This window comes from Nicotiana tabacum, chromosome 20 (genome assembly GCF_000715075.1).
Source record: "Nicotiana tabacum cultivar K326 chromosome 20, ASM71507v2, whole genome shotgun sequence".
NCBI classification, from domain to species: Eukaryota; Viridiplantae; Streptophyta; class Magnoliopsida; order Solanales; family Solanaceae; genus Nicotiana; species Nicotiana tabacum.
The window spans coordinates 5,199,647-5,271,735 of NC_134099.1; the positions used below are offsets into that span (position 1 = coordinate 5,199,647).

General features: G+C 39.5%; 1 protein-coding gene across 3 annotated transcripts; it reads right to left on the reverse strand.

Annotated features, from left to right (window-relative positions):
* Nucleotides 1–38,426: 38,426 nt before the first annotated feature.
* On the reverse strand, nt 38,427–46,888 carry LOC107783571 (late blight resistance protein R1-A). Of its 3 annotated transcripts, none has more exons than XM_075241142.1 (3): nt 43,807–46,822; nt 42,587–43,710; nt 38,427–38,679 (listed from the first exon to the last, which is right to left on the reverse strand). In XM_075241142.1, exons 1-2 carry the CDS (start codon nt 46,347–46,349, stop codon nt 42,609–42,611), a joined length of 3,645 nt encoding a protein of 1,214 aa, XP_075097243.1. In that variant the 5' UTR covers nt 46,350–46,822; the 3' UTR covers nt 38,427–38,679; nt 42,587–42,608. The 3 variants fall into 3 exon arrangements, with proteins under 3 accessions (XP_075097243.1, XP_075097242.1, XP_016460043.2); XM_075241141.1 differs by lacking the exon at nt 38,427–38,679 and adding an exon at nt 38,686–42,276; XM_016604557.2 differs by lacking the exon at nt 38,427–38,679 and having other exon boundaries at nt 42,512–43,710; nt 43,807–46,888.
* Between the last annotated feature and the right edge of the window lie 25,201 nt (nt 46,889–72,089).

A 72,089-nucleotide genomic window follows, 5' to 3' on the forward strand; every position in this document is an offset into this window, starting at 1 on the left:
AAGGGAGACAATGTCACAACAATAACATCCCGGTAAAGGAGACAATATCATAAACAATAACATCCCGACAAGGGAACTAACAATGATAATCAACATTTTAAGTATGAATAAATCTCAACGGAGTCACTACAATTACAACACTAGACCCACGGGCATGCTTGACACCGACGTATAGATACTCGTCACCATGCCTATACGTCGTACTCCACAATTAACACATAGAAAATAAGATACAACTCCTAATCCCTCAAGTTAAGGTTAGACCAAATACAACTCCTAATCCCTCAAGTTAAGGTTAGACCAAACACTTACCTAGATGCCGCGAACACAATTCAAGCCTCCACTACCGCTTTACCTCTCGTTTCCACCACCATTCGCTTATATCTAGCCATAAGTTACTTAATTATATCAATAAATTCTAAATAAATCAATTCTAATGCATGAAAATAAGTTTTTCAATGTTGTCCCCAAAAAGTCAAAAATCGACCCCGAGCCCACGTGGTCAAAACCCGAGGTTCGAACCAAAACCCGATTACCCATTCCCCCACGAACCCAAATATATAATTTGTTTTGAAATCGGACCTCAAATCGAGGTCCAAATCCCCAAAATTTGAAAAACCTAGGTTCTACCCAAAACACCCAATTTCCCCCATGAAAACCCTTGATTTTGAGTTGAAATCATGTGAAAAGATGTTAAAGATTGAAGAAAACGAGTTAGAAATGACTTACAATCGATTTGGAGAAGAACCTTTCTTTGGAAAATCGCCCAAGAGAGTTTATGTTTTGAAAGAGTTTGAAAAATGAAAGATTTTTGGCTAAGCTATGAATTTGCAGGTCGCAGATGTCGCAATTGCGAACCCTTCAGAAGACTGTCATCTTCGCATTTGCGAAGATTTTCATCGCATTTGTGACCATCCCATATTTCTGAGGGGTTCACATTTGCGAGGAAGACGTCGCATTTGCGACTTGGGTCTTTCGCATTTGCGACCAAATGATCGCATTTGTAATCAGGCATGCCGAGGCCTTCTTTCGTATTTGCGATACTTTATTCGCATTTGCGAGCCAGGCTTCGCAAGCCTACAGACCTGCAACATACCAGAAATTTCTAAGTGTAAATTTCACTTCGTAGCCTATCCAAAACTCACCCGAGCCCTCGGGACTCCAAATCAAACATGCACACCAACCTAAAATCCTCAAAATAACATCAATAACTATGAATTTACCACCAAAATCAAAGGAAATCTCATGAACTTTTCAAAGTTTCAAATTTTACAACTAAGGTTCTGAATCACGTCATTTCAAGTCCATTTCTTATCAAATTTTACAGGCTCAACTTAAATCATATATAAGATCTGTACCAGGCTCCGGAACCAAAATACGGGCCCGATACCATTAATTTCAAACATATTTAATTTCCAAAAACTCATCTATATTCCAGAAAATAATTTTCTAGAAAAATTCATTTCTCGGGCTTGGGACCTCGGAGTTCGATTTGGGGCATACGCCCAAGTCCCATATTTTCCTACGGACCCTCCGGGATCATCAAATCACGGGTCCGGGTCCGTTTATCCAAAATGTTGATCGAAGTCAACCTAAATTTATTTTAAATACAAAATTCATCATTTTCCACAGATTTTTACATAATGGCTTTCCGGATACATGCCCGGACTGTGCACACAAATCAAGGTGAGACAAAAAGGAGGTTTTAAGGCCTCGGAACATGGAATTTATTTCTAAAATAAGTGATGACCTTTTGGGTCATCACAGAGTTACCCTAGGTAACATTTGGCTGCTATAGAAATAAAGTTTTAGAAAAATATGCATGCATTTGATAAATGTAGTTATTTAAAACATAGTAGTATGCAATATCAAGTAAATTAGATGAACCAATGACTGTGACACTCTTAGAGACATTGCGACTTCTTTGCTTTAGAATTTTGAGGGTCCACCTCAAAATTCTGGCCCATTTTAATAAGTGATTCTTTGCCTATTCTTCGTATGATGAAATTGGCTGGACTTGCTCCGGAAATTTGAGGGTCCTCCTCATAATTTTGCCCCAGTCTCTGACCATGGGAAAAATGAAGATTTTATTAAGATGTGACTGAACCCGTAGGGCTACCTATGTATCCCCTCTTAAATGGGAATCAGGTTAAGCGTAGTGCAGTTACATCAAATGAAGAAATGTAAACAATCTAAACATAGTATCTCTTGACTAAGTCTGAATTGATAGGCTTTGGCAAATTTCTCCGTCCATTTCTGCATGTATGAGCACTCCTCTTGTTAGTACTCGATGAACCATGTAAGGACCTTGCCAGTTGGGTGAAAACTTCCTTTGGCTTCATCCTGATGTGGAAAGATTCACTTCAGCACCAGCTACCCCGGTGTGAACTGTCTGGGTCTGACCTTTTTGTTGAAAGCTCTGGACATTCTGTTTTGTTAAAGTTGACCATGGAATACCGCATTCATTCTTTTCCCGTCAATAAAAGCTAATTGTTCGTAGCGACTTCTTATCCATTATGCATCACTGAATTCAGATTCTTGTGTATAATTCTTAAGGAAGGATTTTCGACCTCAACAGGAATGACAGCTTCAGTATCGTAGATCAACATGTAGGGAGTTGCTCCGGTTGATGTGCGGACTATGGTACGATACCCCAATAAGGCAAATGGTAATTTCTCGTGTCATTGCTTGTGGTTATCTACCATCTTTCTCAATATTTTATTAATATTCTTGTTTGCAGCCTCTACGACTCTATTCATTTGAGGCCCGTATACTGTGGAATTCTTATTCTTGATTTTTGAAGGTTTTACACATGGCCTTCATTAAGTCACTGTTGAGGTTGCTGGCGTTGTCGGTGATGATGGATTCTGGTACCCCGAATCGACAAATGATACGGTCCCTGACAAAATCTGCGACGACTTTCTTGGTTACAGCCTTGTAAGATGCAACCTCAACCTATTTTGTGAAGTACTCTATGGTCATTAAAATGAAACTATGTCCATTTGAAGTGGCGGGCTCGATTGGGCCGATGACATCCATTCCCCAAGTGGCAAAATGCCAAGGTGTGCTTGTTGCATTGAGTTCATTTGGTGGCACCCGTATCATATCTGCATGTATTTGGAATTGATGACAATTTTGGACATACCTGATGCAGTCTGTTTCCATAGTCATCCAAAAATATCCTGCCCTCAATATCTTCTTAGCTAAGACGAAACCGTTCATGTGCGGTCTGCATGTTCCAGCATGTATCTCTTTGAGCAGTTTGGAAGCTTCATTGGCATCAACGCACCGTAATAATCCTAGGTTTGGAGTATTTTTATAAAATCCCTCCACTTTGGAAGAAATGGTCGGATAATCTTCGGAGTGTGAGTTTCTGAGTATGATTTGCATGCTCCGGATATTCTTCTTTTGCCAAGTATTCCTTGATATCATGGAACCACGGATTCCCATCTGTTTCTTCTTCAATGTGAGCGCAATAAGCTGGATGATTATGGATTTTTACTGGAATAGGGTCGATGAAATTCTTGTCCGGGTGCTGTATCATGGAGGACAAAGTGGCCAATGCATTTGCGAACTCGTTCTGGATTCTCGGAATATGTTTGAATTCGATCTTTTCAAATCTTTTCATCAACTCTTGCACATGATACATATACGGTAGTATTTTGGTATTATTTGTAGCCCACTCTTCTAGAACCTGATATACCGGAAGGTCTGACTAACCAATTACCAGCAATACCTAGATATTTATGTCAATGGCCAAATTAAGCCCCAAGATGCAAGCCTCGTATTCTACCATATTGTTGGTGCACGGAAACCTGAGTTTCATGGATACCGGATAACGTTGACCTGTCTCTAACACCAAAATAGCGCTAATGCCCACTCCTTTGAAGTTCACGGCCCCATAGAAGAACATCCTCCAACCGTCATAAGTTTTGGTGATATCTTTTCCTACAAATGATACTTCTTCGTCGGGAAAATACATTTTCAGTGGTTCGTATTCTCCTCCTACAGGATTTTCTGCAAGATGATCTTCTAATGCCTGTCCTTTGACTGCTTTCGGAGTTACATAAAAATATTAAATTCACTCAATACTATCTGCCATTTTGCTAGTTTCCCTGTAGGCGTGGGTTTATGAAAAATGTATTTCAGAGGATCCATCCTTGATATGAGATATGTAGTGTAGGCACAGAAGTAATACCTCAATTTCTGAGCTATCCACGGTCAGGGCACAGCAGATGTGTTCCAGCAAAGAATGTCGTGCTTCATAGGGTATGAACTTCTTACTCAGATAGTATATGGCCTGCTCTTTTCTCCCCATCTCGTTGTGTTGTCCCAAGACACAACCGAAAGCCCCATCCAGTACGAACAAATAAAGCAACAGAGGTCTCCCAGGTTCTGGCGGGACCAGGACCAGTGGTGTGGAAAAATATTCCTTGATTTTATCAAAAGCTTTTTGGCAGTCTTCAGTCCAACTTGTTGCGGCATCCTTCTTTAATATTTTGAAAATTGGCTCACAGATCACTGTCGATTGTGCTATGAAGCGGCTAATGTAATTGAGACGCCCCAAGAAACTCATCACATCTTTCTTGTTCTTTGGAGGTGGCAAATCCTGGGTAGCTTTGCCCTTTGACGGGTGTAGCTCTATTCCTCGGCGGCTGATGATGAATCCTAACAACTTCGCGGCAGAGACCCCAAAAGCACATTTTGCGAGGTTCTGTTTCAGATTATACCTTTAAAGCCGATCAAAGAACTTTCTCAAGTCCGCTATATGATCAGTGCCTTTATTGGATTTGATGATGACGTCGTCCATGTATACTTCTATCTTCTTGTGTATCATTTCGTAGAAAATGGTTGTCATGGCTCTCATATAAGTGGCCCCAACATTCTTCAGACCAAATGACATCATTTTATAGCAGTACACCCCCATGGTATAATAAAAGCTGTCTTTTCAGCATCTTCTTCATCCATCCATATCTGATGATATCCTGCGAAGCAATCCACAAACACTACAAGAAAAACGGCCTTTAAGGAAGGGAAATATGGTCCCTAAAGATCCAAATCTAGTCCTAATAAACCAATTGTGATGGAAAAAAGCTGGTCACCACTGGTCGCAATAGCTTCCGCCGCTAAAGGCCAATAGCGATGGGTTTAAAAAATTGGTCGTTAAATATTTTTAGAGACGGATAAAAAATCTAGTCATCAAAAACCTTTAGAGACTACATATCTCGTCCCAGTAGTCAATTAATATATTATTAAAATTATATATTTTCTCATCGTAAAAGAGTTTTAGCGACCACCTTTCTCCTCCCTATTAGACGATAAATATATTATGAAAAATATATATTTTTTGGTCGTCAACCCATTTTAGCGACCGGTCTTTAACTGGTCGTAACTTATCTTTTAGAGACGAGCAGCACTGGTCCCTATTTAAAATAATTGTATTAACTATAACGATCGTATTTCCAATCTCGATCTTATTGACCACAAGTATTCCTAAAGCTAGATATCACAAAAAAGATATTTTATTAATAAATATAAAATTGCTATTGAAAAGTCTAGATATAAAAAGTTAATAAAGTTATTAATTGCAATGTTAACATCCCGTGATATTAGTTTTAATATTTGCTCGACACCTTAACAAAAAACTTAACTAACATCCTGAGCCAGACTATGATATCAAGTTTTACAAAACATTCTTAGCAAAATAATAATGAGTTTGTGTATCTTCCAAACTTGCATCTTGACTTGTAGCTTCAATCTTCAAAACCTGTAAATATAAAATTTTGAAAAGACGATGAATAACTATTGGTAAAACAATGTATATGTTAATTTACAATAGTAATAGTTAAGCCGCTTACCCCAAAAGGAGTCAAAATTCATCATGTGTTTTCCAGCAATATCAACAAGGCTACAGGAATATAGAAAATTAATTAGAAAAAATTTGGAACGATAAAATCAAACTTCGGTCAGATTGACCAGTGTCTATACATAGTCCTTTTTTTCTCTCTTATCATTCACAAATTATCCAACATATCTGTCAGATTCAGAGTCATAGTCACCACTCCACTCAAGGAACAAGCCTTAGAATGTATACTTGAAACACAAGCTGTGGGAGTAAATTTATACTTGTCAGGAACTAAGAGAGTCGAACTCCATTTACATAAATCAATGATAACATGTTGACTAATTAAATCTAAGAACAATTACAAATATAAGGAGAAAGATCAGAACACTACTGCTGAGATAGTGATAATGATCTATTATGGACAAAGCAAAGATCAACATGAATGTTTGGTCGGAAGGAATGGTGATAATGATCTATTATTACCTACTGCTGACATGAACAAGGTGGAAAATTTACAAGGAGATGCAAAGGATCTATTATACAGCTACTACTGGTTCTTTGAATGTTGCTACTGATCGAGCTGCTACTTCAAACAAGATTGTGCAGCCTATGGATGGTGTTTCACAGGTTGTGAATGCAAGTTTGGAGACTGCTAGTGCTGTGAATGGAACAGGAGTGAATGTTACAGTTGCTACAAGTGATAAGGCAGGGATCAAGGATGCTAAGCTGCCTACAAATTTGTTTGAGAATCAGGCTACTGCTGGTATTCAAGCAACTCGTTTGAATGCACATGCGGATCGTGTTGCTTCTAGGTTTGGTGCTACTGATTGTGCTACTAAAGGTGCAAATATTAAAGGTGATACTGGATTTCATGACAAGGGAGATGATCGTGAAGTACTACAAATATCCAGGAGTAATTGTGAAGCTACTGGGAATGCTGGTGGATTAAAGAATGTGGCTAAGGTTTGGTCAGTTGTATCACCTAGCAAAAGAGCTGCTACAGATCATAAAAAACAGGAATTTTCAGCAACAAATATTAGGTGTACTAATTCTTTGGATGCCTTGGTCATTGAACAGGAAGATGGCGAGAATGATGCTCGCTAGAATAGCAGTGTTGTGTGCAAGTGCACAAGCTGGTCCCGAGACCATTGCTACAAAAAATAAAAACATTGATGCAGGCATGCCCACTTCTTGAGGATATTTTAACATTACTGCTTTAAGTTTATGATACTTAGTTGCAGTAAAAGATAGATGTACCTAAACAGATAAATAAAAGAAAGTTTGTACACTTCCAATAGATGTTCAATGACATTCATTACCATAGCAAGAAAGAAGACATAGTAAAAGTGATCTGAGTAGTTCTTATATTCCAATTCCTTAAAATTCCGCCACATGATACAACAGTTTATCAATCATTTTCTGCACCATGTCCTAACCTATCCCTAATTGATAAAATAAAACTCAAGAAAGTCCCCAAATAAAGGACAAGAAAAAGGATCCAAAAGAATTAGAAAAAGTTTTAGTACTTCATCAGTTTCTGGAGATAACATATACATATTACACTTGAGGAACTTTTTCTTAGAGTTTCACCAGCTACTTAGTAAATTTATAGGATATCTAAAGAATTTGATAACTTTTTTTTATTATTATTATTATAGAGAATTTGATAATTTTCTCTGCCTCCTAGAAATATTTGAAACTAAAAAAGAACTTGATATTTTTCCTTAAGTTGTCCTAGCAATGCTTACATAGTCACCACGAAGAAATAATAAAACATCGACTTTAGAATGAGATTATGGCATCTAATTTCTTTTTCTACTCGGAAATCTGGAAAAAAAAATCAGAATATCAAATAAGGTTAATTTAGCACTAAAATTTAAGGTTGTCACTACTGCAAAGTTGTTTTTCTTAATTTCCAAATACAATCATCTCATGGTTGATATAAAACCATTTAGGAAAAAAACTTCTCTACTTCCACAGTATTGGAAAAGGCAAGTCTCTTCAACTTAATATTACTTCGAATATATAACATTTAGTAACATAATGTTCATCATATCAGAGAATACAATATCTTCTATTGGGTGAATAGTAACTAATTGTTTGGTTTATTTAATTTTCCGTCCATCTACCAAAAATTGCTTGCTTATAGGACAGAATGCAGGACATTGCAACTAGAAGGAAGTAAATGTTAAATGGCTTTGACCCACATTTAAGTTGTTCTAGCCACTGAATTTGGAGGTCTATTGGAGATGCTCCCCACAAATAATAAGTGGCCCCACGAAACTTGTAAGCATATGTTCCGCCAGATGATAAACTACAAATTGACCAAACAATTCTAGCAGCAAGAAGGGAACAATGGCATATGCAGTAGACAAATCATATCCTGAGGCTCATTTTACTCCGGTTCAGAACAATGGCATATGCAGTAGTAATTTCATGTGTAAAAGTGCAGTTAGACTCACACATATAATTGACTGATATAACAAAATACCTTCAACAAACATAACTAATCAACTAAATTAACAATTTGACATTTATCACAACATAGCCACATTTCACAGTAATATACTTTCCAATTTCATCACGCTTAAAATGCACAGGCATACTCTTAACTACATTTGTTACCTCAATAGCTGCCCACATGTGATTCAACTTTTCTTGCTTAATATCATTCCACGATGATACTCCCAAAGGACATATATTGTTTAATATCATTACACGATTAAGTAGGCTTCATCAAGCCGATTGTCAACAAGTTACATCCATTGCTTACTAGGTGCCATAACCTTCGAGAGTAGATAAAAATTAGATTAAAAAAAGATAAATGACAAGGAAAATACTAAGATGAATACAACTTATAACGATTAGATGCACACAATTGTGTTGAACTCTAAGGTCGCAATAGGTGATTAGGCTCTTTTTTCCAGTTAATGTTTTGTAATGTGCAATCAAATGGCACTAAGATAAATAAAAGATTATAAATCAACTTGTAATTAAGATGGTAGTTCCTGAAACATGTATACATGGTTCCTTCTGGCCTTCCCCGAGATCGAAGTAAGTACTTAAACACAAAATGCAAATAATATAATTTGCGACACAAGATCATAAAAAATATCGGTTGCGACTAAAAATACTGTTTGTTAGTAATTGGTGTGAGATCGTGAATTTCTCTGAACTATTGCTCATGTTATGAAAAAGACAAAATATGAAACTCTGACATCAAATTGAAAGAACTCGATACAAAATACCACTTCTCTTGCCAATTCACAGCTGATTCGGTAGCAATGAATTCAACAGATTTCATTATCACAAGCACATATCAAGAAATAGCTGGAAGGTAAGAATTGGAACTACGAAAGCAGAGAGCTAATAAGCTCATATATATTTCAACATCGCTCTTCCACTATCATCGAATACACACCACTACTTAGTAAGTGTATTTGCTCAAAAGTTTGCAAATTTATGGATCTCATTCTTGAATACTTCAACATATGCAGTAAAAACTTAGAACAAAATTATGAAACCTTTTACCAATTTAATGTTAGAGAAGAAGAAGAAGAAGAAGTCAAATATATCAAAGCAGTAAAGGGAATTCCAAACGAGTGACTCAGAAGAGCTAGGTTGAAAAAAAAAAGAAAAGGAGCAACTCAGAAGAGGAGGCATACCTGGATTCGCAAACGGTGTTTGAAAACTAGGGCAGGACTTCGATTCACAAATCAACAAATTCGTAACCTTTGCTTTGAGAAAACAAATTTTTTGAGAGATTGATAGAGGCAGAGGAGCTGCGCGCTATTGTGTTTTGAGACTAGGGCAGATCGATGAGTTTGTTTTGGAAAAACAGAGAGGAGTCTCTTTAGTTTTTGGAATTTTTAATTTTAGTAAATTAGTTGTGGCGCCTATTTTTTAGAAAATAACATTTTTAAATATTTTTGTATTATATTTGGCTCCATTCTCTCCCGCTCATAGCCTCTCAATTATAATTTGGGACCAGTTACTAATTTCTTTAGGGATCAGATTTAGTACCCCTCGCAATAAAATACATAATTAAGGACCACAATATAATTTCGGCGCAATACATATACTTTTAGAGACGGGATTATTAACTCGTCCCTATATGTTGGTCGCAGATAAGCTTTTTTTGTAGTGAAAGTATTGGAGTTCATGCTTGCCACAGTTGTCGATCAGTATGTGTATATTAGGTAATGGGAAATCATCTTTGGGACTTGCTCTGTTTAAATTCCGATAGTTGACACATACTCTGACCTTCCCATATTTCTTTGGAACTGGCACGATGTTAGCCAACCAGGTAGGATATTCAACCACTCTAAGAACTTTAGCTTTGATCTGCTTAGTGACTTCCTCTTTCATTTTCAGACTCATATCCGTCTTGAACTTTCTGAGTTTCCGCTTTACAGGTGGACACATCGGATTGGTAGGTAGTTTATGAGCCACTATAGATGTGCTCAAACCAGTCATATCATCATAAGACCATGCAAAAATATCCTCATACTCTTTCAGGAAACAAGTGTACTCTTCTTTCTCTGATGGTGATAGGTGAATGCTTATGCAAGTTTCCTTGACTATTTCGGAATATCCCAAATTGACTATCTTGGTTTTGTCCAAATTGGACTTAGGCTTGTTCTCAAAATTTTTCACTTCTCTCACAATTTCCTTAGGTATTATATCTTCTTCTTCTATTTCCTCTGAATCACTATTCTTATGTTGCGTTGTCTCATTACATGTCACATTTGTTGGTTCATCAGGATAAGTAATAATAATGATGTAGAGAAATGTAAAGGATAATAATGAATACTAAAATAGCAATGCATTAAATAAATCTTGAAAACATTAAAACAAGTACAGCTCGATGACTCGAGCAATTAATTCAAAACAAAGTACATCCAAAATAAAATACTAAAAATGTCTTAAATGATTAAAACTACTTTTAAAAATAGATCATGCTAATTGCCAGGCTACCCAGGAACTCGACGGGCCCGGGATAGTGTAGCAGTCCAGTTCTTTAGAACAACTCCTTTTCCCACGGTCTGAATTGTAAGGTCTTCATCCTCCTCCTCAACTGCTGCATTGCAATCCATGTCTTCATGGTGGTGACCAATTTTGATACTCTTGGCTGTTCAAGAGGGTAATAAGTACCACGCCATGGTGGCGGCCAATTCTGATACTCATGCCAGGTGTATTCATACCCAAGACCAAAAGTTGTGCTGTGATGCTTTAGTTGTATCAGTTTGGTGATTCCTTGGAGATTCTTGTTGAGACCCTTATTGGGTCCATACACTGTCCATAAAAATATGCTTTCAATCTTGTTACTCCACCATTTGTCTTTCTCAATTGCATTGACGCGCTCGATGTGATGGTATGTTTCTTCACCCAACTTCCTTCTATTCTCGACGACCGGAACAGTCTGATTGGTATAAATGGGATAGCTTCCTTCCCCGTAGATGATTACTTCCTGATGATTTCATTCGAACTTTACGACCTGGTGTTGAGTGGAGGCTACGGTCCCAGCAGCATGTATCCAAGGTCGTCCCAGCAGCAGATTGTATGTGGCAGATATATCAAATACTTGAAATTCAACATCAAACCAAGTCGGCCCCATCTGCAAACATTAGTTAATTTCCCCAATCGTAGCCTTTTGGGACCCATCGAATGCTTTCACGTTCATAGTTCTTGCTCGTATTTCATGAAAACCTTTACCCAATCTCTTCAAAGTAGTCGATGGACAAATGTTGAGGCTTGAACCCCATCTATCAGGACCCTAGCGATGAATTTATCCTCAAATTGCATTGTGATATGTAATGCCCTGTTGTGACTCAGTCCTTCTGGTGGTAGCTCGTCTTCGTGAAAAGTGATCTTGTGGATTTCCAACACTTGTCCTACCATGTTGGCCATTTCTCCACTAGTGATGTTATTGGGTACATAAGCTTCATTCCACACTTTCATCAATGCATTCCTATGCGCCTCAGAATTCTGTAGTAGTGATAGAATGGATATCTGAGCAGGGGTTTTGTTCAGATGATCAACCATAGAATACTCTCTTGCTTGCACCTTTCTCCAAAGATCATTTGGGCCAGTTTCAATGATAGGTGGCTTGGGAGCGAGTTTTTTGCTTGTTCCTCCTAAATGCTCGGGCGTGTAAACCCTACCATTTCTGATCATGCCTTGTGATGCACCGGTTTCTTCCATTTTACCCTTTCCTTTCCTTCTCGCTTATGCAGCATAGTCCCAAGGTATGGCATTGGACTTAAAAGACGGTGTGGGTGCTACTATCACGGTGAAGGGCGTGGTCACTTTCACCTCAAACGGAGTTGGCGTAGCTGAGGGAGTTGTTACTTTAACCTCAAACGAGGTTGGTGTGGTTACTTCAACCTTAATTGGTGACTGAATCTGCACCAAAACAGGTATGAGAGTGGCTGGAGGCATTTTAGGTTCATCCCTTCACGAATGAGTCCAATTGACCCTTCTGGATCCCATTCTTCATCAGTCTCTATCACATTTACCTCCGCGCCTCTGTGATCCAAGAGGGGATTGTTGCGGACATTAGGTGTAGCCTCTTTTGCTTGTATAACCTTGGCGTCAATTGATAACTTAGGATTTTTACGTGTTTATGCCCCTGCTTGCCTATGCTTTGAGTATAAATTGATACAAAATAGTTCCAAAATGCTCACAAGTTGTGCTTGATTGCAAGTTTGATTGACAAAGTGACGAAATGCCAAAGATCGGCTCAAAAAGGAGTGAAACCTGCTCAAGTATCAAAGACCAAGAGAAGTGAAGAAGAAAGGGCCTAGTGCGGACCGCGTAACAGTGACCACAGCCGCATTAGGAGGTTTAGAGACATGACATGTTCGGGCTTAAAGTCACACGACCGCGGTAGGATTTTTGTGGTCCGCGGTGAAGCTTCGCAGCCGCACTCCTGCTTTGTGCGGTCCACGTTCATAAGGTTCAGAGAAGGGCATTTTTGATCACGCGGTTCGCGGTCACGACTGCGCGGACCGCACCAGTTGCCATCGCGGCCGCGGTACATTTCCACGCAGTCCGCATCCCCCAATTTATGTCATCAAACAGTTGAAGTCCAAGAGCCAGTGCGGCTGCGGTCCATTTTATGCGGCCCGCACTGATCCCGCGGAGTTATTTTTGTCCAGTTTTTCTAGCCTAGTATAAATAGAACATTTTAAAATTTTTTAGGGGATCGATTTTTATCTGGGAACTGGAGACGATAGCTGCGCTTGGTGTTGTAGCCACTTTTGGCATATTTTGCTTCCTATTAACAATAGATTATTGTAGTTTCTTCTTAGTAATTAATTAATATGTTTAGTTCTTCATCTATTTCTTCAGTTTCTTCTTTAATTATGTGTATATAAACTCATTAGCTAGGGTTGTGGCTCAACCCTAGTGTGGGTAATTGATGGGTGTTGCCATCTAGGGTTAGATTGATATTGGGTGTTTGCTATTTGGGTTGATTTTATGTTTTCATTCAAGAGTTGGTGGTTGCAAACACTGATTCAAGCTTAGTGGGTTTAACTCTTCTTGAGAAAGAGAGTCTATGACCCCAAAATTGACCCAACAATGAATTGGGATGGACCCATGAGAAATGGTAGTCCCAATTAACGGGTTAAATCTCGAGAGAGTAATCACCCTACTTGAACCCTAGCTACTTGGTCTCATTGGCCTACCCATTTGGTCTCGAGAGAGTCAATTGGGTAAAATCACTTTCTCTACCAAGAAGTGTGAGAGTGGGTGCAATTGTGCAATGGTTATAGAATAATCCCCAAATATGTCAATCTATCCTTAGTAACATCTACCCGTCAGTTAGCCACCTAGGTGATGCCACGACCCTAGTGCTCTTCTTCCCATTAATTACAACTTAGCAATATTCTCCTAGCATACTATAGCTTTAACCCTTAGTTTTATAATAGTAGTTATAAATACAAAATCTCAAAAAATATTTGAAGTGACATTAGAAGCACAGCCGCAACTCTAGGCCAGATAGAAAATACAACTCCACTACTAGCTCCCTGTGAAAATTCGATCCCGGACCTCTATTCGGGTAAAAGCTATTGTGATCTGCTCTTCCTACCATAGAGTAGTGTCGGGTCGGCAGCGATCACTTTTTGGCGCCATTGCCGGGGAGCTTATGGTGTTGACTATCTATTTAGTTAGTTTTGTGTTTTGCTTCTCTTTCCTTCTTGTTTACTAATTTTGTTTGTGTCGATCCATCAGGTACAATGTCTCTTAATGCAAATGACCCTCTCGGCAATGTGATAGCGGGGGAAGAGGTAGAGGATCTAGAACAAGATGAGGTCTTACCTCAAGTTCTACGAAGAGGCCTAAATTCCAATGTAAATGCAAATGAGAACAACAATATTCCAGACCCTCCTCCGGCACCGCCGAGAGTGGCTCCCAAAGTTCTACCAAATCAAGGATATGCCAGTGCTATTGTTCTTCCCCGAATACGGGCGGGGAACATTCAAATCACAAATGTTATGTTGACCTTGCTCGAGCAAAGAGGGTATTTCACGGGTGCCTCCGATCAAAATGCCTACAAGTACTTGAAGGGGTTCGTGGATACATGATGGGTTAGCAAGCAGACAAACGTGTCCGAGGATGCGTTGAGGTTGAGGCTTTTCCCGTTCTCTCTTCGGGGTAAAGCATTGGATTGGTTAGAAAGGCTCCCCAATCATTCTATTACAACATGGGATGAATTGGCGGACAAATTTATTTCCAAGTTCTTTTCTCCAAGTCATATGGCAGCTCTTCGGGATGAAATTCTAGCTTTCAAGCAAGAGCCAACAGAACCTTTGCACGAGATATGGGAAAGATATAGAACAATGGTGAAAGAGTGCCCTAATAACGACATAACCGAGGCTATGATTCAACAAACCTTTTATCGGGGCATCAACACCACAAGTCAATGCATTGTGAACCAATTGGCCGGAGGGAACTTTATGAAACTTTCTTACCAAGAGGCATGTGATGTACTTGATGAAATGGCCGACACCTCTTCGGCATGGCAAAGCTGAGCAAATGTGCCCCAAGGTGACCCCACGGTCATCCATTTGCACAAGGAATTGCACGATCATGGACAAGCCATCGCCGAGCTTACAACAACTATGAATCAGTTGGCAAAGGCGCAATTGCAACAAGTCCAAAAACCGCGCCAAGTCAATGCAATGGAAGGTGTTTCTATGTTGAAAATGAGGCAAAGAGGACAACAACCTCAAGGTAATTGTGAACAATATGACAACAACAATGATGGTGGTGGTTATTCAATTCAGTGCTATGATGATCAAAGCGAAGAGGTCCAATATGTCAACAACTACCAAGGGAATAGAGGTAACTCTTCGAATCAACAATGGCGTCCTCAAGGAAATTGAGGCAATCAACAACAAGGCGGCGGTAATTGGAATAACAACAATCAACAACAGGGCGGAGGTAATTGGAATAACAACAACCAAAACAACAATTGGGGTAATCAAAGCAACCAAGGAAATTGGAATGGTAGTAACAATAATTGGGGCAACAACAACAATCAAGGAGGGTGGAACAATAACGGGAACCAAGGCAACCGGGGGAAAGGTTTTCAAAGGCCCCCTATGTACCAACAACCGAACAATCCACCCCCCTTTCCTTCTCAAGGTCCGAGTTCGTCCGGAAGTGATATGGGGAGAATTGAAAGCATGTTAGAGCAATTGATGAAAAAGAACCAAGATTCTGAGGCCCAATTAGCTTCACATAACACATCTATCCGGAACTTGGAGGTGCAATTAGGCCAAATCTCTTAAGTATTGAATACTCGTCCCAAGGGTGCACTACCAAGTGATACTGTGGTGAATCCGAAGGGTGGGAATAATAATCATGTGATGGCGGTTACAACAAGAAGTGGGGGAGGCAGTGATGTGAATGCCTCAATGCAAAAGCAAGTTATGGATAAAGATGTTGAGTTGTGGGATGATGATGTACCTTTGATTGTTGATGATGTGGTTAATCAAAATATGAACAATGATGTGCGGATTGATATTAATGATGAAGCCGAGGTAGAGACTCAAGATGCCGTGAACCCGTCTAGGGAACACGTGATTGACATGCCCGAGCCGGTTGTACAAAAGTCCAAGGCACCTTTGCCTAGGCCACCTCCACCTTATCCTCAACGGTTAGCAAAGCAAAAGAGTGATAATCAATTCAAAAAATTCATTGACATGATGAAGAGCCTCACAATCAATGTCCCTTTGGTTGAGGCACTTGAGCAAATGCTGGGGTATGCGAAGTTCATGAAAGATTTGGTTACAAAAAAGAGGTCGATGGAGTGTGAAACAATTAAGATGACTCATCAAGTGATTGCCATAGTGCATTCAATGCACCCAAGCTTGAGGATCCCGGAGCTTTTACTATCCCTTGTACTATCGGAAGTGCGGATTTTGCAAAGGCCCTTTGTGACTTGGGGGCAAGCATAAATTTGATGCCTTACTCGATTTTCAAGACTTTGGGAATTGGGCAACCTCGACCTACCTCAATGAGACTTCAAATGGTAGATCGATCGATGAAGCGACCCTTGGGCATAATTGATGATGTTCTTGTTCGTGTTGATAAATTCATATTGCCGGCCGACTTTGTCATATTAGATTGTGAGGTGGACTTTGAAGTGCCCATTATTTTTGGTAGGCCTTTTCTAGCTACGGGGAAGGCATTAGTTGATGTTGAAGTGGGTGAGTTGACTTTTCGAGTGGGGGATAAGAAGGTGGTATTCCATGTTTGCAAATCAATGAGACAACCCAATAGCACGGAGGTGTGTTCATTTGTGGACATTGTCACAGCTGTGATAGTGGATGACACAAGTTCCATGATCAATGTTGAAGATCCTCTTGAGGCCGTGCTTCTTAATATGGATGTCAATGATGATGCTAGTAGAGTGGAGTGCGTGAATGCATTGCATGATATGGGTTCATATTCTTATGAACCTAGAAGGCTATCTTTAGATCTTGAAAACCGCAAAACTCCACCAACAAAGCCATCGATTGAGGAGCCACCGGTGTTGGAGTTGAAGCCACTTCCTCCATACCTCAGGTATGAATTCTTGGGTTCAAATTCTACTTTACCTGTTATTCTTTCTTCTTGCCTTACTAACATGCAGGTTGAGGCCACCTTGGCGGTTCTTCAAAAGCGAAAAAGGGCAATCGGATGGACTCTAGCTGATATTCGGGGTATAAGCCCCGCCTTTTGCATGCATAAAATCATATTGGAGGAGGATGCGAGGCCTTCACTTGAGAATCAAAGAAGACTAAATGAGGCTATGCAATAAGTAGTAAAGAAAGAGGTTATCAGGTGGCTTGACGCAGGTATGGTTTATCCCATTTTTGACAGTTCATGGACTTCTCCGGTGCAATGTGTACCGAAAAAAGGTGGAATGACTGTGGTGACCAATGACAATAATGAGCTTATTCCGACTCGGACAGTGACGGGTTGGAGAGTTTGTATGGATTACCAGAAGCTGAACAAGGTGACTAGAAAAGATCATTTCCCATTGTCATTCCTTGACCAAATGCTTGATCATCTTGCGGGCCGGGCTTTCTACTATTTTTTGGATGGTTACTCGAGGTACAATCAAATTCTCATTGCCTCGGAGGACCAAGAGAAGACAACTTTTACATGTCCTTATGGCACATTCGCTTTCTCTAGAATGCCATTTGGATTATGTAATGCTCCGGCAACCTTCCAACGTTGCATGATGGATATTTTCTCCGACATGGTGGAGGATATCTTGGAGGTCTTCATGGATGATTTCAGAGTGGTTGGGGATTCTTTTGAGGAGTGCTTGGTAAACTTGGATAGAGTGTTGGCTCGGTGTGAAGATACCAACCTTGTTCTAAACTGGGAAAAGTGCCATTTTATGGTAGAAGAAGGTATAGTGTTGGGTCACAAGATCTCTAAACGAGGAATTGAAGTGGATAAGGCTAAGATCGAGGTTATTTCAAGGCTTCCTCCCCCTACTTCTGTCAAAGGGATGAGGAGTTTTCTTGGGCACGCGGGTTTCTACCGGAGGTTCATCAAAGATTTTTCTAAGGTAGTTAACTCATTGTGCAAGTTGCTAGAGAAAGATGCCAAGTTTGTTTTTGATAAGATATGCATGGAGGCTTTTGAGCTCCTTAAACAAAAGTTAACAACTACCCCCATCATCACCGCACCAAATTGGAGCTTACCATAAGAGATCATATGCGACGCGAGTGACGTTGCGGTGGGGGCGGTTTTAGGTCAAAGGATCAACAAGATGTTCCATCCGGTGTACTACTCAAGCAAGACCATGAATGAGGCTCAAAGGAACTACACAGTCATTGAAAAGGAGTTATTGGCTATTGTTTTTGCTATGGAAAAGTTCGGTCCTTACCTTATGGGGGCCAAAGTTATTGTGCACACCGACCATGCCGCCCTTAGGTATTTGATGACCAAGAAAGATTCAAAGGCAAGATTGATGAGATGGGTTCTTATTCTTCAAGAGTTTGATTTAGAAATTGTTGACCGGAAGGGTAGTGAGAATCAAGTGGCGGACCACTTGTCCCATTTGGAGGAGGAGGGGAGGCCTTGTGATGGCCTTGAGATCAATGATACATTTCCCGACGAGCAACTCCTTGCGGTGTCAATGAGTGGAATGTCGTAGTTGCAAATGATACATTTCCCGACGAGAAACTCCTTCGCCGATGTTGCAAATTATCTTGTTACCGGAATCATCCCATGGAGCTCTCTTCTAACCAAAGGAAGATGCTCAAGCGGGATAGCTTGGATTATTATTGGGATAAGCCCTATCTGTTTAAGATTTGCACCGATGGTGTGATTCGACGATGTGTCCCGGAGGAGGAGCAATTGGGTATTTTGGAAGCTTGCCATTCCTCACCCTATAGTGGCCATCATGGCGGGGCGAGAACGGCTTCTAAAGTGCTTAGTTGTGGATTTTATTGGCCTACTTTGTTTATAGATGCCGGTGATGTGGTCAAAAGATGTGATGAATGCCAACGAGCCGGCAGAATTTCAAAAAGGGATGAGATGCCCCTCAATACGATTCTCGAGGTAGATATTTTTGATGTTTGGGGCATCAACTTCATAGGTCCTTTTGTGAGCTCTTGTGGAAACACTTACATTTTTGTGGCGGTAGATTATGTCTCCAAGTGGGTTAAAGCCGTGGCTTTGCCCAACAATGAAGCCCGGAGTGTTGTGGCATTTCTTAAAAGAGTATCTTCACGAGGTTTGGCACTCCCCGTGCTATAATTAGTGACGGGGGATCTCACTTTTGCAACAAGGCTTTTGATTCATTGCTAGCCAAATATGGAGTTAATCACAAAGTAACCACCCCCTATCATCCTCAAGCTAGCGGTCAAGTGGAAGTCTCCAACCGAGAAATTAAGAGTATCTTGTCTAAAAATGTAAATGCAAATAGGACTGATTGGTCAAAAAAATTGGATGATGCTCTTTAGGCCTATCGGACAGCTTACAAGACCCCGATTGGTATGTCTCCGTACCGATTGGTGTTTGGGAAAGCTTGCCATCTTCCGGTGGAATTGGAGCACAAGGCTATGTGGGCCTTGAGGAAGTTGAACTTAGAATAGGATGTTGCTGCAAATCTGAGGGTTGAACAACTTAATGAGCTCGATGAGTTTAGATTCCATGCATACTCCAGCTCATCCTTGTACAAGGAGAAAATGAAGTACTTTCACGACAAATATGCTCGGGGCAAGGAGTTCAAAGTTGGGGATATGGTTCTCTTGTTTAATTCCCAGTTGCGTCTGTTTCCGGGTAAGCTCAAGTCAAAGTGGAGTGGGCCATTTGAAGTTATGTTCATGACCCCGTTTGGTGCTCTTGATCTAAAAAATAAAAATGGTGAAGTCTTCAGAGTCAATGACCACCGGGTCAAGCATTATCTTGGAAAGTTTGATGGCAGCCATGTAGTGGCGCTTCTTCATCTAAAGTGATGTGGTGGTAATATGCATCGTGTCGTGACGTTAAATTAGGCACTTCTTGGGAGGCAACCCATGTCTTTTTGATTTTCTTTGTAGCTTAGGATTTTTGAGCTAATTGTTTGTGAGATGTTGCACAAATTGTGTTGAAGCAGTGCAAAACAAAGTAGGAAAATTGCATAGTCTCTGAAGACTGCCAGTGCGGCCACGGTGCACTTTGTGCGGTCCGCACCGGCATGAGTCTAGAAGGAGACTCTATGAAATTCTTCACCGCGGCCGCGGTCAAGTTGGTGCGGTCCGCGGAGGACTTACGTGACCGCATTCCATTTTTTTGCGGCCCGCGTATGGTGCTTCAGGAAGGGTCACACAAATAAACCTAGTGCGGTCCGCGATTACTTTTGTGCGGCCGCGCTGGTAGGTGAGTACGGATCCACTAGGTATCTATAAATAGAGACCAAGAGTCTTATTTTACCCTTTTCGCAATTTGAAAACCCAAAACCCTAATTCTACTGTTCATCCTCTTCCAAGACTGAAATTATTGCTTGTTTGGATAGATTGCATTCATTCTTCCTAATCCTGGTAATATTTCATGCATTCATGGTTAATTACTTTCTTATTTTTATTTTATTTGCTTGCCAGTAGTCTGTAACTTCTTTTTCTTCATGATTTTCTTTGAATTGTTAGTCTAGGTTAGATTTCACGATTAGTTTAAAGTAACTAAGGATTGAGTACCTGAGTAGGGATAAGTAAGGGTAAAAATTTGAACAAAAATAGAAGAAAACATGCAACCCTAGCTTAGTCCCTGAAACTGACCTAGTGCGGCCCGCGGTCGCCTTAGCGCGGTTCGCGGTGCTCTAACGCGGTCCGCGTTATACTTCCACGCAGTCTGCGATGCTTGATTGACTGGGGAATAACTTGTGTCCAGCGCAGCCGCAGTAACTTTTGTGCGGTTCGCGTTGGCCCACCGCGACCGCGACCCCATTTTGTGCGGATCGCGGTGTGAGATTCAGAGAAGACCTTTTCTAGGGCTTTGTTCAGTGCGGCCCGCGTCGCCTTAACGCGGTCCGCGGTGCCTCCAATGCGGCCGCAGTCCGTGGTGACTGGTTCTGCAGCACTGTATGCAACAATTTTGCTTGCTATCTACAACTTTACTTCATTCACCCGTTTCACTGCCTGTGCTTCAACTAACAATGTTAGATGCGTTTGCTTGCAGACAATGGTAAAACAATGAGGAAGAGGTGCCAAACAGCCTGGCCGAGGTGACTCCTCCCGGGGAGGAAAAGGGAAACAAGTTAAACTCACTCCCCGTCCTAAACTGAAAACAGGGAAACAAGTTGTTATAGATGACCAATCGGGGAGTGAGTACGTACCCACTCAAGACCTCTCTTCTGATTCAGGGCCCATTCCTGCAGTCCCAGCTTCACATACTGCCCAAGCCCCACAACGTGTACCTTCCGAGTCGTCTGATGGCTCAGCAATAGGCAGCGATGAATAATCCACCTCCCTCATAGCTTCAGTATCTGGGGAGAGTGCAGAAGGTGGGACTAATAGTGATAATGAAGTACCGGACAGTGGTGTGCCCCAGGTTGGGGGTGTCGAACGAACTAGAAAACTTGAAGTTTGGGAAGATCGATTTGTCAGCCAGGTGGCGTTCCACAAGTTTAGGGAATGGTGGTCATCACGGAAGTTGATTCTTGAGAAGAGCTTCATTGACAAAGACCTTCTACCCCTACACCCCAATGTACATAGACAATTTCAATCTTGAGTGGGTTGGGAGTTCTTTAAAGACAATTGTTTGAAGGTGAATGAGCATATGGTCAAGGAGTTTTACAGCAATGTGGCCCATATCTTGAAGGGCACTAAAGTGACAAAAATGAGAAACAAAAATGTGGTATTCCCCAGGAAGGCACTAAATACTTGGGGTTCAATGATGAAGATGAGTCCCTTTACAATGAAAAGTTAGCAATGGGCGAGGAGGTTCGTCCGTGGTTGGCTTTATACTTGGAAATCCCAGGTACGGTTCCAGAATGGTTACAATCAGGGGCCAAAATACTTCGGAGAACTTTCAACTTTGAGGCTAGAGGGTGGTTGACCTTTGTGTGCAGTCGGCTCGACCCGACTACCCATGATCAGACTATTCCACTTGCCCGGACGGTTCTTATTGCTTCTATTATGGCAGGCTATCCTATCAATGTGGGCAATGTGATGTCCCGCACCATTTCTTCAGTAGGGGTTGAGCATGACCGAAACTATCTGTTTCCCAGCACCCTCACTATGTATTTCCGGGACTTGGAGGTGGAGAAGAGACCGTTTGATGTCAGGGTCAAACCTGTGGCTTCGTTATCCTGTTACAGTTTGAAGGGGTCATACAACCCCAGGGACAAAAGTTACAAGCCGCCTGCTTCTACCCAGTTGGCCAGTCTGAGGAGCCAGTTGTGGTAGTATCCCCTGTTGAGCCCTCCACAGAGCCTTCCACCATGCCTGCTGTCACCACTTTTGATGATTTGCCTCCAGGACCCTCCTCTTCTACTGGCCCCAGTACTTCAGCTGACCCGGGGGTTCCTTCTTCTTGGACTCATCCTTTCACGACCCATTAGTTGAGCCGGACACTAGCCAGTTTGAACAACTGGATGTCAGCTGTGACATCCAAGTTGTCTACATTGTCTGCTACAGTTGAGGCCCATTCAGCACCTTCCACTGCTCAGATTCCTCAGTCCATTGAGAATACACTGAAGAAGCTCCTGGACAATCAGGAGAAGATTATGAGGACTCAGGACGCCTTGACTAAGGCGGTGGATTCACATGGCAAGGCTTTGAGGGAGCTTGCCAAGGAGCACAAGAAGATGAGGAAGTCGAGGTCTTCCAAGGAGTCGGTGAGAGTGCTAAGGACTGATGTGGACAAGCTATTGGCAGACCAGATGCCTTTAGACTTGCTATTCAGGGATCCAGCCCCAGCAGCAACACCAGTTGCCACAGCCACGACAGGAGCAGGAGCAAGCACCCAGGCCCCCAAGGAAGAAGAGAAAGCTCCCCAGTTCAGTTGGTGCAGTTATTGAGCTAGCAGACCCATAGGAGACCCCCTCCAGTGATGCACCTATCATCCAGCCGGTTTAGGAGCAGGCCCGAGTCCCAGCAGCTGAGTAGCAGGAGATCGGGAACCAGTCTGAGGTTCCCGTATATACAGAGGACTTGGGGACCACTGATGATCTCATGCAGACGGACTAGGCCTAGGGAGCTCCTATATCCTTTACTTTGTTTTTGATGCCTATTTGATAGTTGGCATTGAGGACAATGCCAGCTTTTATTCGTGGGGTGCGCCCTACTTTTATCTGGATAATTGTATATATAGATTTTTAGTCTATGTTTTTGTTGATTTTTTTATTTTGGGTTGTATATAACTTTACATTTCTGTATATATTCATCCCCCATTGTATATTCTACTCCCCTATTGTACATATTCATTCTATTTTCTATTTTTGCAAAAGAAATTCATTTTTAGCTTTGTAGTTAGGCTCGTAGCCTCTTGTTTTGTTTTTGATGCTTCCAATAAGCCCTTGGTTTTCTTAATGACACGGTTCTTTCCAAGGGTGGAGTATTGTGCGAACCGGGTGGCTCTTCCCAATGATAGATGGCGTGACAACCTTCTTATGAGTTTGAGTCTGTTTCTTTTATTTTGCTTTTGTTTTTGATAGTTTTAGTTAAGGGTACCTCAAGCAAAGCTTCACTTGGGCCTAGCATATTTGCCTTTGATCCCATGGTCAAAGACATAATGTTGTGTTCAGGATGGTGAAAGTCGTGGCTTTGAGACTCTTGCGTTGACCAAACAATCATCATGTGGTCTTTTTGGACCATTGTGTGCTTAAATCGTAACTAAGGTCGTTGTGGGCCCTTGACTCGATGTCTTTAGAAATTCCCTAGCGTGTGTGATGAGGAATCGAAATATGAGTCCAAGTCCCGAGCCAATGGTCTAGAACTTGCCCTGAATGTTTGTTGAGGCGAAATCCTAGGTGAAATTTGACTTGAGAAATGATTATAGGCTCTCCTTGATCCAAATGTTAAATTGAATAACTCCATAGCCTACCAATGAGATGATCCCTAGTTAACCCTTTTGAGCCTTAAACCTTTTTATTTCAAGAACCAATGCTACAAACCTATATCCGTTCTAAATAATTACCCTCTCTTGGCACCCAAATCTTCCCTTGAGTAATGGCAAAAATCTAAGTTTGGGGGGGGGAGACAAGAAAGGAAGCAAAGCAGTAAGGTACAAAAGAAAGAAAAGAAGGCAATAAAAAAGCAAGAAAAGAAAAAGTACAAAAAGAAAGTCCAATGTGAACAAGAATAAAAAGGGATTCAAGGAAAGTAAAAGTGAAAAAGGTGTGGAAAAAGTGAAAAAAAGTAGAAAAAGGAGAAATGTTTTGAATTGTATAAGAAAGAGTGACAATGTGTCTCTCTAACCCCTTGTGAAGAAGTGAAATACTCAAAAGAATCAAGAGAGTTGTGCCAAAATGAATCAAAAGAAGTGCTTAAGGGAAGATTGAACCCACTTGAATAAAAATATGTCCTACCCTTACCTAAAAGCCTTCACAATGACTCCACAAAAGCCCTTTTTGATCTCGAGTTGAAGGGAGCTTACATTAGTGGATACTTACATAAAGGGCAAGCATATGGTACTTAGAGCTGGACTTGTGACCTTCTTTTTGAGAGAGATGAGTGAAATTCCATTAACCTTGATTTGTGTGTAAATACTTAAAAGGTGAGGTTCGCTTAGGGAGAGTTGAGGATGTGGGAGTTTGGGTTCCACAATGACCAATGTAATTGAGAGAAGCTCTTTGATAAAATGTGTCAACTCTTGATGCTCTTGTGTCACACTTGATCCATAGTTTTCTAAGTTTTAAATGTGTTAATGATGCATTCGTATTGAGGGCAACTGTTAGCCCCAATTGATGCTTGTTGAGGTTATTTAAGGATAGCTGGAATTACTTGGACGTTCCTTTAAAGGGTGGGTTTTATTTTGTTTGCTAGAGGACAAACAAAGGCTTAATTTTAGGGGAGTTGATAACTTAGGATTTTTATGTGTTTATGCCCCTACTTGCCTATGCTTTGAGTATAAATTGATACAAAATAGTCCCAAAATGCTCACAAGTTGTGCTTGATTGCAGGTTTGATTGACAAAGTGACGAAATGTCAAAGATCGGCTCAAAAAGGAGTGAAACCTGCTCAAGTATCAAAGACCAAGAAAAGTTAAGAAAAAAAGGCCTAGTGCGGACCGCGTAACAGTGACCGCGGCCGCATTAGGAGGTTCAGAGACATGACATGTTCAGGCTTAAAGTCACGCGACCACGGTAGGATTTTCATGGTCCGCGGTGAAGCTTCGCGGCTGCACTCCTGCTTTGTGCGGTCCGCGTTCATAAGGTTCAGACAAGGGCATTTTTGATCATGCGGTCCGCGGTCACGACTGTGCGGACCGCACGAGTTGCCATCGCAGCCGCGGTCTGCGTCCCCCAGTTCACATCATCAAATAGTTGAAGTCCAAAAGCCAGTGCGGTCGTGGTCCATTTTGTGCTGCCCGCACTGATCCCGCAAGGGTATTTTTGTTCAGTTTTTCCAGCATAGTATAAATAGAACATTTTATTATTTTTTAGGGGATCGATTTTTATCTGGGAACTGGAGACGAACGCTGCGCTTGGTGTTGTAGCCACTTTTGGCATATTTTGATTTTCATTAAGAATAGATTATTGTAGTATCTTCTTAGTAATTAATTAATATGTTTAGTTCTTCATCTATTTCTTCAGTTTCTTCTTTAATTATGTGTAGCTAAACTCATTAGCTAGGGTTGTGGCTCAACCCTAGTGTGGGTAATTGATGGGTATTTCCATCTAGGGTTAGATTGATATTGGGTGTTTGCTATTTGGGTTGATTTTATGTTTTCATTCAAGAATTGGTGGTTGCAAACACTGATTCAAGCTTAGTAGGTTTAACTCTTCTTGAGAAAGAGAGTCTATGACCCCAAAATTGACCCAACAAGGAATTGGGATGGACCTATGAGAAATGGTAGTCCCAATTAACGGGTTAAATCTCGAGAGAGTAATCACCCTACTTGAACCCTAGTTGTTTGGTCTCATTGGCCTACCCATTTGGTCTCGAGAGAGTCAATTGGGCAAAATCACTTTCTCTACCGAGAGGTGTGAGAGTGGGTGCAATTGTGCAATGGTTATAGAATAATCCCCAAATATGTCAATCTATCCTTAGTAACATCTACCCGTCAATTAGTCACCTAGGTGATGCCACGACCCTAGTGCTCTTCTTCCCATTAATTACAACTTAGCAATATTCTCCTAACATATTGTAGCTTTAACCCTTAGTTTTATAATAGTAGTTATAAATACAAAAACTCAAAAAATATTTGAAGTGACATTAGAAGCACAACCGCAACTCTAGGCTAGACAGAAAATACAACTCCACTACTAGCTCCCTGTGAAAATTCGATCCCAGACCTCTATTCGGGTAAACGCTATTGCGACCCGCTCTTCCTACCATAGAGTAGTGCCGAGTCGGCAGCGATCATGAATCAACGTCTTGATCTTATCCTTCAAAGTGAGACATTCATCGATAGTATGACCCTTCATGCCCGAGTGTTAGGCACATGTCTTGTTTGGATTGATCCACTTAGAGGAGTTTTCTATGGTAATGGCGGGAATGGGAGTGACATAACCGGTAGCCTTCAGCCTCTCATACAACTGATTGATGGGTTCAGCAATAGGAGTGTATTGTCTGGACGGCGGTCTACGGTCGAAATTTGGTTTGGATTTTTGGTAGTTTTAGTGGCTGGTGGTGAGTGGTAGTATGTTGGCTGAGTGTTATAAGTTTGGTAAGTGGCAGCGGGTTGTTGGTATCTGGGAGGTGAAGGCTGATATGTGGGTGGTGGTGTTTGGTATGTGAGGGGAGACTTCGGACCTTGGGCTAACATCATTGCCCCTACTTCCTTCTTTTTAGAAATACCGCCTGACTGGAAGGCTTTGTGTGTAGCCTGTAGTGCCTCAAAGTTTGTTACCATTCCGCTTTAAATTCCCTCTTCTATTCTTTCTCACAATTTGATGATGTCGGAAAATTTATGATTTTCAATAACCATCAACCTCTCATAATATTGTGAATCCTAAGCTCGGACAAAGAACTTATTCATTTGTTCTTCCTCCAGTGATGGCCTTCTTTCGCAACTTTAGACCTCCACTGAGTAGCATACTCGCGGAAAGTTTTTGTTGGTTTCTTCTTGAGATTCTGAATGTAGAAGATGTCTGGAGCATTTTTTGTATTGAACCTGAACCGATCCATAAAATATGATGCCATGCTTACCTAGTTAACCCATTTCTTTGGGTTTTGACTGATGTACCAGGATAGGGCGTCTCCAATGAGGCTCCTCAGGAACAGCTTCATGAGGATTCTTTCATCTTTACCAAACTACGAGCTTGTCACAATATGTCCTCAGATGTACCTTCGGATCACCTGTCCCATCGAACATTTTGAACTTAGGAGGTTTGTAACCCTTTGGTAGTTCTACGTCCGGCTGAATACACAAATCCTAATAATTCAAACCTTCGACACCTTTATCGCCTTCAATACCTTGGACTCGACTGTTAAGTTTCTTGAGCTCCTTTACCATGTTCTTGAAGAGCAGGTCCTTCTCGATGGACTCCGTTGTGTACAGGGTATGTTGTAGAGTATGAGGTAAGGTTTCCACGTATATGAGGTTGCTTTGATGGACTCCAGGAATTTGGGCGTAGTGATGGTCGTTGGTTGAGTTTTGGGGATCAGGGGTAGGTTGTGGTATATTCTGAGGAGTATGGTAGGTGGTGGTTTATGGATACTAGGTCGGATGGTAATGATGTTGTGGAGGGGTCGGTATTGGCGGAGGATTAGGATTTTGAAGAGGTGTGGCATATTGATGAGGTGTGGGAGGATTTTGTTTGTTTTGTGTGTTCTGGGGAGATACTGGGTTTTGGGCATTTTATTAGTTGACGTCGGGGACGTTCAGGGTAAGGGAAAGGTTTGCCAAGTTTCGGACCTGCTCAAGTTCCCCTTGTAGCTCTAGTATTTTCTGTTCCAACTATAAGACCAAATCATTCTGTGCCAGAGTACTCCGGCCATCCGAAGTCTCGATATTCTCCTCATGCGTAGCGTTGTCTTTCCTGATATTGCTCATATCATCCATTCTTTCTTTTCCCTTGCTTTTAGGATCACTTGGAGGAGGAGGAGGAGGTGGAGGACCTCTAGATTTGGTATGATATGTTGATGATACCAGTATGCACGAACCAACTTTAGGGGATGGTAATAAACAAATCAAGAAAAAAAGAAAACAAAAGGTAAACAAGTAAGTAAGGAGTATTTAAAAGAATATTTGCGGTATTTAAACACATATTGCGGAATTATAAATTTGCATCCTAGTTTGGGAGACCTCATTGTGCCTGATGTAGGCCTAAGAGACATATAGATTTAGAGAAAATCGATGCCAATAACTGCGTCATTTCATTAATATGATAAATGAACTAAATCTCTAGTAAAACGGCAATAATGATAAAGAGTCACTAATGGCATTTGCCTTATTACAACCAAAGTCTAAAACGAGTCTAGAAAGCAAGTAAAACATCATTCCTAATCTATTTGGTCCCAGATGGACCTTCTCCATGCTTAGATTTCTTTGCTCCATCAATCAGATTCCCCAGGTCGCGCATGTCCAGCAGCAGATACGCCCTTGCTAGATGCCCTCCTTCATTGCCCTCTGCGTTCTGACAGTCCAAGATCCTTTTCCTCATCTTTCCCTCAAGCTCCATCAACCCCTGCTCCAAATAATCCAACCTCTCTGTTGATTTATTATCGATTTCTTCCCACTCGTTGATTGTTTCCATGTCCACTTTATGTTGTTCCAAATGCCTGGCTTCATACTCGAAAACCCTTTTGTGCAACATCCTACATTTGATTTGTGCTTCAGCAGCGTCGTCTATAACCCTATTCTTCAAATTAATACCTGGCTTGACATCCCCTGCTATACCATCTACTAACTATGATGGATAGAAATACGCATGGGCGGCGTGATACTGATCTGGCTCGATTGTATCTTTTACACATGGGTGGCGTGATACTGATATAGATCGATGGTATCTTTCTCCACAATGATCTTTTGATGAAATATGTGTTGTGCCTCGAACTTGAATAGAATGGTGTTACTTTGGAAGTCTGCTTTGTACTGAACCATGTTAGAAACTCGGGGTATAACATGTTTTCTCCTAGCTTGCCTCATAACCCTGATAGGAGCATAAAGATAGATCCCCCTCAATCCGATTAGCACTAGATGAGGAGCATCTCTCGACCTCGACCTGATGATGAATTCGCTACTAGGGAGCTATTCGAACATCCAGTGTACCTTGTCATCAGTCAAATTGCTAAAGAAATGTACCCCAACTTACAACGTTTTCCGGTTGCGCGAACCTGTTTGGGATAAAAGGCATTCTCTTTGGATGGTGATAGGCTATGTGGTCATTCCATGGTCGTCGCAGAAGTTCTTGACGGTATTCTCCCCTCTGAAGGTGTTCTAACAACCATACTTGCAGCAACAGATTGCAACCCTCAAAATGTCTATATCCCTTTTTGCAATGGTCTGAGACTCGATACATCTCAGCCAAGATCATTGGGACAATAGTGTAAGTTTGCCCCTTAATCCCCTCCATTAAGGTTTTAGTGACCATAGCTAGGCGAGTGTCGAACCTTTCTCCCTGTATCGGAGATACCAGCATCCCCAGAAAGCAGACAATGAATAGAAAAACTCAGCGGTGAATCCAACCCAAAGAAGTCATGGCAAACTCATCATGATAAAGGCGATATGACTTGTTGTGCCCATAACGCTCATAAAGGAAATCGAACAGTATGTAAGACTTCTTCAGACAAACTAACTCATCATTTTTCCTAAAACCCATCATTTTCAAGAAACCTCGAGAAATGCGGTTTTCTGGTACCAACAAATAAGGGCTATCCCATGGGAGCCCAGTGAAGCCTCCTATTTCTTCTAAAAGGGGAGTCATTTCTATGTCGCCAAAATGGAAGACGACTCTCTTCTCATCCCAAAACATGGTGGCGACCTTAATTAATGCATTATTTGGCTGAATGTCTAACAATGAAGGTAAATTTCTGAGGACCCTTTTCACATTATTTTTGTCACTTGGTGGGAGATTTTCGCACCAATCCAACAACAAAGGTGGGATATTTTGAACCATGCCGAACCTAGGGACTTCGTGCCTCATTTCTGCAAAACAAATAAAGTTAGCCCTTTCTCCCTCCTGATTTAGCTATTTACATGTTAATGATCAATATATTGGTACGTTTTCTCCAAATAATGCACAGATCGTGATTGTATCCATTGGGATTCTAGAAATCACGGCGGACTTTGGACAAGGCTTGCCTTAACGAGTTATTATGCGGATAGCGTTTTAACCCATACTAGGTTTGGACATGATGCATGCACAATTAATATTAGAGTGGGGGTTTCTAGAAGAGTCTAGACCGGTACTTTCAAGTGAACAACTTGAGATGGAAAGGCACGAAACCATCGACTGCACCGATGATCAACTAGTTTTACCGCAAATAAGCCTTTCCAAATTTAAAGGGTGATTTAGAAAGGGCGCGGACACTCATCAAGTGCCTCTATGGTATTAATTACACATGAATGGAATATGATGTGGAGCATACAGTTATGCAAAGATAAAACAACACGTTGTTAAATATTTTGCATGATGAAAATAGTAAATGCAGTATTAAATGAAACGTAAAGACATAAAAAAGAAAGAAAAACAAGGAAGAAGTTAGTCCGTGCAATGAAGAAATTGTATAAAATAAGCGAGGGAGTAAGAATAGGGAGAGACATGATGTAGTAATTTAAAAATGACTTAGAGCGAGCAAGCATGACTAGAAATAAAGGGAAACGCATGTTATAGCCAAATTGAGCAGAAATTTGCATATTAATGTGAATTCAAATAAAGGAAAAATAGGGAAAAGGTGTACATGTAGCAATACAGGGGAAACGGAAGCGGGATATTCATGTAACAACAAAAATAATAAAAGACACGCTTATCAGAGGAGACTAATTCATATAGATCAAGTTTGCTATAGTAAGAGCCTAAAAATATCCCAGCAGAGTCGTCATGCTGTCGCGCCCCTTTTTCTCGCAAAATCAGGTTTCAACACGTGACAACTCTTTTAAGGAAGGTGTTAAAAGAGAGATTCATCACCTAATGGAATTGAGGTGCGTTAGGGCACCTATTTGCAAATAACTCTGGTTTAACCAGTTTGCGTCACAAAATATTGGGTAAGGGCTCAAATTACCTCGAAAAGAAGGTGTTAGGCACTCTTCGAAGTCCACAATTATGGGTCCCGGACGAACTCGAATTATATGAATTAGTCAAACAAAGAAAGCAAGAAGTTTAGGAAGTTTTATTAAACACAAATAATTGATATAAAGACAAGATGGCGAAGGTCCTAAATTTTTTAGCCTAAAGGATCACCCCGTGCAACATAAATAATACTTTGTAACTCCCTCAAGATGGATTGTTACTCGTATTATTCATCGGGCACAGACTATCATCTCCTGTTACCCGATTACTATCTTTAAATTGTTACACTAGTTTATTCTAAACCGTGCCTTTTGCGTGCACTACCCGTCCTATGCCTATGGTCCAGGAGGCGTTTGGACCTCTATTTTGGGTGGTTCTAGACTTAATTTAGGTTGCTCAAAATGCGAAGACTAGGCAACGTACAAAACAAGTTGGACTTTATGTAAAAGCAATTGAGGGCTCAAGTTAGCCTCCACACCTAGACAACAAATGCACGCGAACACATTCTCATATTAAGCATTAGACAGTTTCAGAACTGGGCCAAATTAAAGCCATTAAGCCTTATAGATATGATTTCTAAGTAATTTTGGATTTCTAGGTGCTGCTGTTCTAAATTAACTGATTCACAAATTATAGGTGTTATAAAATCTACAGACATGATTTCTAAGCAATAAGCATCCAGACATGCAAGTAATTTGAAGAACCCACATTATTCATTGACAAGATATACGAATGTTGCATACTGATCATTGCAGATTTCCAGTCATTAATCTTGCAGATGTTGTGCCTAAGTGATTTATGCACTAAGTGACAATGAATTCTAGAATTATGCGTGCTTTTGATAGTGGTCTAAGTGAACAGAGTTGAGAGGCGCATCATTAATGGTTATTAAACTAATAATGATATCCTATAGACGTGGTCTCTAATGATTAGCACATGGGACTAATTTTATGGTCATACTTGGTTTTATAGGCATGATTTCTAGTGAACAGTGCGAGATAATATCAAGAAAACGATCAAGAATCCTATTGGCATGATCTCTAGTGTACAGTGCAAGATAATAACAAGAGTCCTATAAGAATGATTGCTAGTGAATATGCTGAGGCGAATTGAAAGATAGTATATTGACATTTGTTCCTATAGACAGGATTTCTAATAACACACATCAATAAACATAATTGCAGTATTTTCTACTTGTGTTTGCTAGCAGACAATATGTGTGTATGTGCTTCCTCTAATGGTATGATTTCTGTAGTGCACATAGTAATTGAACAACCCTACAGCACATAATTATCAAGTCCTATAGGCACGTTATTTACCTATTTTGCATGCAAATATTACATTCTACCCATTTTCCCTTTTACTAGCACCTCAATCGTTTATACAACATTATTACAGGCCCAATGAATGAAATAAATTACAAAGCTATAAAATAACTATAGTAGGCCTTAGACAGGCCCAAAGTATACCCAGCCCAGCCAGGCCTTCAATTTCGTATCCATACAAGTTTCACCGCAGCCCAGAAGTCACTGTCAATCCAGCACAAAATAGCAAAAACCCAGTAGCCATCAAAGATTCAGAAAACAGCCATTTACACAAGCTCATTGGCTCATTCAGTAGGTACAAAGGGGGGGAGAATGGAGAATTTAGGACAGAGTGCCAAGGAACCTTAGACCCTAGTGTGTCAGAGTTCACAAGGGTCTCAAAATGGATCCCGAGCAGTGCTCACACTAGGGAGGTTAATAGAGAAGATTCAAGAAATGACTAAGGACCAAGTCCTAGTGTGTCAGAGCTCACAAGGGTCTCAATTAGACCCCGAACAGTGCTCACACTAGGGAGGTCAATGATAGAACTTAGGTAAGCTTGGTTTTCAGCCGGCTAAGAATGAGAACTTAAAAGAGCCTAGGTAACAGGTGAAAGAGAGTAAACCAAGGTTGAGGGACTGCACTGAAGGATACAAACATAGTCAAGTTAAGCACATAGAGAAGCTAATCGAACAGGCTTCAGACTTAACAAAGATTCAAAAAAACAAGTTCAACACCTAATGCATAAGTAGTCACACATGAACAAGACAAGTTTGCTGGATTGGTATGCACAGACTCATAGTAAGGAAAATGTTCAAATTGTGCTAAGTATAGGTACTAGTGTTACAAGAGGGAATCATATTAATTGGCAACAGAATTTAGATAGGATGAGAACAGATCATTGCAACTACTGGGAAGTCAATACATGTTAGAAGCATACAAATAAGGAACAGGATCAAACATGCTACATAGGCAGGATATCATCACAGCAAATTCAGAATAGGACAAGAAACAGACTTATATTATATAGTTAATGTATACATTCATGCTTTTGAACACAATCATCTAGTATATTAAAAGGGATACGAATCATGTAAGTAAAGCATGTTCAAGTAACAGGATTGATAGCAAAGTTAAACAACAAAGAGATGCAAAGATCCTAAACATCAGTAAGTTGCAACATATAGGCTAGATAAGCTTGAAAGGAATCTAATTTACTCAAATCAAGTTTAGGCATGCTTTGAACTGTCAATATGAAGTTAAAAGTTAACGAGAGCTAAAAATTGAAGTAGAACAAACAGAATTGCACACAAAACAACTCAGAAGAACACATTAAGCAAAAACTCCAGGCGTGAAAACATATGCAAATCACAAATACATAGGAATAAAATTGCGAAATCCAGTAACTCACCAGTTAAGTGAAAAACAAGAAAGAACAAAAGTCCACAGTATTATGAATATCAACGGAGAGCAAGAACCCAGAATTTCGGTGGCCTTGGCTTTCAGCTGGCCAAGAACCAAAGTATAGAATGAGATAATGAAGGAATAACAAAATAGAGCTTCAAATTTTAGTGAGATTATAGCGATTCAAGTCTGTCTTAAAGGGGAATGGAGAGGGGTTTATATAGTAGTAGAAACTAAAAACCCAAACAAGAAAAATCATCAATCAAACACGAAAAAGGAAAGAATATATTAGAATCAATTAGAATCGATTTTAGGGCATAAACAGAGGAGTTCAGTAAATCAACAAGGAATAATAAATAATACTAAAAAATAAAGGAATACAAAATATCACACAGAGAATAAGGAAAATATCATACCAAAAATCATTTACCGTTAGATTTAGGGCAAAATAAGGTAGAAAACAAGGAGACATGGCAGATTAAACAGAAATACGAAAAAAATAGTCAAACACGGAAAAGGAAGAGTATCAATCAAGAACCAGTAAGAAATAAGGGAAAATCTCAAACCCTAGTTGAGACTAACGCCTTGAATTGGACCAAAAATGCAAGGACCGTTCAATATAACATGTATGGAGACAAAAGATCGTTCAAATCTTCACAGAATCAAAGTAAATCGGCCCGCTCTTGAGAGGTAGTTCTTGCCAAAAATAGGGCAAGAACTAAGTGATGCCAAAAATATGCGTATAGATCATGGATTGATGATTCCATGTTTGATCCGGAATAGGAGAGGATTAGGGGTTACGGTGGCTAGAGTTTAACAGAGAGAGAAGGGGAGTTTGAGAGAGTTCAAGGGCGGCGGGTAAAGGAAAATGAGTTAGGGTTTTTGGGGGGTTAGATAATAAGATGGGGGATTGATTGTTGACCGTTGATCTTAGAGATCAACGGTCAGGATTTTAACAGGCTGGGCGAGTATGGGTAGTGACCGGGTTGGCTATGGTTTGGTTCTGGGGTTATTGGGCTAGTGTATGGGGTAATTGGGCTGAGGTTTGGGTAGTTTTAGGTCCTAAAATAGGTTTAAAATTAGGCTATTATTTAAATACCTGATATGTTATCAATAAATAATTTATAAGAGTAATTAGTAAATAACAAAAATATTATTTGTGTACTAAAATGATTGAAAGTAATAACTTAACATTATAAAAATATAAAAAGTTATTTTCTGCATAAATAATGTAATTATACACGAACATAGGCTATTATTGCAAAAATGTGCAATTAGCCTAAAATGCAAATATAATTATGAAAAATTGCAGTAAAATATTTTAAAACATACATGTTGCTATAAATGATTAGTTTGGATGATTAAATCACCATGAAAATAATTTGAAGGATAATTATTGGATATTTATACAATAAAATACAGAAAGAAATTGATTTAAAACCTTTAAAAATTATGAAAATTATGAAAAATGCTTGTAAATGTTCATAAACTAGATGATGATGCAAATATACTATTTTGAAGGTGTGTGTGTGTGTGTATGTGTGTGTATATATATATATATATATATATATATATATATTAGAAATATGAGGGAAAAATTGGGTATCAACAGACTCAGCCTCGGTGAAAGGCTCGTCATCAGCAGTTATCTTCTTCTCGACTTCACCTTCATAGTATTCAAACATTGATGGTAGGTATATGGAACCACATTTATTCTCATGTATCCAAGGCCTTCCAAGAAAGACATTGTATGAAGTCTTTGCATCGATCACATGCAGCCATACACTTCATTACATATCTTCAATGGTGATTCCCAACCTAATTGCACCTATGGATCTTTGCCCCCCCCCCCCCTTTGGTTGAATCCTTGGATCATCACACGACTTTCCGAGAGTTCATTCATGGGAATACCAAGTTCTTTCATAGTGTGAATTGGCAAGATGTTTACTGAGGATCCTCCATCAACCAAAATTCGATTTACCCTTTCATCATGCATATAGCCAACCAGGTATAATGGGCGGTTATGAGGAGTGTCGCCAAGTAGAAGATCGTCCATTTGTGAACGTAAATTTTTCCTCGCACGCGTTAACTTCTCGAGGAATAGACTCGATGGGGTTTTTTGAAAATGGTCCTAACGATAGGTCATCACTCTTTTCTTCCCCTTTATCAGCATTGCAATAAAAGGCCTCAATACCATCACGGGAAATCTTCATGCGGAACCAACATGGAAAGAAATCCTCCAAGGTCACTGGATGTCGTGGCTTTTGAGGGTGGTGCATCTCCACTTTTGCTTTCTTTTAACGCCTAACTGGATTCTGTTTCATTGGTCTTTTTACCATCATCTTCCTTGTTGGTTGTTCCATTGATTATTTTCGTGGGCTCCTTTTATGGCACCTACAACGAGTCACCAAGTCTAACCTTCATCATCATCAGGTTGATCGTCTTCAACTTTGTTGTTCTCCAGTAATTCTTCATCTTTGATTTCTTTTAAACTGCATAACTCATCTAGACTGAATGAGCCAAAGGTGATATAGACTTGGTTTGCGCTTTCTTTCTCATCTTCAAACACAATCTTCTTTTCACGGGCTAAGTCCATAACTTTGTCCTTGAAAACAAAGCACTTCTCTAGAGGGTGGCTTACAAGTCGGTGATATTTGCAGTAATTTGGGTCATTCGTTTTTCAAGCTTTATTTGGTCGCTTCATCTCCGGAAGCTCAATGAGATTTAACTCGAGGAGGTCTTCAAAAATTGCTGGCACATCAGAGTCCGGAAATGGGTACTCCTTCTCTTGCATTTCTTTTAGAGTCAACTTCCCACTTGGTTTATCTTGAAAAGAAGTGGATTTCGTACTATGCTTCTTGCTCACCTTCGCTGTGAACTTCACAGGTGATGTGTTGACATTCATGGCTTCTTTGTTTTTAGATCTCGGTACCAACTTGCTCCATTTCCTGACTTCTTGCTTATCGTTCCCTTTGCGAGGCTCATATATAGGTAGCCTTTTGTTTCCAGCGGATGCCATGCTTAACTCCATGTCGTGGGCACGAGTCGCAAGTTCTTCAAATGTGCTAGGCTTGATACCTTGCAAGATGTAGCGGAGTCCCCAATGCATGCCTTGGATGCACATCTCTATGCCAATAGCTTCACTAAGCCTCTCTTTGCAGTTGAGGCTTGCATTCCTCCAACGATTGATAAAGTCGATAACTGGTTTACTTTTTCCTTGACGAGTATTTGTGAGTTCTATCATGCTCACAGTACGTCTCGTGCTATAAAAGCGATTGAGGAACTCTTGCTCTAGTTGATCCCAGCTATCAATAGATCCAGCCTCGAGGTCTCTGTACCAGTCAAAAGCATTTTCTTTTAGCGAGCAGACAAACTACTTGAAGAGATAATCTCCACAAGTCCCAGTATTGTTGCACGTCTCAACGAAGTGTGCCATATGTTGCTTTGGATTACCTTTTCCATCAAACTGTTGAAACTTTGGAGGTTGATAACCAGCAGGCATCTTTAACATATCGACCCTTGTAGTGTACGGTTTTGCATATGTAAGGGAGGACTTGGCAGCAACTTCATACTTGTTCTTAAGGGTTCCTTCAATGAACTCCTTCAATTGATCGATTGGAATCATCCCTTCAGATGAGACAGGGATAGCCTTAGTGGATGCTATTTGTCTTTGGGGAGAATCACTCTCTGGAACTTCTGGGATCTTGCCAGGTGCGTGGGTAGATTCTTCTTCCATCAAGATTCCCACACTATCTGTTAGCTTGTCGATTCTAGCATATTGATTTTGCATGCACTTGGTCAAGCAAGCGATTGCTTCCGTCAAGTTTGCCAACTGCTCCTCCACAGATAAGTGTTTGTCACCACGGCTTGCATGATTGTCGTGGACGATGGAGAGTAGCATGAATTTTCACACAGATTGATCCTTGATTGGCTTACGCTATGTGGTGTAAGTGGGGAGGATCCATCACTTGAAGCATTATAATCTTCCTTCATAGCAGAGTGCTTGGATTCGGAGAGGTCAAGAAGAGCAAGAGTTTCCTTGATCTTTTCAGCAACATCGCTTCCTCCTTCAGGTGCGTTTGTGGAAGATCTTGCACCTTTTGAGGATGAAGATCCGAAAATAGGGGTTGATGCGGATGTCACTTGGGGTGTTTGTTGTCCTAACGAGCTTGCTTTGCACATTATTACTGGTCCGAAGCTTCCAAAGGTAACATCGAGGATGTTTTCCACATCAGCATAGAACCTGGAATTAGCAGCCTTGGTGGAAGTTGAACTGGAGTTGATTTTCTTTAAAGCCATTTTGATGTTCTTAAAATTTGGTGATTGAAAAGTTGAGATGAGAGGTAGAGATTGTCCCACTGGGCGTGCTAGAATTTGTAGACAATAAATTGCATCGAGAAAATAAAATCAAAATCGGAAAATATTGCAACAATTGTAGTATTTTATTTCAAATATTTAAGAGTTACAATCTCTATAAATCCTCTGATTCTTCTTTCTAATAGTAAATAAATTCAAGGGCCCTTGAGCTTGATCTTGAATCTATATTTTTTCCACGGACGATGATCCTGGATTCAACTAGCACGAACTTTGATTTGAACTCGTACTCCTTGAATCTTGATTTGTTTTTCGTTCTTGAGCTTGAACTTGATTTGTTCTTCCTTCTTTAACTTGAAGTTGATTTCTTAAACTTGGACTTGAACTTGATTGTTTGAAGCTTGAAACTTGTAGAGAAATTTGTGGCGTTTGATTCATAAGAGCTCTCTTGCCTTTTGTTATCACTTCTGATGGCTTTCCTGAGTTATGAAGACCCTTATTTATAGTTGTAGGAGGGAAGAGTTATGATAAGAACAAACTCTTTCCGACCAATCAGTTTGAAGAGCAACAAGGCCACCCTTGATTGGCCAGAACATGTCACTTGCACATGTGGCGCGATTTTGTTGGCCTTTTAATGTGACTTGTCATGCTTTGTTATTTTGACACGTGGCACGTTCCTATTGTCTCTTCCTCTTGACTTGGCATGCCACGTCATTTAACACGTGGCACCAAACTGGGCCTCTAGGAAGATGACATCTTGGGCTTAATAAAGTGGGCGCATAACTTTAACCCAATTAAGTAGGCCAACCCAATAGATTAAGACTTATTTATTTAATCCATATATATTGGATATATATAATTAATTCAATTATATTAGCGCATAATATTTATTTGGACCAATATATCTTGAATTTAAAATATAGTTCAAATTATTTTATGGATTTAATTTTAATAAAATTTATATGCCTACAGGATTCCTTCTGAAAAAATTTCTCCCTCACATGTTTCCTCTGAAATAATTTATTCACTTTCTTGTTTTAATCTTCTTTCATGTCTTACACATATTATTGAAATAACACTCATTTAATTCTTTTTATTAAAACCAATACAATATAGAGAATAAAGTTGATTATCCTGAATCTTGTTTGTGCAGTCTAGAATTAGCAAGTGTAGTTGCTGACCAGTTATTTTTTTACTTGCTAAATCTTATTTTGTGTAATCTTGTTTATGCAACATAAGATGATTTTTCAGAAATACAACACTATATGCCTTTAGTTTTTTTTGTTGTACTGCAAAGTGAATGCAAATAAGGACATATTCAATTGGAGTCTCGCATAAAGCACAACCACAATTAAACCTAAAATTAACACATTACATTAGATATTATCTTGACCGAAACTCCTCAAATTAATCAGTCACCCAAGAGTAACACATCATGAGTAAACTACATGAAAAATTTAGTACAAACCATAAGTTAACATAGTTAGATCAATAGGTGCACTTCTAAAAATTCAATATGGGGTTTTAATATATAGAAACATATAGTTCATAGGGGATTTTGGGAGTAATAATTTAGAGGAATGTTAGGTTGAATTAAGTAGCCACGTGTGGTGCCACATGACATGTTTTTTAGATAATTAGGAACGTGTAATAGATGCACCTTTAAGAAGGCAACGAGGGGGTTTTAATACGAGGAAAATATAGTTCAAGGAGGTTTTGGGGATATCAAAAAAATTAATTAGAAAACTGACAAAAACGTGATAGTTTAGGGAATTTCTATGATATTAATTCTTTTAAATATGAAATGCATTGTATAAAAAGGTTTGATGGCTATCAAGTTTTAGAATATGTGTATTCCAATATGCAAAAATGATACAATTACTCGATGAACACCAAGTAGAATGTGGAGCTTGCAAATATTAGCTAACAGGGAAAATTAATTATGCATATTATGTACTATACCATACTTATAAACTATATATTGGATGCAATCTAAAATTGATTTTTGATGAAATAACAATGAAAATGAATTATAATGCTAGCCAATTGTGCTGGAGGGTTTTTAGGTAAGCAAAGAGGTTACCCCTAATATGGGAAATCTCCCTATTTTTAGCTTTTTATTCATAGCAATAATCTCGATTGGGGTATAAATAAAATAACATGTAAATAATTTAGTTGCGTAATTTGTAATACCTAAATTAGTTGTAGTTTGTATAATGAATTCTTATAGGTCTTGTATCTATTAAAATCATCCAATAATCTACTTTTCCTCTACTTGTTTAATTAGAATAATTACATTTTAAGTCTTATTCTCTTTTTTTTAATGGTATAGCTTGTAAGGCCAAGCTTCTCCAAAGCCAAGAGTATTATTTTTTTCCATAAAAAGTTATTTTTTTTCCAAAGTTGAAGTGTTTGGCCAAGCTTTTAGGGAAAAAATGCTTTTTAGTGGAAGCAGAAGCAGTTTTAGAGAAGCAGAAAAAAAGTAACTTCTCCCCAAAAATACTTTTGAGAAAAATTCACTTTGAAGCATATTTTAGAAGCTTAGTCAAACACTAATTGTGCTCAAAAATACTTTTTAAAGTAATTAGCCAAACACAAACTGCTTCTTACTAAAAGTGCATTTGAGAAAAAATATTTCTCAAAATAAGCTGATTTTTAAAGTTAGGCCAAACAAGCTATTAATGTCTCAGCCCAGCCCAACCCAACCCCATAAGGCAGATGAAGTATACAAATAGCCTTCAAAGTGGATAGTCTTAAATTTTTGCGCCCGTCCCCTCCTGCTTCCATGGACAGAACTTCAAATTTAACAAGTGTTGCCACTTGCTTGCCCCATAAGCAATGCTTTTAACTTTTGATCTTAAAGTTCTGCCCATGAGTGGGGGTCAAAAATTAAAATTCAACCCAAAAAGTGCATATTCTGAATTTTTTTACATAAGGCCATGCCCTAACTTGGGCTGGGCTGAAAGCCCCACACTTAAATGGGCTAGAAGCCTAGAACAACGCCAAACCTAGTCTAACTCAGCTAGTGGCTGGTTTTGGGCCAGCCTAACGGGCCAAATTATTTTGATGGCGCTATTCATACACTTAAATATTTATCTCCACACACTCCTAAGTTTTTCTAAAAAAAAAAGTTGAATCTAATCTTAAAATTCCTTTCGTCTCAATTAGAGTTAAAGTAATTTTCTTCCACTTGCTAGATGCTCTTCCGCATAAACAAACTCAGCAACCATTTCTTTTCTGTATATATAACTGGTCTGACTCGGTTTGTCGCTCTTATTATATTTTATTTTGGCAAAACACATGGATGGACATTTAAAATTTGGCCTCAAGTATCAGTTTGACACTTAAAACTTATTGAGTGATCATGTAGGCCAACTTAAAACATAAGATTTTCTATTTATGAAAGTGGCGTCAAATTGACAATTGTGACCAAGTTTAACAAAGTGTCTATCTATGTATGGTGTTTTTTATTTTTCATAGGATTCCTCACTTTTGTTTTCTCTGCCTCGTTAGATCTCACAATGCATCAACCCTAAAACAACGGAGTTAAGTGATCACATGAGTTTTTTTGGTAAGAGGAGAAATCCGCAGCCGCTACAATCTCTGTCAGAGCCTCTTCCCTTCGGGTGAGCACTCTGCGGTGAGCGCAAACTCAGAAGGCGAGCATTGAGGGGGGAATCGATCCCAGGTCATCCCTATGGATAACCACCCTCCAAACCAACTGGGTAACCCCTAAGGGTTGTGATCACATTAGTTGCCTTAACTATTTCTGAACGTTTTCTTCTCATTTTAATAAGAAATAATTTTCGACATATCAACTATTCAACTAGATGGCTGATTTAGAAATGTATACTTACTCTCCTACACTAATGTTTCTTCTAATTATTATTCAAATATAATGATTCTTATATTTATTTTGTTTAGATCTATCAATGAATGACAGACTGTGCTCTTGTAGTCAATGTCTACTCAATACGATGATCAATTGGCATGTCGATGTAGTATTTCTTCCCCCCTTTTGTATACCTTCTCTATTGGCTCCTCCTTGCATTGAATGGAGGAAGCCAACAACTCGTCTGTAAAACCAAACAATAATAGTCAACACAAGTACAACCAAATCATATGCGCTTTCCTGGCCAAAGAGCTGTTATCAGGAAGGAACTTCATAGATAATTATATATAGATAGAGATTTTAATAAGTTGATCGATTTTTTTTTTTACGTTTTCAAATATTGATAGCCCTTCCAAGTTAAAGATATAACAGTACCCCCAATAAATAAATAAATAAATAATAACGCTCAAGAAAAGTTGTCAAACAAAGTATAAGCAACATATTAGAATATAAGAAAGGAATTTAGTGGTAGGTGCATTTTACCGGTAGCGTACCTGATAAACAATCCATATTCTACTAGCCAAAGATGATCTGGAATTCAGATCTTTGGTAATCTTCAACTTGCATTGTCCTGATCTCCTTGAGTGAAGCAACAAGAGCTGCTACATTGCAAGACCTTACCCTAACAAACTTGAGAGAAGCGATTTCCGCGAACCAAGAGGGGATCTCCTTAAGATATTGGCATTTATGCAATGTCAAATGTTCAAGACAAGGAAAGGCATCATCCAAGACATTCCACTCCTTAAAATTATCAGAGTTTACTACTTTCAAGACTTTGAGTTTAGGGAACTCATTGTCGTTCACTGTCCATTCGCGTTTATCAAACTTAACATTTACCAGTTTAAGTACCTGAAGATTGGGAAGCATAGCAATCTCTGAACCAGTGCCCCAGGAAATGGTGGACAAAGTCAATTTGTTGAGACTTGAGGGGAAGATGTAAGCACCAGCTATGGCTGAATGCACGTCAAAATGAACCTTGAGCGTCTTAAGCTGTGCTAGAAATTCCAATTGAAGGACCCAAAAGTTTCCTTTAGGATACTTAATTGAGCATCTCAGATTCCGAATATTTGGCATCTTTCCCAATACAAATTCTGCATCCTCCGCACAAGAAAAACATGGACAGGAAAGAGTCTCCAAATTGTCAAGATTGGAGGAGTTCTCAAGTAATTCTTCTGCACCACTAATGGTGAAATAAGCATTGTCACAAATATGCAGAATTCTCAATTTAGACATCTTCCAGAGTGTAAACGGTAGTGACAAGTCTGTCCCTTCCCCTATGACTATCAAAGTCCCAAGGTTCCATAGATTACTTATGCATGATGTAATTGACTTCTTCGCAGTTCGTACTGCAAAATACCTCAAATAAAACAGCTCTGTTGGGAAAGAATCAACAACAATGAACCTCAGATCCAACACTTTTAGAAACTTGAATTTCTGAAAGATGCGCGAGGTTGGAGAGAGGTATTCTATGATATCATCCCTGCAAAGTACAGACCCAACAAGTGAGCAAGACGAACTCCATTTTGCAAGATAATTCTTGTCAGCATAAATGGACAGGCGACGTTGAGCTAGCTGCCGGTGTGAGTAAATGCCAGGTGGAGGATTGGCACTTTGGTACCTGTGAACATCAAATTAGCATAAGATTAAAATTTCAAATATAACAGGAATACTTGATTGATTGAACAAACAAAGAACTAGAAAATTATAGTTTTACCTATCTATGCAGAGTAGAAGCTTTTCCTGCTCAGCTGTTTCCTTGCAGAAATCAAGTAATAGATCATGGATCTGGCATGCTTTGACCTTGCCATCAGAACTCCTTTTTGCAATTTTCACTAGATTTCGTCCAATAAGATTCTCCAAGTAATCTGATGCTACATCCTCCAAACTCTTCTCTTTATCAATTTTTATGAATCCTTCTGCGATCCATAAGCATGTCAAGTCTGAAACATTGATCGTCTTGTCTTCTGAAAATGCTCCAAAATAAAGGAAGCAAGGCTTTAAATGATGGGGTAAATGTTTATAACTGTGCTCTATTACAGCCTTTGCGTCACTTTGAATGTGGGAACCTAAATTCTTAGCGACTTGTCTCCAATATCGTTCATTCTTTTCCTTTGCGAGAATACCAGCCACCAAAACAATTGAAAGAGGCAGCCCTGCGCACTTCTTTGCTATTTCTAGCCCAACTTTTTCAAGATCAGGAGAGCATCCTTCTTTACCAAACACTTTCACTTTCAGCAATTTCCAACTTTCATCTTCCTTAAACATAGGAAGATGAAAGGGCTCACAAGAAATTCTAGCTGAGTTGGCAACTTCAACTTGTCGTGTTGTTAGAATAATTCGACTTCCGTTTTTAACATCCGCAAAGCAAGGCTGTAAATCTTCCCACACACTAGCTTCCCAAATGTCATCGATAAGGATAAGATATCTTTTCACTTTACAAACTTTTTGAAGCTTATCTCGTAGATCTTCAGTAGACAACTCACTAGTAGCAGGGTCATCACAAGAAAGATCACGTAAAATGGCCAATAAAATGGACCTACAGGAATACTCTTGCGACACGCAACATTGCGCCCGACTATCAAATCGAGATTTAACTGAGTCATCATTAAAGAGTTTGTTGGCCAATGTCGTCTTACCTTGTCCGCCCATGCCGACAATCGAGATGACGTCTAGCTGTTGGGATCCTTTAGTTAGCTTCTTTCTTAATTCTGAAATGATATGATCAAAGCCCACGATTTCTTCATTCTTTGGGGACGTAGATTCTGATGATGTATGAGCAGCGGCTGCATCCACGGGATCATGTAATGCTATGTCAACTGCAGGTGTTTTCTTCAATTCAATATCTATTTTTGCACTGTTAAGTTCAATTTCCTCTATGATATCAACGAGCCAACGCTCAAGACAGCACTCGGGAACTTCTTTGCTGATAAAAGAATCGACTATATATTCAACTTCATATGCTGTGCCAATCACTAACTGAGCCAAATGTTGAATTTGGTGGTGCTTATGTAGCTCTTTTGCAACATCCTTGAGAAAAGGTTGCACGCTCTCAAGTTCCTTCTGAATTATTTGAAGTTGGTTCTTGATAGAAACAAGTGACTTTGAATAACGACCTTGAAACTCATTCAGGTTGCTTAAAAGGAAATCAACATAGCCTATTCCATGAATCCGTGGCAAATTAGATTGGAATACCTTCTGAACTATGGGATAAACCAGAGTGTTGAAATGCTGAATGTTTCCGGGAAAATCAAGAAGTGCTTGGCTCACTTTGGCCGATGCAACATCATACAACGAGTAAACTAGAATTCCAGCATCAATAATCATAATGTGGAGATCTTCAAAATGAGATTCAATACAGGGGAGATTGGCTCGCAAGAAGTTGAGCATCTCCTGAAGGTTTGATGTTTCATCTTTCAAAGCAACTGTAGCATTACCAATTGTTGGCAGCTCCACCAAGTTGTGCAGGACAGTCTCCAAAAAGCCAGCTTCACTGTTTGTTGTATTCTCATTTTGGATATCGGGACGCCATCCTGATTGTGATGTTGACTTTAAAGCTTGCAGAACATCAACGTAGATCTTGCGGATACTTGGCTCAATAGGCTTAATCCTCATTCGCAGGTGATCAGAAAGCAAAGCATTCATTCCACCAGAAGCCAAGTCTTGAGTTCCATTGTCAGTGCCTGGTAAGCTCAACCAGACAAGCATGGCTGCATGGCCAGCCACAACAAAAATATGAGTGAAGAAATCATGATGGCAACTCTGAGGCTCTTTGCATCTCTTTGCAACAAAGCAGACAAAAGCTCTCAGAGACTTCAACTCTTCTAAAACCTCTACTATTTGTTCCATGGGTCCCGGAACAAAAAGTACAGAACGGCCATCATAAATACTCAGTAAATCACTGAGAATACACACAACAGTGCCGATGAATTCAGGTACAATTTCGGAAATAGCAACACCATTCTTGCTGGCTGAAAGTGGCAGTGATATTTTCGGAAAGGAGTAATTGGCTCTGATTTCCGACTTGATCAAACGAATGTCATCTTCCATCTGATAGATTGACGGATAAAAATTTGGAGAGGTCAAATTAAGAGTGGAGAGAGCAACTCGAGTATCGTGAAGTAGAGCTTGTGCTTTTTGTGTGACATCCAAAGTGTCACATTCAGCTTTGGAGCTCTGCAAATTGAGGAAAATATCCAGGAATTTCAACTCCCTTTCAAGGAACTCGATTTGATCCTTTGCAACCTCAAGGGGAAACATCTCTTTTCCTTTTTCTTATCAGAAGTGTTGGTAATAAAAGAACTGTTGTGAATTTGACAGTGTAGAAAGAAGGGCAGTTGAACCACAGATCAGACAACTGATACAACCTTTAAAAAAAAATCTCTTCTCTTCCCTTTGGCTTTCTCTTGTTCAGAATTTTATCTTCATCAGGACGCTAATGTTTTCATCTGTCATTTTAGCATAACACATACTGGTGTCCTCGTATGAATCGGAATTTTTTACTCCTAGTTCTTATAGTTTCATATCCTTGGATTCCTTTAATTGTGCCGACAATCTGTCAGCCATCAAATTGACATATAAACAATTCAGTGACGGATAAGTAGATCAATATATGAATCATTGACAAGGTGGGTTGGTGTAATGGAGTTTGTGAATTCGAGTAACTCCAAGAGCAAAAGTGGAGAGTTATTGGAGGGAAGGATGCCGGGGTCTATTGGAAACAACTTCTCTACCCAATGCAGGGTTAAGGTTTGCATACACACTAACCCCAGACTCCACTAATGGAATTATACTGAGTTGTTGTTGTGGTTGGGAAACTAACATTTTATATATATATATATATATATATATTATATATATATATATATATATATATATATATATATATATATATATATAAAGTTTACCATGTAATTCCGAAGTAAAAAGGAAAGGCCTTTACAACTGGTGAGCAAGAGCGCATTTTCATTTTCCCTTTACTAGTGGGTCCCGTGGTTCCTATGCTGCCGCTTTTCCGGTCATTTTCTTTTAGTGCTTCGACAGGAAGGGATAGCTTCTAGTTAGTTCGGTGGATAAGATGGTTCTCACTCAAGAATGGGATGACAGTGGTTCGTCAACAAGCTCGTTCTGATCTTGGACGCAATATATTGGAATTCTGAAACACCACCACGAACGCCACCATGCATCCGCCTACGGTACGGTAAGGCACCACAGCTGCTTGTATGAGGGTAGTCGGCTTATTACACCCGTGGGATATGGCCCTTACCGAGATTCTACATGAAATCGTGATGCTTTATGGACCGGACTACTCTTTATATTTAAATAATCATTCGGAGAAACAGTAATCTGAGAGTCTTCTAAAATCAGCCATCAAGTTGACATATAAAAAACGTTGTATATTGAAATGACAAAAAGATGTTCAGAAATAGTTAGGACGGCTCATGAGGAATCCGATGGAAAATAAAAATATTAACTAGAAAAAGTATGAATCACTCAACTTTCCTCAAGTATCACGCCAAAGTCATTAATCATTCTTTAATTAAGGTCACAAATCCACCACTAGCTGTAACCATTTTAATACTCTCTCTGTTTCAATTTATTTGAACCTATTTCCTTTTTGGTCTGTACCAAAAAGAATGACCCTTTCCTTATTTAGAAACAATTTACCATTATGCAATGATTTATAGCCACACAAAATATATGTGCCTCATTTTACACCATAAGTTCAAAAGTCTTCTCTTTTTTCTTAAACTTCGTGCCTAGTCAAATAGGTTCACGATAAATTGAAACGGAGGTAGTATATTTTTTCCTCAATAGAAATAATTGCTTAATCTGTCATTTTAGCATTCGACTAATATTTTAGAAAGAATTACAAGAAAATACACATGACTTTACACCATAACAAAAAATGGCCCATGTTTTTAAGTTTTACCCTACCTAGCCTATATTTTACATATTTTGAAAGCATTAGAAAATTTAAAATCTGTGTTCTTATAACCATTGCTTCTAAAAGCTAGTGTATTTTCTGCTTATGCCTATCAACGTCAGAAAATTAAAGAGAAGAAGTCCACCATTGAAGGCCATTCAAAGCTTTGCTTTCGAAAATAGGATTTTTTGAGTTTGTTAGTTATTTGGATGGGGTGGTGTTCCAATTGATTGAAAATATCAAAAGGAGTTCAAAATTTAAATTTGAAGTGATTTGGAATAGATTTGAGCAAGATTTGAGTTAAAATTCAGAAAAAACGCAAGGTAGAAGACGAAGTAAGTTTTTTGTATAATCTTGTATAATAGTGTATATGAGTGTATAAACACATCTTATACACTATTATACACTTTTATACACCTTTATACAAGCATCTGTAGACGAACTTCTTCCACGATTTTCAGTTACAATTCTTGTTCAAAACCAGTCCAAATCTCCATTAAATGACTTCAAATTTTATATACAACCTCCTTATACTATTTCTAACAAGTCTAAATAACACTCACTCTAAATTTCTTACAAAATCAAATTCGAAATTTAAACCCACATGTTTTAGCTTGTTAAAATTCTAATTTTCACCACTCAAATGGATTTGGTTTGTTGAACTAATATTTGAGTCACAGTTATTGATTCAAAAATTAACTTAAAAGTTTGAGCAATTTTTTTAAAAAATTAAATAGCAATTTCAAGAATTTATTGGAGTTGAATGTTAGGTATTTGACTATTATTTATGGGCTAGTTGGTTGTAAATTGAAATATAGGCTATAAAGTTAAAAAACCGGAAGCGAAGTTGTTGTTATATGAAATTTTTCCAATATTTTACTCCATAGTTGTTTTTAACTTATTCGATCCATCCACCGTCCACGTTATTGATTCCCGTACCAACCGGATATCTTTACTCCTTTCTACAGCGACAAATTTACATTAATTTGCGTGCTCATATTGATTATCGTATTAAGTAGACAATGACTATAAAAAAAATTCATTAATTGATGTAAGCAAATCAATAAAAGAATCACAATTGCAAATAAGCACTCGAAGAAACAATGATATACATCTCTAATCAAACCATTATTTATTAAAATCAGAAAAATAATTTGAAGAAATAGTTCATTCGAACCACAACTTATCTCCAGTAATATTGAATGCCCCCACTTTGATTACTTCAAAAGTCTTGAATATTTTGAATACTTGTATCTTCAATTTTGGTTAGCAGCTAAAGATTATGTCTGAGGAACGAAACCTTCAGCTATTTGATTTTGAAATTTCAAGCGAAGGAGGAAGCGTTGTCGGCATTAATTGGTGATTTCAACAATTCTTTAATTTTCTGGAAAAGAAAAATGCACTGTGTGAGCACGTAATTTTTACCCTTTATAAGAATTACTCCCAAAAATTTAAAATAAAATAATTTTTGTTTGTTTGCAATTGTTATGAATTTTGGGTTATTTTTCTTTAATTATTTATATTTGTCTGTACATATTTATTTGTTAAATTAATAAAAAATACAAAAATATATTGCAATTGCATTTAGGATTTAATTCTACAATTATGAGTAATTAAGTTTATTTTATAAAAGGGAAAAATCACAAAAAATAATGTATGTTTGCATTTTTAGCATTTAATGTCCAATTGTACAATTTTATGTTTAATTAGTATTTAATTATGTGTGATAATTGTTATTAGGAGTTAATTAGTATTTTTAGATAATTCTGGGTTTTCATAATTTAATCTTAGCATTTTAGCTTTATTAATTAGGAAATTGAATAAATAGAAAAGAACAAAAATAGACGAAAATCGGATTGAGCCTTTTCTTCAATTTTAAACCACAGATCCAAAAAACCGAACCACCCAGCGGGTCAACCCGACCCGGTCCGCCCCATAACCCAAGCTACCCGCTCAGTAATTTTAGGGGTATTTTTGGGATTTAAAGTCTTAAAAAATAATTAATTTGAAGTGCTTCGTCCACTAGGCATTAATAATATTAAAATAATATATGGTGTGGGACAAGACATGTGGTAGTGGGAGTTAATATATTTGTTTAATATAGTGGGGACAAGACATGTGGTAGTGGAAACTAATATATTTGTTTAATATAGTGGGGGACAAAACATTAAGTAGTGGGATTTAAAAGGGGGATGGGGAGAAGATGGTGGGATTAATTTAAGTGCTTCAAGTTTGGCTATAAATAAAGAAGAGCTTGACACAAGTTATGGGGGAATTTCTGAACATTGAGAGGGAATTGGGGATTTTCGGAACAGAATGAAATCTAAAGAGTGCGCAGTATACACCCAATATACACTCTGGATACACTAGATATACAGAGATAGAACTCATTTTAAAAAAAAATCGTAAAAGGGGAGAATTCTTTCTTTGTTGTTTAGTCTTTTACAAACTTTTGGGGCTGTTCCATCAAGCTCGTTGGGTTTTCTTCAAATTTATTTTCTGGGCCTCGAATTTGGTTTGTGTTGTTGTTGGTATTGCTGGGAATTTTAACTTGGTTTCCTGAGTCGCTGCTGGTTATCGATGGTTTGCATTGTTGTTGTGTTGTTGTTGGTTACTGCTGCTGCTGACCTTCCTCTCTTCTTTTCTCATTGTATTACCATTTCCAGGTACACATTTGTACACTCTTGGCTTGAGGCGAAATGAAGTATTGACCAGGCTTTGTTCCTGTTGAATTCCTCCTCTTTAGATTTGTGCTTGAATATAGTTTTCTTTTCTTCGTATAAAAATGTAATTGACTGATTAATGAGTAATGAGGTTGCATATGTATAATAACTCCTTCATCTAATAATGTTAGTTTAAATTAATCAAAGAATAGTTAATTTGTTTTGATATTATTGTGTGTCAATCTCATGTTCTAGTGTTATTAAATAATAGAATATAGAACGAAAGCAATCTCTCTTTGTACAAACTCGATTGCAATTTTCCATTTGCATTAGCCGTAAACTAAGAACTAATAAGTTACGTCTTTTTTTTTAGCATGTAATTAATTTGGAGATTTACTTTTATTTTAGAGACGAACTTAATAGAAAAAATGTAGTCATTGTAGGCTTATCCTCTTAAATAAAAATGAGGCGAGCCTCGCCAAATAAAACGCACAGATTGCGGGGTCCTCACAAAATGTATATGCTAATTACTTAGAACTTGGGATCGGCCGCTTCGCGAACTTCACGGCCTTTTCCCAAAATAACCACGCGTTAGTCTCTTTAGGCGCGTATTTAATAATGTTACCTCCCTAAACTCGAGTGCACATTTATGTGATTCAAATCCAAATCTCAACGGCGCTGAAATATGTCTCTAATCACTGGTACATTGATTGTGACGTGGTTCGAGATGCATTTCCACGACGTTGCAAATTCTTTAAAAGAATAATGAATGAGACGAGCCTCGACAAACAAAGTGCACAAGCTGCGGGGACCTCTATACGTGTTGGTAAAATTACTTAGACTTCGGGATGGGCTGTTTAGCAAAATTTTACGGCCTTACCCAAAATAACGATACGCTAGTCGCTTTAGGCGCGCCTTTAATAATTTATTTTCTTAAACTCGGGTGCACATTTATGTGACCCAAATCTAAGTCTCAACGGAGTCGAGATGTGTCAACAACCACGGGCGCATTGATGTGACGTGGTTCGAGATGTATTTTCACGACATTGCAATTCTCGTTGAAAAATAATAATAATAATAATAAAAGCGGTAAAAAGTTTAAATTTGCACATAGGTTCAATATTAATTAAAATCAGATAAATAAGCCGAATATGACAGTTGAGCGACCGTGCTAGAACCACGGAACTCGGGAATGCCTAACACCTTCTCCCGGGTTAACAGAATTCCTTATCCAGATTTCTGGTTCGCATACTGTAATACAGAGTCATTCTTTTCCTTGATTCGGGATTAAACTGGTGACTTGGGACACCCTAAATCTCCCAAGTGGCGACTCTGAATTAAATAACAAACCCCGTTTTGATTGTCCTTTAATTGGAAAAACTCTCTCTGCGCCTTGCGGGTGCGGGCCAAAAGGAGGTGTGACAGCTCTGGCGACTCTGCTGGGGACCGAACCCGGAATCTCTGGTTCAGGGTTCAAAAATTCGAGCTTAGAATAATTGTTATTATTTGGCTTTATTTATTATTTGATCTTATTACATGTTTTGGCCTAAATGTGCAAAATGTTGCTTTTACCGATTTGATATTATCTAAACTGTATATAAATTGTGCTGAAACCCTTCTCTTCTCATCTTCAGGGATGTGCTCGTTGGCCGAGACTCTCTATTCTGTTAGTGTCATACCCTGAAATAAGAAAGAGGCCGGACAAGTTACAAAGCCGGACGATCTCGCGGGTCCCCGGTATGTAGCCCCCTCCTCGACTCGAGTTGTCTGCTCGGGTACACAGTCTAGAACAAATACCCAGGTTATGAACCTAGAATAACTCAGCTTCATGCCGGATCCCTAGTAGGAACGCTTATCTGCATCATGTTGCATTTGACTTAAGGGACTCAACACAAGGGTTGGGTCCGTCTAGGACTAGCAACCTGAAATGAAAAGACCATCCTGCTGCATCCTGTTTGCTTTATGTATTTATTTGCTTCAGACTTGCATGCTGACCGACTTCGAAAAAATCAGGAATATTGGAAAATTGTGAAAAAAAGAGAGTGAAGTAACACTGTAGAGAGTTAATTGCCTATTTTAGAAAAAAACCAATGCCCAAATACTGTCGAAATTCTGCCGAAATTTTGGGAAAATAAAAAAGAAAAATGTTTTATTTTTTTTATAGTTTGTTTCACTCAAAAAACAAAAAAAAAATAGAAAAAGAGTCTTTTATTTTTAGTTTGGAAAAATAGGTTGGTCATTGTTTGTTGAAAATGAAAAAGAAAAGAAAGAGTCTTTATTTTGTTCTGTTTTCAACAATAGAAAAGGAAAAATACTTTGTCTTGCCATGAAAAATGAAAAGAAATAGCCTTGTTTTCAAAAATATAGTTAGTTTCTTTGTCCGAACTACGCCGATTTTATTCTCGCAAGGCGTGAGATACTAGGCAACCCTCATCGGGTCCAACTCCCATTTTGCAGAAATAGCCAAAATGTCAGAATTTTAATTTTATCACAAATGAGTCGGGTGATGCCGCTTTTGTCAAATGTAGCCGAATGTTTCCAAAAGGGACGCAGGAAGGCTGACTTTGCATAAACGACCATCTTTGGTCATTTTTTTTAGATTTTGGTCGAGTGACCCACACAGCCTTAGAATCTTCGTCCACGAGGCGCTGAAAGGCCGTGTTGCAAATATCTGGTTTTCTATTTTTGAAATAACAAAAAAGGTCATAAATAAGTCGGGTGATACCGCTTTTGTCAAATATAGTCGAATGTTCCCAAAAGGGACGCCAGAAGGTTGACTTTGCATAAGCAGCCACCTTTGGTCATTTTTAGGTTTTGACCGGTTAGCCTACACAGCCTTAAAATCTTCGTCCCCGAAGTGCTGAAAGGTCGTGCTCGAAAAACCGGGTCTTTTATTTTAATAAAAAAAAGTCAGCAGCTAAAGTGAATACCGTTTTGATTTTTGGTCAAAATAAGTCGAGCCAGCTTCGGCAGTATCTTAAACCGATCTTGCCGAGACAGCCTTAGAGTATCTTTCAGTTGTCGAAAGGCTATTTTCGTAAAAGAATTGATAAAGTTTTTAAAATAATCCTTCTTGGCCTCAAAATTCATGTGGAATTGAGAAGGGGCCATATTTGCAAAAACAACCATTTGGTTAAAATTGGCAAATATGAAAAGGAATCTGTCCGTCTATCTTTGAGTTTGTAATTCTTTTGATTAGAATATATGGGTTGTCTAATTTTTCAGTCTGTAGGTCATCTTTTCGTCGAAGTCTGTTAGTATGGTCAGTTTTTAAAACTTTGCAATCAAGTTTGAAAATTTGAAAATTCCAAAAAAGAAATGTTTTGTTGTTGTTCACCTTTTATCAAAACTACGCTGGGTCTGATTCATGTGGGTACATGATACGTAGGCAATCCATATAAGATTCGACCGCTACTAAAAAAAAGGAAGGAAAAAGAGGAAAAATAAAATAAAGAAGGACAGAATAAAAGGAGCTTTAAAGAAGAGGCACAATTGTAAGGGGCCGGAATGACGCACGCAACTGAAGCAAATGCATATTAGAAATGGTTAAACTGCCTAGGAACATTGCATCCCCAATGTGAAATTGCAATATGTGTTAAACTCTAATGCTAACAAGTTTGTTGTTGATCCAGAGATTTTGAACCAGTTAGTTTGTTAGCACGTTCTGGCAGATTACCATTACCAAACAAGATCCAAATGGCCCATACTAAAAAGCATGACCAGTTCAGACCAAAGTGTCGAGGACGAAAGGACGGAGAATCAAATGCTGAAAGAGGAAATGAATAGGATGAGACAGGAGATGAAAGAAATGCAGCTGGCCCTAGCTAGGGTACAAAAGGTGTCGGACCCTCCCATTACTCCTACTCTCCCACCAGGACACACGCCAGAATACCTTCCCACCGGACTTTCGCCAAGCTTCCCCAGTCACCAATACTATCAGGGAAGAAATGCCTATGATCCTCAAGCTTTACAACCCAATCAGAACCCTCCTCCACCAAATGTTCCTATTTTCGTGGTGTCACACCTCCTTTTTCCGCCCCCGCGGGGGGCGTAGGAGTTTTTCCAATTAAAGGAGAATCGAAACTGTGAGCACGTGATTTTTGTTTTTGCGCGACAGTCGCTCCAAAAGAATAAAAATTGGTCCTGCTGTACAATTTTTGGATTTCTGTGCGGCACTTTGTTGATTTATTTGTGACTTCGGCCCATTTTTATTTATTTACTTTATTAAAACAAAATTCAAAAAAATGTGTACGTATCATGCATAATCTGAACCGTAACATGATTTAAATAGAAAAGCATAAACAGGCATCTTTGTCCGTGATTTTGTTTTGTTTAATTTTACTTGTTTTGAAATATTTTAGTGTGTGTGCAAATAATTGTATTGAGTGTGTATTTAATTTTAATTTGATTTTTTTTGTTTAGTTTTAAAATAAATAAGAAAAAGAAATAAAAAAAAAAGAGAAAGGACCCCTTCTTCTTCCGGATTGGGCCAATTTAATAAAATTGGCCCAAACAAACAATGCCCAAAACCCAGGCCTGCCCGGTCCAGACCACTTAGTACCCAGGGTGTCCAAACGACGTCGTTTGGATCGTGCCTGATCTGGGCCGTTGATCTCAGAGTGATCAACGGCCAAGATCAATTCCCCGTAACCCACCAACAAACCCGACCCGTTTCCACCCGGACCAACCCAAACCCCTTACTCTCGAAACGACACCGTTCCACTTAAGCCATCAGATCCAGACCGTAGATCTAAATTGATCTAACGGTCGAGATCCGCCTACCCAGCCCATATATAAGCCCGTAACATACCCTGCCCCCCTATCCTAACCCCAGCCTCCGTCTTCAACCTCATTCCCCATCAAACCCTAGAGCCGCCCCTGTATCCTTCACCATGGAAGCCGGCGACATGAACGCCGGTGACCTTCCCCTTAACACCCTAAAACGCCCTTGCCATCCTGAACCCAAATCTATCAACCATGTAGTTCGAATCCCTCCCCACCTTCTCGAATCTTCATTTGAAGATTCGAGTCAAAACTCGATCTACCCCAGTTTCACACCAGACACTCCCCAGACCCCCCTCGTGACCAAACCATACTTGGTTTGGTCCGAATCTGATCAGGGAAGCATGAATCCCAGATCTGAGTTTTGGAACTTGTTGGTTCTTCGTCACTGGTCCATATCCGTTCAAACCGAAGAGGTTAAGGTCTAATGGACTTTAATCAAAGTGTTTCTCATTTGAGAAACACTTCGATTAAAGTCCGTTCAGCCTTAAGAAAGGTCTGTCCGAGTCCGAGTTGAGGTTTTGATTTTTCAAAGTTCAAGGTGAGTTCTTTCTTTTCTTTATTTGTTTTGGCCCATCTGATTGTGTTAAAAGTCTGTTCATGCTTTGATTTTGTGTCTTTGAATTTTGTCAACTGTGCCCCGTCCGCTTTGCCTGAACTTCTGTTTGTTTGAATGAGTCTTTCTATTTGCCCTGATAATGTGTATGTAAGTGGTGTGCAATTAGCTGATTCTCAACATTGAACTGATCTAGTTGACTTCTCGAGCACCACTTTGCTTAGCCAGTACAATTCAAATCATATGTCGATACCGTCTAAATGTCTGATTTTTGGCTACGATTGAGTATGTTAATGCTAATATAGTCGAGTCGACATGTGTCGTCAATTAGTTTCAGCTATCCGAACAATAACAAATCGACTTACTTCTGCTAAGCATGTGTTGAGTCAATTAAGAACCAGTTTTTGTTTACTTATAGCTGTTGAATTGATCAGTAATGTAAAAAGGGATGTTTGGTTTAAATTCTGAATTGGGAGGCATGTGCACTCGTGCACAGCATGTGCATTGGTGCACCTCATGTGCTTTGTGCACAGCCTGTGGCCTGCATAAAGGTCTTTGTTAAGTTTTAAACAATTTGACAGCATATGCTGTCAGATACATTCTACTGCCCATACTTGGCTTTAGTTTAAAGAAGTATTTAAACCTTTTAAAAGTTAAATCTGCCAGGGAATGTTGATGGGGTTTAATACTTAATTAGCTAAAGTTGGAATTGAAAATGGAAGGCACATGGGAGGGGTACTGTGATATTCTGAAAACAGGCTGTTAAAAGAGATAGTTTTGAGGCTTATAAAGGGATAGACATACAGAAGAGAGACTGGACTTTAGGAGCTGAAGGAAAATATACACGCACAGTGAGGAGTTTTGAGAGAGAGAGTCTGAAATACATACAAAAGAGATATACAGAAAAAGGAGACAAAATTAGGAGATAGACATAGACAGAATTAGAAGTGAGAGAACCCTGAAGATTTGAGAAGAGAAAAGACACACACTGTGAGGAATTTTTGAAAGAGAGAGTGGAAATACATACGGATATATACACACAGACAGGAATAGATAGAGGGAGGATAACACAGGAAAGAGGAACTGCATCTTTTCCTCTTTGTCTTGATTCTCATCTGGCCGGATTTCCCTGTTCCATATCATTTCTCCTAAGTTATGATTGAGATTTTTTAGTTGTGTGTAGAATCAGTGCATCCCCAGATCTGTTTTTGCCTAAATTTTGATTCATATTACTGGGAACTTGCCACACTCTGTCATCTTTCATTGGTTCCAGCTGCATCTTGCACTAGGATTCTGCTTTCTATCTGGTTACCTGCTGTTGCTGCTGCTATTTGGTTTCTTGCTGGCTGCTGACTTTTCTGCTTCACTTCTTCTTTGCATTTCAGTATTCAGTGTTTTTCCAGGTACACATTTCAAATCCCATTTTGGTGTTAACTGTAACAGTTCAAAAGCATGAAATGAAAGGAGTTCTTGAAGAAGATTCAGATGTCTGTTTTGTACTGCTTGTGATACACTGATCCCTGTTGTATAAATCGATTAGTGTAATTCAGTAGTGAAAGATTAGTTAGACAATACTTAATCAAGTTTAGCTTTTGCATCTTAGTTTCTAGTTGTTTGCTAAGTACAAGATGTAATAGTATAATATATAGAAGGTGTGGATAATGGGCATAGAACTTTCGACTGGTTTCCCATCAAATAATGACATGTATAAGATAGAATATTTCCACCTACACAATAATGTTCTGTGTTATTTTCCTTTCCTTTTATCAAGACCGTTAGGCAACATATAGGTACATGTTCGAATCCCCATTAGTAACAATGCCTAGCATTCAATTTCCTTAACCTAGCTTAAATAAATCTAGTTAAGCTCGATTCGAGGAAATGTTCGAATTAAGTATTGCATTCCATCCACCTCCATATAGCTTCTTTGTTCAACCAAAATATTTCGTAAGGTATGGCGTCTTTTCATTTTTATAAGTGATTAGAAATTGATAGTAATCTGGTTTTTATATTTCAATTAGCATACATCTTTCCTTCTTCTATTTCTGGAAACGAAAACAATAAGAAATGTAGTCATTGTAGGTTTTATTTTTTAATGAGACGAGCCTCGCCAAATAAAAAGAAAAATGCAAATTGCGGGACCTTCAACAACTAATCATAATATTTAGAATTCGGGCTAGGCCGTTTAGTGAATCTCATGGCCTTCTCAAAAATAATAACGCGTTAGACCCTTTAGGCGCGGCTTAATTAGATTACATTCTTAAATTCGGGTGCGCATTTATGTGACCCAAATTCAAATCTCAATGGAGTCGAAATGTGTTAACAACTACGGGTGCATTGATTGTGACGTGGTTTGAGATGCATTTTCACGACGTTGCAATTCTATAAAAATAAATGACAATAATAAAAGCGGTTTAAACTTAATAAAAGCACATAAGTCACAACATGTATTTAAATCAGATATTTAGCCATTATAACAATTTAAGCGACTGTGCTAGAACCACGGGATTCGAGGGTGCCTAACACCTTCCCTCGGGTCAACAGAATTCCTTACTTAGAATTTCTGGTTCGCAGACTTCATTTGGAAAAGTCGGAAATTTCCTCGATCTGGGATTCAAGATAAACCGGTGACTTGGGACACCAAAAGCCAAACCTTTCCCAAGTGGCGACTCTGAATTAATTAAATAATCCCATTTTGAATATTGTCACTTAAATTGGAAAAACTCCACCCGCGCATCTTACCCCTCGGGGCGGGCGCGAAAAAAGGAGGTGTGACAGCTCTGGCGACTCTGCTGGGGATAAACCTAGAACCACTGGTTCAGGGTTCAAGAATTCGAGCTTAGAATAATTTTTATATTTGGCTTTATTATCTGATCTTGATTTTTTTTTTTTTGCATAACGTGCTAAATGTTGTCTTTTATCGCTTTGATATTATCTGAACTGTATATAAACTGTGCCGAAACCCTTCTTTTCTTACCTCCGGGGAGAAGCTCGCTGGTCGAGATTCCCTATTCTGTTAGTGTCAATACCTGAAATAAGAAAGAGGTCGGACAAGTTACAAAGCCGGACGATCTCGCGGGTCCCCGATACGTAGCCCCCTCCTCGACTCGAGTTGTCCGCTCGGGTGCACAGTCTAGAACAAATACCCAGGTCACGAACCTAGAATAACTTGACTTCATGCCGGATCCCTAGTAGGAACGCTTATTTGCATCATGTTGCATTTGACTTAGGGGACTCAACACAGGGGTTGGGTCCGTCTAGGACTAGCGACCTAAAATGAAAAGACCATCTTGTTGCATCCTATTTGTTTCCGCGCATTTATTTGTCTCGGACATGCATGCTGCCTGACTTTGGAGTATTTGAAAATAAAAAAAAAAATATCAGTGTATAGGACTAATTTTCTACTTTGAAAAAATAGCAATGCCCAATTACCGTCAAAACTCTGTCGAAATTTTGCAATAATAAAAGGTGAAAATGTTTTATTTACTAAGAAAAAAAAAACAAAAGATAGAAAAATAGTCTTTTTGGAAAGTTGTTTGTTGAAAAGGAAAGAGTTTTGTTCTAAAATAATTCGGTTAATTTGACCGAACTACGCGGGTCTGATTCTCACCGGATGTGAGATACGTAGGCAAACCTCATCGGTTCCGGCCCAAATTTTCAAAATCAAAAAATATATATTTCCCTTTAGTTCTTTCTTTATAAATTTTTCCTTAGAAAACATAAAAAGAAAAGAAACAGAAAATAATTTAGAAGTTTTCTTAAACTCAAATAAAAATAGTCTCTTTCTTTCTGAAGTCTTTCATGTGAAATAATGTAATAAGAATTAAAAACCAGCAATAAAAATAAAAAAAAAATACTCTTTGCTTTTAGTCTCTCTTTTGTAAAATGTTTTTTTTAAAATAAAAAATATATATATTTGAAAATCTGAATTTCGAAATATTAGGATTTTCTTTAGAAGTGATTTTGTAAATAAATAAAACTCAGAATTTCACATCATTTTCTTAAAAGTCCCTTTTTCAAAATTTAAGGGGCAACATCATAATAAACTTCCGTAGAAAAGGTAAAACAAAACAAAACAAAAAAAAAAACCAAACATATTTTCTTTTCTTAATAAATTTCCAGAATTCAATTCAAAAGCAAATAAATTTTTAGAAGTCTTTCTTTAAAAAAAAAATAAAACAAAAATCAAAATAAACAAAATTTTCGTTCTTCTTTTAAAGTATTCCTTTCAAAAATTCCAAAAAATAAAATAATAAATAAAAAAAAAATTATAAGTAAATAAACAAAGAATAGCCAAATCTTTTGAGCCCTATGCTAAATGAGCACTTGCTTCTTTATTTTGTTAGTTTCGAACTACGTAATGATCTGATTCACGTAGACATCGTGATACGTAGGCAATCCTCATCGGATCCGGTCGCATTTCTTTTACTGCAAAATAAAAGAAAAAAAAATAATAAAAAGGGGGAAGAACTAATAAGAGGAAAAATGCCGGAATGACGCATGCTCTCGTAGCAAACATATAGTAATCCACTTAACGGTATAGGTGCATCATGCCCAACGTGAGATTAACTATCTGTTATTTGCTGCAAATTAACCGTGTGCTTATCGATGAGTATATCCAGGGTTTTTGGAAAGACGGTTGGTTTGGTGAAAGTCTGGCCTCGCACTCATACTTCACGAGGTCAAGGAGAAGTGTTCAGCTACCTGTTGTTAGGACCAGAAGCAGTACTCACACTTACTTCACCAGGTCGAAAGGAAGTGTGGAAATGTCTTCAGAACTTCCATCGCAAACAATCCCGGTTTCCGAGGAAAGCTCGATCTCAGCCGTCCTCACACCTGAATCCGCAACTGCGGAGGAAAATAGAATCCTACGGCTCCGCATGCTGGAAATGCTGGACGACTGGAATAATGGGAAAGAGCCGCCAAGTGTCGTCCCCGGATTCCCTGAATTATTCTCCAGGTCAAGTGGGACTTCTAATGTTCCCATAAATTATCCTGCTACCCTATTCGGGTACCCAGCCACCTCAGCCTTCTCTGTTGGATCGCCTTCTGACCCTCATCCCCGAATGTCAGCCACCGATGCAAGCATGAACATCTTTACTGCATCGCCTTGCCCAATTACGGCACAGCCTGCCACGTACAAGCCAAGCTTTGACTCATCCTCTTTTACATTCCAAGCACCATCGTTCTCAATGGAACCAACTAGATTCGCTACCAGCACTAACCCTCTACCGCCCCAGTGCGAGCTTGCACCCAGGCAGGATCAGAGCCCCAGAATTGCAGAACAAAATGAGATTGCCAAGAGAATGAGAAGCCTTGAACAAAGTTTGAAAAATATGCAAGGATTGAGCGGACAGAAGAGCGTCTCTTACGCCGACCTATGCATGTTCCCTCACGTGCACCTGCCAGCAGGTTTCAAGACCCCAAAGTTCGAGAAATACGATGGGCACGGTGACCCCATTGCACATCTTAAAAAATACTGCAATCAATTGCGGGGAGCCGGCGGAAAAGAAGAACTGCTAATGGCATATTTTGGAGAAAGTTTGGTGGGAGTCGCTTCAGAATGGAATATGGACCAGGACATATCTCGCTGGCATATATGGGATGATCTTGCCAGAGACTTCGTAGGGCAGTTTCAATATAATATTGACATCGCACCAGACAGAAATGCCTTGTCAAACTTAAAGAAGAAACCCTCGGAAAGTTTCAGAGAATACGCCATCAAATGGCGTGAGCAAGCGTCAAGGGTAAAACCTTCCATGGACGAGATAGAGATGGTCACTACTTTTCTCCAGGCTCAAGAGTCCGACTATTTCCAAAACATGATGTCGGCTATGGGAAAGCCTTTCGCAGAAGCGATTAAGATTGGAGAGATGGTGGAGAACGGTTTGAAAACGGGAAGAATTTTGAGTCAGGCAGCCATAAGGGCAACCTCCCAAGCCGTCCAAAGCGGGTCTGGAGGAATGGCAAGAGGGAAGAAAAAAGAGGAAACATCCATGGCAGTGTCAGAGGTGGGAGGATATCATAATCCCGGGCTTTGTTCCTCGGAAAGAACCTCGCAACATTATTTCCCCCACCAAAATGCGACCTACGCTCCTCAGCCTTACATGGTCATGAGCACCCAGCCTTATATCCAGCGGACACAACCAGTCAATCGGGGGCAGGCCCCACATCCTAGGAATCAGCCTCCTCACCGAAACCACTACAATCCTCGACCTCCTCAAAATAATTTCCGTCCTCGGGAACCACCCAGGAGACCCAACTACACACCAATCGGTGAACCCTATTCCACCCTATTCCCTAAGCTTGTCCAAATGAATTTGTTGCAGCCCATACCACCGAACGGGCAGAACCCGGGATCACCATCATATCAACGGGGTGTCAGATGTGCATACCATTCAGGGGTAGAAGGGCACGACACCAACGACTGTTGGACATTAAAACAAGCTGTGGAGAATCTGTTAGACCAAGGGAAGATTGTGTTAAGAGACGAGGATATCCCAAATGTGACCAATAATCCGTTGCCTGCCCACAACAACGGGCCGATAGTTGGGATGATTTGTGAAGACGAGGAAGTTGATCCGGCACTTAAAGCCATAATTGCTATTGCTGATACAGAAAAAGGACCCAGGGTAACTCCGGAGCAAGAAAAAGGAATAAGTGATGTATTCAAGCAGGCCTCCATGGTATGGGGGACGATCAAACAACCTCGGCCGAACGAGCCAGTGTTTGTCGGACGCATACCACAGGAACCAAAATACAACAAAGAGGGAGATGATAAGGTGTCCCCGCTCGACGAGAGCGAGGAAATATGTGAGGCGACAAGGGAAGAGCTATGCAAAATACACATGGTCCAGCCAGGAGAGGGCACTAGCACCGTTGAAGCATCGTACATGGGACCAAGCACCTAGTTTCAAAACTAGAAGGCTACGCCGTTCTTGATCAAACGGAAGTCCTAATGAACCTGTCTTGCCACTTTCTCTGCATCACAAGTAACCCCAGAGGGTGACTCAGATGTTTTTCTTCATTTTCATGTTGTTTAATTCCCTGAATGTCAACCTTTTTCCTTATCTTCCCCAAAATGCCAAGAAATGAAATCATGCTTCATTACTCATTTTCTCCTTCTATGTTTTCTTTTGTGTTCTCTTCAATTCTGATAAATGCAGCTTTAAATAACATGACATGTTTGCGACTTCATGCCCGGATCACGAGAACTCCGATCAGACTTCAAATAATGAGTCAAAATTTGAGATATAAAGAATTTGAAAAGTAGGAACAACTAAAGAAAATTGGTTCATGGTTTGGAAAATGTCCGTCACTAAAGCAGAGTTTGAGAGCAGTAAATGGGTTTAGACCCGTACAGAATGATAACCTTAATAACTGCGGTTTGTCACGAGCAATTGTACCAAGAAATAAGGGTCCATACATCATCAAAAAACATTACCAAATGGAGCATTTGTATCTGGGCGACGTCGGAAGAAACGACGTCAGCCTTGCTTGGAAAGCAGGTGCAGTGATATGTCTAAATCACTCTAGCGATATCTTTGCACAGTTTGAGATGACGAAGGCTTTCATTCTCGCTACCCAAACACTATCAACCCTTTGCAAACCCATTTGAGCTGGTTACTCTTCTTTGATTACCTTCTTTGGAACCTGAAAATATTATTGAAAAAAAAAATGAAAAAAAAAGAAGAAGAAAGAATTGGAAAAATAAGAAAATATATAAAGAAAAAAAAACATTGATTGAGGTATGAACTACGTCTGACTTGATTCCGAAAGGATACGTAGGCAACCTCTCCTTGGGGTTCAGTCACATCAAAATAAAATCCAGGAATTCCCCCGAAAGTAAAACTGGGGCAGAAGTTATAACGGATCAGCAATAATCCCACCCAAAAGGTTCCGAAATTGTAGTTCAATCCAAATTCTTTTCACCCCAAACCTTTTTCAAGTCCTTCTGATCAATCGACGAAGCATTCCAAAATAGGAAGACGGAATTATGTGGGTCCGATATAACAAATGAGGAGAATGAAGATAAGAGAGTCTTGTCGGTGAAAACCTTTGGGCACCGTGAGGCGATGCGAGAAGAGAAATTGAAAATGAGAGAGCTTGTTTAGTAAAAACTCGCAAAGAGTACTAGCAGGCGACAGTAAGAAGAGAAATGAGAGAGGTCGACTAGCGAAAACCCGCAAAGGGCGTTGTCGGCCAAAAAGATGATTCCTCCTCAGAAAGTCCTGGCAAGGTCCCCAGGTTTTGAAAAATATAGATCTGTTTTGATTCATGAGGAAATGCAAGTTCTCGGAGGTCGGGCATCCAGTCTAAAAGGCATGTCATGTCAGTTTGAAACTGGCATACACTCCAGATAAGTCCTTCTTTTCTCCCCGAAAGGGGCGTTTCTCTTTAAACTCATATGTTCTCCTTTACATAGTTTTCTTTGAGTTCTTTTTGATCTAAATTCCGTAATAATCGCAAAGAAAGGTGGCAGGACCGGTTTTACAGGGCTCCGTTTGGCAAGAGTCAAATAAATGTACGACTTCGGCGGCGCGTCAGTCCCATCCCGACTGGCCATGGTAGTTGATTTGCTTCCAAAACCGACAAATCCCCACAGGGTATCCCTTGTTACAAATCCCCCATGGAGTTTCCCCTTGTACAATTCCCCAAAGAAGTCCACCCCAGCACATCCCCAGCAAGTGTATACAAAAAAAAAAAAAAATCCTCACAGAGTTCACATTGGACAAATCCACACGGAGTTTCTCTTGCACAAATCCCCACCGAGTCTCCTTAATAAAATCCCCACCAAAATCACCAAGCAGAACGAGACGGAAAAACCAAAGCCTTATAAGGAAAATCATCACAAAATCTGGAAACGCAAGTCTGAGTAGTCCAAAGGGTTTCACATGTAAATCTAATCAATGGCAGAGTTTGTCAACAAGAAATAGGCTAAGACAAAGCAATTGGAACGATCGAGGCCCCCAAAACCAACCGCCATTTTCAAACTGACAATGTTTTCTTTGTGTAGGAAATTGAGACAGGTGCGACCCAAAGTAGCCATGCATGAAGCTGGTGTAACCCAAAAGAAATGGAGAACACAAGCATCGAAACAGCCTTGCAGCGGGAAAACGACCAATGGTAAGTTTCCCCATAATTCTTTCGTGCATTTTTGATAAAAAAAAAGAAAAAAAGAAAGGGAGAACCAAAGGAAGGAAGGAAGACATGGTAATAAAAATGAACATCTCAAAAGAAAAACAAATCATGGTAGCATAGGACCTCGTTCCTCAACTATCCCGGTATAAACCCCGGATCTCCCTGGCATAACCCAAGGAGCTTTTTCTATCCAAATTCTCGGCATAACCCGAGGACTCTTTTCCTTCCCGGCATAACCCGATGAATCCCCTCGGCATAACCCGATGAATCCCCTCGGCATAACCCGATGAATCTCCCGGCATAACCCGATGAATCTTTTCGGCATAATCCGATAAATCTTCCCGGCATAACCCGATGAATCTTTTCGGCAATCCGATAAATCTTCCCGGCATAACCCGATGAATCTTCCCGGCATAACCCAATGAATCCTCCCGGCATAACCCGACGAATCTTCCGGCATAACCCGATGAATCTTTTCGGCATAATCCGATAAATCTTCCCGGCATAACCCGATGAATCTCTCGGCATAATCCGATAAATCTTCCCGGCATAACCCGATGAATCTTTTCGGCATAATCCGATAAATCTTCCCGGCATAACCCAATGAATTCTCCCGGCATAACCCGATGAATCTTTTCGGCATAATCCAATGAATTCTCCCGGCATAACCCGATGAATCTTTTCGGCATAATCCGATAAATCTTCCCGGCATAACCCGATGAATATTTTCGGCATAATCCGATAAATCTTCCCGGCATAACCCGATGAATCTTCCCGGCATAACCCGATGAATCCTCCCGGCATAAACCGACGAATCTTTTCGGCATAACCCGATGAAGTTTTTCGGCATAACCCGATAAACCTTCCCGGCATGATCCAATGAATCCTCCCGGCATAACCCGACGAATCTTCCGGCATAACCCGATGAATCTTTTCGGCATAATCCGATAAATCTTCCCGGCATAACCCGATGAATCTCCCGGCATAACCCGATGAATCTTTTCGGCATAATCCGATAAATCTTCCCGGCATAACCCGATGAATCTCCCGGCATAACCCGATGAATCTTTTCGGCATAATCCGATAAATCTTCCCGGCATAACCCGATGAATCTTTTCGGCATAATCCGATAAATCTTCCCGGCATAACCCGATGAATCTTCCCGGCATAACTCGATGAATCCTCCCGGCATAACCCGACGAATCTTTTTGGCATAACCCGATGAAGTTTTTCGGCATAACCCGATAAACCTTCCCGGCATGATCCGATGAATCCTCCCGGCATAACCCGATGAATCTTTTCGACATAACCCGAATCCCCTCGGCATAACCCGATAAATCGTCACGGCATAACCCGATAAATCCTCCCAGCATGACTCGATGAATCTTTTCGGCATAACCCGAGAACTCCTTTCCATGCAATCAGCATTAGGGTTTTAAAACCCTAAACTGAATTTTCCTTTCAGCCGACATTAGGGTTTTAAACCCTAAACTGAGTTGTTCCATGCAAACAGCATTAGGGTTTTAAAACCTTAAACTGAGCTTTTGCTTCCAATCAGCATTAGGGTTTTAAAACCCTAAACTGAATTCTTCCTTTGTTCGGCGTTAGGGTCGTTAAACTCTAAACTGAACCTTTCCCCAGCTAGTCGGTATTAGGGCCCCAACCCTGAACTGAGCATGCATATTCCCTTCATCAATCTTATGAACTTCCTGGCAAATAATTAACGAAATTTTCCTAGTGAAACTGGGGCAGAAAAATTTCGTTCGTTTGTTTTTCCTGCAGGTCTAACCTCGAGCCACACGGATCGAAACGACCCACAGGATGAGTCTCAACTCAGAATCTAAGAAGAAAAAGAAAAAAAAAGATATCCAGAGACACCGGAGAAAATGGAAGGCGGATCGCTCCAAGATTTGATTAAGGGCCTGAACCTTGCCAATCGCGTCTCACTCAGTATCCGAGAAGTTAAACAAGTCACTGCAACTCGCAAGCATCAAGATTCAGATCGGAGTCTACAAGCAGAATCAGCTAAGACCCAAGATCAAGTCGTAAAAGAATCATAGATAGGAATCTTGTAACTAGCAGTTGACATGCATATAAGTAGTTAGTTCAGTTTCCAATTTTCGTTTGGTTGTAATAAGGCGGTCAGTGACACAGCAGTGACAACAGCAACAACAGTAGCAGCAAACATCGCAATCCCATGGTAGTCCCAGCTACCAAAACTTCTCGAACTACATTGACCTGATTCCTGTTTAGCCCAGGATATGTAGGAAATCTTCGAAGCAAGATTCGGTCAGATCTTTCAAAAAAAACATGCTTCATACGGAGTGGTCCATAGGCAAAAATCGCTCATACACGCTCACTTTATCTTTGCACGAAAACTCTTCGTGTTTCCGAACAAAGAGGGGCAGCTGTGACCACGTGATTTTTGTTTTTGCGCGACAGTCGCTCCAAAAGAATAAAAATTGGTCCTGCTGTACAATTTTTGGATTTCTGTGCGGCACTTTGTTGATTTATTTGTGACTTCGGCCCATTTTTATTTATTTACTTTATTAAAACAAAATTCAAAAAAATGTGTACGTATCATGCATAATCTGAACCGTAACATGATTTAAATAGAAAAGCATAAACAGACATCTTTGTCCGTGATTTTGTTTTGTTTAATTTTACTTGTTTTGAAAAATTTTAGTGTGTGTGCAAATAATTGTATTGAGTGTGTATTTAATTTTAATTTGATTTTTTTTGTTTAGTTTTAAAATAAATAAGAAAAAAAAGAAATAAAAAAAAAGAAAGAAAGGACCCCTTCTTCTTCCGGATTGGGCCAATTTAATAAAATTGGCCCAAACAAACAATGCCCAAAACCCAGGCCTGCCCGATCCAGACCACTTAGTACCCATGGTGTCCAAACGACGTCGTTTGGATCGTGCCTGATCTGGGCCGTTGATCTCAGAGTGATCAACGGCCAAGATCAATTCCCCGTAACCCACCAACAAACCCGACCCGTTTCCACCCGGACCAACCCAAACCCCTTACTCTCGAAACGACACCGTTCCACTGAAGCCATCAGATCCAGACCGTAGATCTAAATTGATCTAACGGTCGAGATCCGCCTACCCAGTCCATATATAAGCCCGTAACATACCCTGCCCCCCTATCCTAACCCCAGCCTCCGTCTTCAACCTCATTCCCCATCAAACCCTAGAGCCGCCCCTGTATCCTTCACCATGGAAGCCGGCGGCATGAACGCCGGTGACCTTCCCCTTAACACCCTAGAACGCCCTTGCCATCCTGAACCCAAATCTATCAACCATGTAGTTCGAATCCCTCCCCACCTTCTCGAATCTTCATTTGAAGATTCGAGTCAAAACTCGATCTACACAGTTTAACCCCAGTTTCACACCAGATACTCCCCAGACCCCCCTCGTGACCAAACCATACTTGGTTTGGTCCGAATCTGATTAGGGAAGCATGAATCCCAGATCTGAGTTTTGGAACTTGTTGGTTCTTCGTCACTGGTCCATATCCGTTCAAACCGAAGAGGTTAAGGTCTAATGGACTTTAATCAAAGTGTTTCTCATTTGAGAAACACTTCGATTAAAGTCCGTTCAGCCTTAAGAAAGGTATGTCCGAGTCCGAGTTGAGGTTTTGATTTTTCAAAGTTCAAGGTGAGTTCTTTCTTTTCTTTATTTGTTTTGGCCCATCTGATTGTGTTAAAAGTCTGTTCATGCTTTGATTTTGTGTCTTTGAATTTTGTCAACTGTGCCCCGTCCACTTTGCCTGAACTTCTGTTTGTTTGAATGAGTCTTTCTATTTGCCCTGATAATGTGTATGTAAGTGGTGTGCAATTAGCTGATTCTCAACATTGAACTGATCTAGTTGACTTCTCGAGCACCACTTTGCTTAGCCAGTACAATTCAAATCATATGTCGATACCGTCTAAATGTCTGATTTTTGGCTACGATTGAGTATGTTAATGCTAATATAGTCGAGTCGACATGTGTCGTCAATTAGTTTCAGCTATCCGAACAATAACAAATCGACTTACTTCTGCTAAGCATGTGTTGAGTCAATTAAGAACCAGTTTTTGTTTACTTATAGCTGTTGAATTGATCAGTAATGTAAAAAGGGATGTTTGGTTTAAATTCTGAATTTGGAGGCATGTGCACTAGTGCACAGCATGTGCATTGGTGCACCTCATGTGCTTTGTGCACAGCCTGTGGCCTGCATAAAGGTCTTTGTTAAGTTTTAAACAATTTGACAGCATATGCTGTCAGATACATTCTACTGCCCATACTTAGCTTTAGTTTAAAGAAGTATTTAAACCTTTTAAAAGTTAAATCTGCCAGGGAATGTTGATGGGGTTTAATACTTAATTAGCTAAAGTTGGAATTGAAAATGGAAGGCACATGGGAGGGGTACTGTGATATTCTGAAAACAGGCTGTTAAAAGAGATAGTTTTGAGGCTTATAAAGGGATAGACATACAGAAGAGAGACTGGACTTTAGGAGCTGAAGGAAAATATACACGCACAGTGAGGAGTTTTGAGAGAGAGAGTCTGAAATACATACAAAAGAGATATACAGAAAAAGGAGACAGAATTAGGAGATAGACATAGACAGAATTAGAAGTGAGAGAACCCTGAAGATTTGAGAAGAGAAAAGACACACACTGTGAGGAATTTTTGAAAGAGAGAGTGGAAATACATACGGATATATACACACAGACAGGAATAGATAGAGGGAGGATAACACAGGAAAGAGGAACTGCATCTTTTCCTCTTTGTCTTGATTCTCATCTGGCCGGATTTCCCTGTTCCATATCATTTCTCCTAAGTTATGATTGAGATTTTTTAGTTGTGTGTAGCATCAGTGCATCCCCAGATCTGTGTTTGCCTAAATTTTGATTCATATTACTGGGAACTTGCCACACTCTGTCATCTTTCATTGGTTCCAGCTGCATCTTGCACTGGGATTCTGCTTTCTATCTGGTTACCTGCTGTTGCTGCTGCTATTTGGTTTCCTGCTGGCTGCTGACTTTTCTGCTTCACTTCTTCTTTGCATTTCAGTATTCAGTGTTTTTCCAGGTACACATTTCAAATCCCATTTTGGTGTTAACTGTAACAGTTCAAAAGCATGAAATGAAAGGAGTTCTTGAAGAAGATTCAGATGTCTGTTTTGTACTGCTTGTGATACACTGATCCCTGTTGTATAAATCGATTAGTGTAATTCAGTAGTGAAAGATTAGTTAGACAATACTTAATCAAGTTTAGCTTTTGCATCTTAGTTTCTAGTTGTTTGCTAAGTACAAGATGTAATAGTATAATATATAGAAGGTGTGGATAATGGGCATAGAACTTTCGACTGGTTTCCCATCAAATAATGACATGTATAAGATAGAATATTTCCACCTACACAATAATGTTCTGTGTTATTTTCCTTTCCTTTTATCAAGACCGTTAGGCAACATATAGGTACATGTTCGAATCCCCATTAGTAACAATGCCTAGCATTCAATTTCCTTAACCTAGCTTAAATAAGTCTAGTTAAGCTCGATTCGAGGAAATGTTCGAATTAAGTATTGCATTCCATCCACCTCCATATAGCTTCTTTGTTCAACCAAAATATTTCGTAAGGTATGGCGTCTTTTCATTTTTATAAGTGATTAGAAATTGATAGTAATCTGGTTTTTATATTTCAATTAGCATACATCTTTCCTTCTTCTATTTCTGGAAATGAAAACAATAAGAAATGTAGTCATTGTAGGTTTTATTTTTTAATGAGACGAGCCTCGCCAAATAAAAAGAAAAATGCAAATTGCGGGACCTTCAACAACTAATCATAATATTTAGAATTCGGGCCGTTTAGTGAATCTCATAGCCTTCTCAGAAATAATAACGCGTTAGACCCTTTAGGCGCGGCTTAATTAGATTACATTCTTAAATTCGGGTGCGCATTTATGTGACCCAAATTCAAATCTCAATGGAGTCGAAATGTGTTAACAACTACGGGTGCATTGATTGTGACGTGGTTTGAGATGCATTTTCACGACGTTGCAATTCTATAAAAATAAATGACAATAATAAAAGCGGTTTAAACTTAATAAAAGCACATAAGTCACAACATGTATTTAAATCAGATATTTAGCCATTATAACAATTTAAGCGACCGTGGGATTCGAGGGTGCCTAACACCTTCCCTCGGGTCAACAGAATTTCTTACTTAGAATTTCTGGTTCGCAGACTTCATTTGGAAAAGTCGGAAATTTCCTCGATCTGGGATTCAAGATAAACCGGTGACTTGGGACACCAAAAGCCAAACCTTTCCCAAGTGGCGACTCTGAATTAATTAAATAATCCCATTTCGAATATTGTCACTTAAATTGGAAAAACTCCACCCGCGCATCTTACCCCTCGGGGCGGGCGCGCAAAAAGGAGGTGTGACAGAAACGGGATTTGTTGATTTATTTCAGAGTCGCCACTTGGGAGATTTAGGGTGTCCCAAGTCACCAATTTAATCCCGAATCGAGGAAAAGAATGACTCTGTATTACAGTCTGCGAACCAGAAATCTGGATAAGGAATTCTGTTAACCCGGGAGAAGGTGTTAGGCATTCCCGAGTTCCGTGGTTCTAGCACGGTCGCTCAACTGTTATATTCGGCTTGATTATCTGATATAATAGATATTATAAACTTATGTGCAAATTTTATCCCTTAGCCGCTTTTATTATTATATTTCAAAAGAATGTGAACATCGTTTAAAAAACATGTCTTTGGATTGCGTCACATGAAATGCACCCGCAATCCGGAACACATTTTTATTCAATGTTTTGGGATTTGGATTTGGGTCGCATGAAATGCACACCCGAGTTTAAGAAAGTAAGATTATTAAAATGCATGCCTAAAGCAATTAGCGTATTTATTATTTTGGATAAGACCGTG

Bases quoted from the DNA above. Each gene is read 5' to 3' on its own strand.
- LOC107783571 (XM_075241142.1), bottom strand. From the start codon at position 46,349: ATGTTTCCCCTTGAGGTTGCAAAGGATCAAATCGAGTTCCTTGAAAGG. The intron at 43,711-43,806 runs GTAAAACTATAA...TGATGTTCACAG, and splicing joins CTTCTACTCTGCATAGATAG to GTACCAAAGTGCCAATCCTC.